This window comes from Loxodonta africana, chromosome X, assembly GCF_030014295.1.
Source record: "Loxodonta africana isolate mLoxAfr1 chromosome X, mLoxAfr1.hap2, whole genome shotgun sequence".
Lineage (NCBI taxonomy): Eukaryota > Metazoa > Chordata > Mammalia > Proboscidea > Elephantidae > Loxodonta > Loxodonta africana.
In genome coordinates, this window is record NC_087369.1 from 148,687,384 (window position 1) to 148,759,472 (window position 72,089).

Below are 72,089 nucleotides of genomic sequence, written 5' to 3' on the forward strand. Positions count from 1 at the left end.
AGCAGTGGCTATTTTTTTTTTCCCCACACCACTTATATTATTGGGCCTGGAGAATGAAGTGTCACGCTTACCCATCATTGTTGCTTTCAAACCATTTTCATCTCCTCATTCCTAAAATATCCCAGCTTTGAATTACATGTTGTTGTCAACTACAGATAACTTGGATTACTTGCCATTAGTCCTCCCCCCTTCAACCACCTTACATTATCTTGAAGAGTTTACTTCCTTGCTCAATAACACACTTTCTAACACAATTCCTGTCCTTGTTCTTCGCAATTTCAATATACATGTATGCTATCATTCTTTTTAAATTTATTGATACTTGTTCTGTGACCTAGCATATCGTCTATCTTCATGTGCAATGAGAAGAATGTGCAGTGTGCTATTGTTGGGTGGAATGTTCTGTATATGTCTGTTAGGCTAGTTGGCTTATGACATTGTTGAAATCCTCTATTTACTGATCTTTCTAAATTTTCTGCTTATTATTGAAAGTGGTATATTGAAGTATCCAAGTATTATTGTACAACTTTCTATTTCTCCCTTAAATTCTGTTAGTGATTGCTCCATATATTTTGGGGCTCTGATGTTAGGTGCATATTTATGTATAATTGTTGTATCTTCTTGATGAATTGACCCTTTTAGATAATACCTTTCTCTGCCTTTTTAAAAAGATTTTTGCTTAAAGTCTATTTTGTCTGATATTAATAAAGCAACCCCAGCTATACTTTGGTTACTATTAGCATGGGTTATTTTTTTGCCATTCTTTCACTTCCAACTTATAGTTGTTTTTGTGTTTAAAGTATATCTCTTGTAGAGCTCATATAGATAAATCATGTTTTTTAATTCATTCTGCTGCTAGTCTCTGCCTTTTGATAGGAGAATTTAATCCATTTTTATTTAAAGTAATTATTGGCAAGAAAAGATTTACTTCTACAATTTGATATTGTTTTTTTTGTGTGTGTGTGTCTGTGTCTTATAGGTTTTTGGCCCTCATTTCCTCCAATGCTGGCTTCTTTTGTATTTAGTGGATCATTTTGATGAGCCATTTAGATTCACTGTTTCCTTTTGTGTGTATATTTTGGATGTTTTTATTGTGGTTACTATCGTGATTATATTTAACATCCTAACATTATAACAGCCTAGAAAAGATCAGCAACTTGTCCCTTCATCAAGCACTCCCTTGGTTGGTTGAAGTGTCCTATCAGGTTCCGGACTTCCAAAATATTTTGTTCCAATTGCTTTTTTCAGTGAAGTTGTTTTCTTGGTGGAGGAATCAACCTCTAGCACTGCCTGTTCTGCCATTTTGTTTGACGTCAATCTCTAAGCCTACTATTTCTTGTACTCTGTCTTCAACAATTTCTTTGACCCCAACTGGACCTGAAATCCATAACTCTCCAGTACCTCCTTGCCCTTCATGTCTTCATGTTCCTTTGACTCAGCTTAAATTCCAAGTCAAGAAAACCCTATGGAGCAGTTCTACTCTGTAATGCATGGGGTCACCATAAGTCAGTGGCAGCTAACAGCAACAAAACAACACTCTTGGATATTTCTTTGTGTTTTTTTTAATTATTATTTCTTCAGCATTGAAACCTTATTTCCAAGGTGCACAAGCTGTTTTCAAATATTTCCAGCTCTATTACCACCTGGAAATCAATAGCCCAAACAGTAGCCAGGCTGCTTAATAACTCTTGAACTACATTTCTCATGCCGTCTAAGCCTCAATGATTTTGCCTGGGTAAGGGAAGTCTATTACTTTCACCGCTGATTGTCATCCTTGCTAGCTCGTCTCTGGGTGGCTGTAGCTCTACAGTTGAAGACTGTGAGTGTCATTGATTTTGCCTTCATTTGAGGGTCTTTTCCACACATCCACACATTTTCCTTGTCCTATAACATTTTTCACATTACATATTTTTGAATTTTTTGTTGTGGCTCCTACTTAGCTATTGCTGCTGTCATTGTTTAACGTAGTATTGGAGTTTAGGGTTCACTTTGAGAATTCCATATTGAGAATCATGGGCACATTTTTAAGGCCTCTGAAAATCCAAAGTTCGACTATTCTTTCATACTTTCAAAACAGAGGATTAAAGGGCTGGGAACTTAGGGGAAAAGGAGAAAGGCTTTTCATCCACTTTAATTCAGGGAACTCTTACTGACTACCTGCAATATGTCAGACACTGTTCTAAGTATGGTGCCATATTTGGGCTGATACATTCAGATTTATTTTTGACTATAAATAAGTATCTAAATAACAGGAGTCCCTCAACAATAAATGACTTAAAGAAGAAGGTCATGGGATCTTTTCCTTTAGAAATCACCAGAATTATGATACTCATCGTCTAAACTAGTTTAGAGATAGTCTCACCTGAAGGCAAAGGGATCGACCAGACAAGATCTCAAGACACCATATAGCCCCACATCCATAAACTTCCAATAAAATAGACATTCATCTGAGTGCTTGATCCTTGTGGGTTAAAGCAGGGGAAGAAACAACATTGTCATGTCAATTCAAGGAAGAAAAAAACTGTTTTGAGAGATCTACTCTCCTTTTAATTAATTTTTCCCACTAGACACCTTTTTATTTCATTTATTGAGTTTGTTTATATAGCAAGCCCATGGAATTGAGCTTCTTCCCCCTGAAACTTCTTTAAAGGGATACTGTGATGACTCAGAAGTTCAATTAGGTTTAAATTAATTTTTGCAAATTGCCTGAGTATGTCAGAGTTCCCCAATACACCTTTTTTTTTAAAATAAATTATTTGATTACTTAAGCAGGAGACAGGAAACAAAATGAAAAGGAAAAAGAAACATTCTAAAAAAGCAATCAAACCTCATAAAACTCCAAGTGGTTATTAGCATTATCTGCTTAAGCAACAAACACAATTTGATATGAGTCTCATATGGCATTTCTTAGCCTATGGCATAAATAAAATAAACTTTAGATGTGTCTGTCTATTAAGAATCACATAGATTCTATTTGTAATCTATCATCATATGATTTTAACCTTTGTACAAAACCATGACACGATATTATATCCAAAATGCTTCATACAAATTGAAATCCTAACAGTTGTTGTCCTTAATATCAACCATTTCTATCCCACTAGCTATCTGGAATTCCTGAAAAATGTGTTGTTTGTTTAGCCTTAGTCTTTGTATCATTCTTCATTTAGCACTGTTTCTAGACACCAAGAGAACATATAGTCTCAGTAATCTTAACCCAAAATGTCTGAGGGTAAATTGCACCCAGCGTGATTTCTCTGGTAGATTTGAAATTGGTTTGTCCTTCATGCAGTCATTCCATTCCAGATACATCAGTTAGAATTTTTTTTCTTGGTTTTCTTCTTTTCCCCCTCTCTTTTAAGGCAAAAGAATGCCACATATGGAATTTCTATTTAAAAAGCCTGCTGACATTTTACCTGGCTTCAGAGTTTTAAGCAAAACTTTTCCTCTTTTAGACCAATTGCAAACCAATGTTGCATTTCCCTTTATTGAAAGCTATTATTTTCCACCCTCTCCTAAAAGTAATAACACAAACTTCAGCAGCAACACACACACACACGTATACACACACACGTATACACACACACACAAACTGTATTCGTGTTCTGTGTTACTATTGTTTACCCGAGAGGAGCCCTAGTGGTACAGTGGTTAAGCACTTCGCTGCCAACGCAACGTTCGGCAGTACAAACCCACCTAGTGGCTCTGTGGGAGGAAAATGTCACAGTCTGCTCCCATAGAGATTTGCAGACTTGGAAACCCTATGCGGCAGTTCTACTCTGTCAAATAGGGTTTCTATGAGTCAAAATCAGCTCGACAGCAATGGGTACTGTTTCCCCGAGGAATTAATAGAGTATATGCATCATTTGGAAGCCCTGGGTGGTGCAAATGGCTAATGTGATCAGCTTAAATCAAAGAAGTCAGCACATACCCCTGAAACTACTGCCCTGAGAGAGTCTTTAAACCTTAAACCAAAAATATCACCTGAGGTTTTCTTAAAACCAAACACTAGCTTAGCTTAACTAGGACAAAAGGCCTGCCTTGAGCATCATGCTCTTTTAAGAACTGTCTATATGGGATCAGGAAACCCTGGTGGCATAGTGGTTAAGTGCTATGGCTGCTAACCAAAAGGTCGGTAGTTCGAATCCACCAGGCGCTCCTTGGAAACTCTATGGGGCAGTTCTACTCTGTCCTATAGGGTCGCTATGAGTTGGAATCGACTCAACAGCAGTGGGTTTGGATTTTTTTTTTTATGGGATCAAATTGACAACAGCAACTCCAAAGATTAGATAGGAACCTTAGGGGGCAGTGAGTTTATGTTAATGAGGAAAGGACAACTCAGAAAAGGAGAGTGAGAATGGCTGTACAACTCGAAGTATGTAATCGATGTCACTACATGGTACATGTAGAAACAGTTGAAATGGTGTATGTTTTGCTATGTATATTCTCAACAATGACAAAATAAAATTTTGAAAAATTAAAAAAAGTATAGAAAGTTAAAAAAAAAGAAATAGCAACCTAATTTGAACATCAATTGGGAAGTGGAATAATGATCAGAAAACAGAAATATGACAGTTTATATTTGCATGTCTGTATGTAGCCCTGTGTCTCCAGACTTAGTTGGCTTCTTATTCAAAAGAAAAATCCAATTAGATCCTCTCTGGCCATATATTTGTATAATCTTTATTCAGTTCAACAAACGCTTTTGAGTACAACCTATGTTGCAGGTTCTGTGGTAGATACCATAGACACAAAGATGAATTAACAGGTTGAAAGTTAAGAGCAGGAGACATAGTTAATGCTTTACCATCAGCGTATTCATAATCATCATGCTCCCTACCATCTAACGATCATTTACTACGCGTCAGGCACTTTTTATTCATTTTCACATTTGTTCTTCACAACCTTAGGAAACAGTTTATTATTCCTGTCTTACAGGTGGAAACACTCAGCCTTGAGAAATTGATTAAATTCTCAAGGTAAGAAACATCTAACAAGTAAACGCGGAAGGCTAACTCAAGCCAGGTCTGTTTGGTTCCATAATCATATTGCACTTTAATTTAGTATAAAAACCCATTGCTGTCAAGTAGATCCTGACTCATAGTGACCCTATAGGACAGAGTAGAGCTGCCCCATAAGGTTTCCAAGGAGCATCTGGTGAATTAGAACTGCCGACCTTTTTGGTTAGCAGCCGAGTTCTTAACCACTGTGCCACCAAGACTCCATTTATTTGATTTAGTTTGGTGCCTAGTATATAGGAAGCATGCCAAAACCAAAACCAAAACCAATGAGTCGTTTTAACTCATACAGACCCTGTAGGACAGAGTAGAATTGCCCCCATAAAGTTTCCAAGGAGCTGCTGGTGGATTTGAACTGCCAGCATTTTGATTAGTAGCCATAGCTCTTAACCACTGTACCACCAGATCCCTATAAGACACATACTGCCTAGTATATAGGAAACACTCTCTAAGTATTAACACTTTTTTTTTATTATTGCTATTATTTTTTGCTATGTCGTTGTTAGGCGCCCTTGGTTCAGTTCCCATTCATAGTAACTCTATGTACAACAGAAGGAAAGACTGCCTTGTCCAGTGCCATGCCCACAATTTTTGCTATGTTTGAGTCCATCCTTGCAGCCACTGTGTCAATCCATCTCACTAAGTGTACACCTCCTTTTTCGCCGACCTTCCACTTTACCAAGCCTGATATCCTTCTCTGGGGACTGGTCCCTCCTGATAACATTGTCAAAGTTCATGAGATGAAGATGCCATCCTTGCTTCTAAGGAGCATTCTGGCTGTACTTCTTCCAAGACAAATTTGTTGGTTTTTCTGGCAGTTCACGGTGTATTCAATATTCTTTGCCAACACCACAATTCAAAAGCATGAATTCTTCTTCAGTCTTTCTTAAGCTTTCTTATGCAGCATTCACATATGAATGAGGTGATTGGAGATACCATGGCTTGGGCCAGGCGCACCTTAATTCTCAAAGTGTCATCTTTGCTTTTTAACACGTTAAAGAGGTCTTTTGCAGCAGATTTGCCCAATGCAAAATGTCATTTGATTTCTTGTCTGCTGCTTCCATGGGCGTTGATTGTGGATCCAAGTAAAATGAAATCCTTGACAACTTCAGTCTTTTCTCTGTTTATCATGATGTTGCTTATTATTCTAGTTGGGAGGATTTTTCTTTTCTTTATGTTGAGATGTAAACCATACTGAAGGCTGTAGTGTTTGATCTTCATCAGTAAGTACTTTAAGTCCTCTGGGGTTTCAGCAAGCAAGGTAGTGTCATCTGCATATCGCAGATAGTTAATGAGTCTTCCTCTGATCCTGATACCACGTTCCTCTACATATAGTCCAAACTTCTCAGGTTATTCCTTCAGCATGCCGGTTGAATAAGTACTGTGAAAGAATACAGTCCTGACGCACACCTTTCCTGATATTAAACCATGAAGTATTCCCTTGTTCTGTTCAAACGACTGCCTTGTGGTCTATGTACAGGTTACTCATGAGCACAATTAGTTGTTCCGTAATTCCCATTCTTCATAATGTTATCCATAATTTGTTAGGATCCACACAGCCAAATGCCTTTGCATGGTCCATAAAACATAGGTAAACATCTTTCCGGTATTCTCTGCTTTCAGTCAGGATCCATCACACGTCAGCAATGATAGTCCTCATTCCATGTCCTCTTCTGAATCCAGCTTGAATTTCTGGCAGTTACCTGTCAATGTACTACTGCAACTACTTTTAAAAGATTTTCAGCAAAATTTTACATGTGTGTGATATTAATAATATTGTCCGATAATTTCCACATTCTGTTGGCTGACCTTTCTTTGCAATGGGCACAAATATGGATTTCTTCTAGTCAGGTAGCTGTCTTCCAAATTTCTTAACAAAGACAAGTGCGTGCTTCCAGCACTTCATCCTTTTGTTGAAACACCTCAATTAATTTCCGTCAATTCCTGAAGCCTTATTTTTTGGAAATGCCTTCAGTGCATCTTGAATTTCTTCCTTCAGTACCACTGGTTCTTGATCATATGCTATATCCTGAAGTGGTGGGACATTGGCCAATTCTTTTTGGTACAGTGGCTCTGTGTATTACTTACATCTTCTTTTGATGCTTCTGAAGTCGTTTAATATTTTGCCCATAGAATTCTTCAATATTGCAGCCTGAGGTTTGAATTTTCTCTTCAGTTCTTTCAGCTTGAGAAATGCTAAGCATGTTCTTCCCTTTTGGTTTTCTATCTCCAGGACTTTGCAGATTTCATTATAATACTTTCCTTTGTCTTCTCAAGCCTCCCTTTGAAATCTTCTGCTCAGCTCTTTTACTTCATTTCTTCCATTCACTTTAGCTATTCTATGTTTAAGAGCAAGTTTCAGAGTCTCTTCTGACATCCGTTTTGTTTTTTTTTTTTCTTTACATTCTTTCTAATGACCTTTTTCTTTCTTGATGTATGATATGCTTCATGTCATTCCACAACTTGTCTGGTCTTCAGTCATTAGTGTTTAATGAGTCAAATCTATTCTTCAGATGGTCTCTAAATCCAAGCGGAATATGTTCAAGGCCATACTTTGGTTCTTTTTGACTTGTTTTAATTTTTTTCAGCTTCAGCTTGAACGTGCACATGAGCAATTTATTGCTCTGCAGTTGGTCCACGGCCTTGTTCTGACTGACAATATTCAACTTCTCCATAGTCTCTTTCTACAGTTGTAGTTGATTTGATTCCTGTGTATTCCATCCAGCAAATTCTACTTGTATAGTTGCCATTAATGCTTTTGAAAAAAGGCATCTTAATGAAGAAGTCGTTGATCTTGCAAAATTCTATCATGAGATCTCTGGTGTCTTTTCTATCACCAAGACCATGTTTTCCAATAACTGATCTTTCTTTGTTTCCGACCTTTGCATGCCAATCACCAGTAATTATCAGTGCATCTTGATTGCATGTTTGATCAATTCCAGGCTGCAGAAGTTGGTAAAAATCTTCAATTTCCTAATCTTTGGCATTAGTGGCTGGTGTGTAAATTTGAATCATATTCATATTAACTGGTCTTCCTTGTAGGCATATGGATACTTTCCTGTCACTGACAGTGTTGTACTTCAGGACAGATCTTAAAATGTTCTTTTTGACAATGAATGGGACATGATTCCTCTTCGATTTGTCATTGCTGGCATAGTAGACTGTATGGTTGTCTGATTCAAAATGGCCAATACCAGTCCATATCAGCTCACTAATGACTAGGATATCGATCTTTATGAGTTCCATTTCATTTTTGACAACTTCCAATTTTCCTAGATTCATACTTCATATATTCCACATTCTGATTATTAATGGATGTTTGCAGCAGTTTCTTCTTATTTTGAGTCATATCACATCATCAGTTGAAGGTCCTGAAAGCTTTACTCCATCCATATCATTAAGGTCAACTCTACTTTGAGGAGGCAGCTCTTCCTCAGTCCTATTTTGAGTGCCTTCGAACCTGAGGGGCTCATCTTTTGGCACTATATCATACCATGTTCTGCTGCTATTTGTAAGGTTTTCACTGGCCCATTTTTTCAGAAGTTAGGCCACCAGGTCCTTCTTCCTAGCCTGGAAGCTCTGCTGAAACTTGTCCACCATGTGTGTTGCTGATGGTATTTGAAATATTGGTGACATAGCTTCCAGCATCACAGCAACATTCAGGCCACCACAGTATGACAAACTGACAGATGAGTGGATGTTTTGGTATATAAGTAATTAGAAATTAAAAAAAAAAACCTCTATAACAATAAATGATATACAGACAGATTTCTGCAAAGGATGCCTTGGTTGAATATCAATTTCTGATATTTTCCTATGTACCTATAAATTATTAAGGAGATCTATAGAATAAAAAAATAGACAAAAATTTGAAATAGCTGACCAAGCCTGACTATTTGAAAAATAACAAATCTGTTAGTCCACTATCCTAGCTTGGCATCTAAAAAAAATTATTATTATTGTCAATATTAATATTGTTATACTATTTGAAATGACTATGTATTTTGATACCTTGTAGTTAGCCTTTATACCTTGCAAGGTGTAACAATAAAGGCTGGCATGGTCTGTATGCCAGTTTATTAAATTCTGAAGGTTTATTTGCATATTTGTTGTTAATAAAAATGAAGATATATTGGAACTATAACATAAAGTATAAGGTAAACTTCTGTGTAGTAGAATGTCAAGAACACTATACTGCATTAAGTAGAATAATAAGGAAAATTATAAAAATGTGCAAACAAAAGAGAAAGTCATCGATATAAGAAAAACAGTATACATAGGGAAAAAGGACACTGAAAAATAATCTAATATTTAGAATAGATCTTTTCATGTTTAAAGTATAGTTCTCAATACCATTATTTTAATATGGAGAGCTTCAAATGCATACTTTGGTGCTATATACTTCTTAAAAGCTAACATATTTCTGGGTTTCATACCATCTTAATAAGGAGAATTTATATATTTGGAAAGGAAAATTAATCCTTTCACTCTCTAAGAGAGCTCTTAACCAAGTTTTGGAGAACACTTGCTCATTAATGATAAACTCTCCTCCATCAAGGTATAGAATAAGAAATCATTGACAGTGACAGCACTCCATTGAGTAATTTGAAACCGTTGCCTTCCAGTTGGGCTGATGTGATTAATTAACCCATCAACAAGCTCAGCTGTCTGATGAAGAACAGTAACTGTGTAGCACTGAATCTCAAGGAGAACTTGAACTCTTCGAGAATCTTGAGCTGAAATTTCTTCTCAGGCAAGTGGCCTCATTGAATTTCAATGAGCTGGAAATCAAAGCTTTCTAGACTTTGTAATTTCTGAAAGTACAACTCTCTCTCCTTTTTTTTTTTTTAATTTCCTCTTAGATATTACAAGTGTGTATCAAATAATACACCTTGAAATCTTTGGAGCTCCAAATTTCCCCAGTGTAGAATAAAATTGTTTGTCTTATTTCAAATCAACTTTATTGATGAGGATCACTTACATGCTATCCTATTAGTAGTTTATTATCTTTATTTGAAGATGTATTGCATTAAAATAATAAAAAAATATTAAAAACAGGTGTACAAAATGAGGTTGTGCATTTGTTATTAAACATTAGTCTGAAGACCAAACATAAAAAAACCATCTGAGGACTTGTGGACAATACAAATATGTGAATGTCATCTTTCAGATATTCTGATTCAGACAGAGTGAAGTAAAGCCATGAAGTTTGCATTTTGAAAATCATCGTAGTGTTCTAATGCATAGCCATATTCTTCTGTAAAAAGGACCATGGGAGAAAAGACCTGATGATCTGCTCCCATAAATATTACAGCTTAGGAAACCCTTTTGGGCCATTCTCTTCTGGCACATGTGCCATTATGAATCAGAATTGACAGCACAGAACAGCAACAGCAACAAGGAACCTTAGTGATGCCTTAAATTTCTTTGAGCCATGTGATATTCTGATTTTAAAATCTATTTTCATAAAGTCTGTATTTTTATTAAGAATTTACATTGAAACTTCAATAATTTGTCTTATTCAGAGATGACATGTGATTTATCAATTATGAGTCAAATAACACTAATATTGCAACATTTTAGGGAATTTTCTAAGCCAACAATATGATGTTTCATCTATTCATAAAAAATGCATATATTTAAATCATTTCATGTTGTGAGTCTGCTGAAGCTCAGTTTAAACATAAGAACAAAAGAAAAATGTCACAGTAGATGAAACGCGTGTTCTATCTGACACAATATCTCTTATAGTGCATCCAAGAGCCATTTAATGGGAGAATATGGTAGCTGTTATCCACAATACCAACCACATTGGAAAAGCAGGTTTAATAAAAGAACACATAATTCCTGATAGCAATATAGTGTTGAAGGCCTTCATTAAAGGGTTTTATCTCCCATTAAAACTATTGCCCTGAGATAATCTTTAAACCTTAAACCATCATTCCCTGAAGTCATCTTAAAACTGAACTATAGCTTAACTGGTAAAAAAGATCTGCCTTGAGCATTATGCTCTTTTAAGAGCTATCTATATGGGATCAAACTGACAACAGCAACTCAAAATATTAGATAGGAACCCCAGGGGGCAGTGAGTTTGTGTTAATAAGGGAGGAACAACTCAGAAAAGGAGGGTGAGAATGGTTGTACAATTAGAAGAATGTAATCGATGTCACTGAATTGTATATGTAAAAACTGTTGAATTGGTGTATGTTTTGCTGTGTATATTCTCAATGACAACAGCAACAATAACAAAATAAATAAAATTTAGAAAAGAAAAAAAAAAAGCTTTACCTCTGTGGCAAAAACTGTAGTTCAGCTAAACAAAATACCCATTTCCCAAATCTTTATGCCCTACTTATCTCCAATCTAGGAGATAAAACAAAAGCCTTATTTGTTTCTAAGGGTCATGTAATAGACCTCTGGCCAATTAGGCATGTAGATTTGATGGGACATAGATGGGATGCTAGCCTGACTTCATTGAGTCAGTGAATCAACTCCTGCAGCAACCCATCTAAAACTTCACATTACTTGAGAAAAGTAGACTGTTATAATACATTGCAGCCCCAATGGCGCAGTGTTTAAAAGCTATGGTGAGCTGCTGTTGCTAACCAAAATGTCGCCAGTTCAAATCCACCAGCCGCTCCTTGGAAACTCTATGGGGCAGTGTCACTGTGAGTGGGGATTGACTCGACAGCAACATCTTATATAATCCATTGTTAATTTGGATCCTCTGTTGCAACCAAAATTGTTTCTAAGTAATAATCTCCAAGCATCCCTAATTTAGCTCATCTAATCATGTATGCATCAACATCATCCTGATCCATTTTAAAAGAAATAAGCTTCTAGATGTTCTATTTCTGAAAATGTGAGATACATACTCAACACAACAGTCTTTGAATATGTCCAGTGTTGCTCTCTATGAAATCCTTTCCATCAATGATAGCTAATCATATGGACAGGACACAATATTTTATAATACTTAGAATGATATTAATATATATAGCTCATAGTATATATAGGTCTTTATATTGGTTTACCTATGTAATGAGATCCCCATCCTTACACATAAAGGCCATCTTTATTCATATTGTTCATTTTGCCTGGTGTGTTCAATGATCTAAGGGTGATTCCAAAGTTGTCCAATGTGTGGCTGATTGTTTTTAATCATCAACTACATGATGAATCAATGTAAGTGATCTAATCATTTATTTTTTGCTGCAAGTGCCTAGCATATTGTTTCTTTGACATTGGTCAAGCAGAGAATAATAAGAAAACAATTCTTATGTACTTCAATTAAGAATTTAAACTAAGAGGAATAAAAAGAAGGAAATATAACACATTTTCTTAATAACTTATGATATTCATGGACAATGATATCCTCCTTTTAAGTTCCTAATTTCAGTCAAGTTCCTCTTCTTATTCAGTGCTCAGAAGAAGGAATTATCTGATCGACAGAATTTGTATTCTTCAAGCTAGTTACTGAGACTGCATCCACTGAATGCTAACATAGTGAACTGAATGAAAATCAAAAGAGTGAGCATGATTTCTTTTTTTTTAGTATCATGTAAATGTCCAGTTAAGTAAATATTTCATTTTTCAACACTTTGTTTTAATACCATGAAATTTCTTTTCCACCTATACAAAATTTAAAAATTTACATGAGATAAATAATATTTAAAGGTCTCTTCTCAAATCGACGAGATAATTATCATTAGTAACTGACATGTTAATTATTTGCATGCAGATAAGAAATAACAAAATGCTGAAGTCAGAAACTTCCAGTTTCTGGTCTGATGTGTAAAGAGCTTGGAGGTCATCATTCCCATCCTCACAACAAGAAAAAAGCCTAACTAGAAATTAACAACTCTTCTTAGATTCATCAGAGAATTATGGTCACAGGGCAAACCATTGCCCCCAAACTGGAGATACAGGCAGATATAGAAAAGCAGAGCTTACCAAGAATAGAAACTTCCCCTGGACCCAGCACTGGGTTAAAAACAAAACAAAACCTTGCCATCAAGTTGATTCCAACTCACAGTGACCCTATAGGACAGAGTAGAACTGCCCCATAGGATTTCCAAGGAGTGACTGGTGGATTCGAACTGCCAACTTTTTGGTTAGCTCTTAAGCACTGTGCCACCAGACAGGAATACTTAAAGGATAATTGAGTAATTGCTGGAGACAGAGTGTGGACTAGCTTGAGAAATAAAAATTCCTGGAACCCAGAAATCACCAGGCTCAGATGGTTTCACTGGAAAATTCTACCAAACATTTAAAATAGAAATGTTACCAATTCTCTACAATCTCTTCTAGAAAATAGAAACAGAGGTAACACTTCCTAACTCATACCATGATGCCAGCATTACCCTAATAACAAAACCAGACAAAGACATTACCATGAAGGAAAATGATAGATCAATATCTTTCATGAACATAGACACGAATACCCCTAATAAAATATTGGGAAATCAAATCCAACTTTGCATAAAAAGAATTACACACTACAGCCAAGTGGGACTTATTCCAGATATGCAAGGCTAGTTTGATATTTGAAAATGAGGACAACAGACTAGAGAAAACCCATATAATCATATCAATAGATGCTGAAAATCTATTTGACAAACTCCAACACCCATTCATGATAAAAACTCTTGGCAAACTAAAAATAGAGGGGAACTTCCTCAGCTTGATAAAGAATGTGTACAGAAACTGTAGCGTTAACATCATACCCATGAGAAACTAGATGCTTTCTCCCTAAGACCAAGAACAAGACCACTCATATTCAGCATCAAACTGGATGTTCTAGTTAACATAATAGTACAAGAAAGGGAATAAAAGGTATACCTATTGGGAAGGAAGAAATAAAACTGTTTTTGTTGGCAGAAGATACAATTATCTATATAGAAAATCCAATAAATTAATTATAGCAAAGTTGAAGGATGCAAGGTTAATATACAAAAGTCAATTGCTCTCTTATATCTCAACAACGAATATTTGGAATTTGAAATTAAAACTACAACACCATTTACATAAGCAGCAAAAAATTAAATGCTTATGTATAATCTAACAAAAATGTATAAGATCTATACGAGATAAATGACAAAATTTTGATTAAAGAAATTAAAAAAGAGCTAAACAAGTGGAGAAATAGTTCTTATTCATGGAAAGGAAGACAATATTATTAAGATGTCAGTTCTTCCCTAACTTGATCTATAGATTCAACATTATCCCAATAAAAATCCCCACCAAGTTATTTCATGGATATCAATGAGCTAATTCTAAAGTATATATGGAAAGGCAAAAGACTGAAAACAGCTAACACAATACTAAGAACAAAGTCAGAGGACTGACACTATCCAATTTCAAGACAATATAAAGCTGCAGTAATCAAGAGAGTGTGGTATTGGTGAAAGAATAGACAAATAGATAGATGAAACCTAATAGAGAGCCCGTAAATAGACTCATACAAACACAGTCATATGATCTTTGACAAAGTTGCAAAGGTAATTCAATGGAGAAAGGATAGCCTTTTCCACAAATGATGCTAGAACAACTGGACATCTGCATGAAAAATAATGGATCTAGATACAGACTTTACACCTTGCAGAAATATTAACTCAAAACAGACAACAGATCTAAATGTTAAAACAAAACAAAAAAGAAATTAACAACTTCAAGAAGATTAACATAGAAGAAAATCTAGGTTACCTTGGGTTTGACAATGAATTTTAGGTACAACACCAAAACGCAATCCATGGTAGAAAATTTGGTAAATGGGACTTCATTAAAATTAAAAACTTCAGCTTTGTGAAAGACCCTGTTAGGTGAATGAAAAGACAAGACACAAACTGGGAGGAAATATTTGCAAAACACATATCTGATTAAGAGCTGTACCAAAGATATACAAAGAACTCTTAAAACTCAATAATAAGAAAAGAAAACCCAATTAAAAAACTGGCAAAAGATCTGAAGAGACACCTCACCTAAGAAGACACGCAGATGGCAAATAAACATTTGAAAAGATATTCAACATCATATGTCATTAAGGAATTACAAATTAAAACAATGAAATACCACTTCACATCCATTATCTAAAATCTAAAACGGTGACAACACCAAATGGTGCTGAAGATGTGGAGCAACAGGAAACCTCATTCATTGCTGGTGGAAATACAAAACAGTACAGTGACTTTGGAAGATAGTCTGGCTGTTTCTTAACAAAGCTAAACATAGGCTTTCCACGGATCCAGAACTTACACTTGGGTATTTATCCAAATAATTTGAAAACTTATGTCCATGCAAAAACTTGCAAACAAATGTTTATAGATGCTGTATTCATAATTGCCAAAAACTAGAAGCAATCAAGATGTCCTTCAATAGATGAATGGGTAAACAAAGTGTGCTATGTTTGTACGATGGAGTATTATTCAGCGTTAAAAAGAAGTGAGCTATCAAGCTGCAAAAAGACATGGAGGAAACTTAAATGCATAATGCTAAGTGACAGAAACCAGTCTGAAAATAGCTACTTACCATAAGATTGCAACTATATGATATTCTGGAAAACGTAAAAGATAAGTGGTTGCCAGGAGTTCAAGGGAGAGGAGAGAGAAGGATAAGTAGTTGGAGCACAGAGGATTTGAGGGGAGGGGAAGTGAAAATATTTGGAATAATACAGTAATGGTAGATACATGACATTATGCGTTTGTCAAAACCTATAGAACTGTACAACACAAACAGTGAACCCTCATGTCAACTATGGGCTTTAGTCAATAATGATGTATTAATACCGGTTCATCAATTGTAAAGTGGAGGGTTAGCGAGAAAAGAAGACCCTCAACAAGATGGATTGACACACGCCTTCAATGATGGGCTCAGGCATAGCAACGGTTATGAGGATGGCACAGGATGGGGCACTGTTTCATTCTGTTGTACATAGGGTCTCTGTGAGTTGAACGTGACTCAACAGTACCTAACAACAGCAGAAAAGCTAAGGTGCACGCCCAACACCATAAACTAGTTAGTTGAGGAGCCTTGTTGTAGACCCTATTTGATGCCAGCATCAGTACTCTTTCCCAGGCCCTTGGAAGCTCCTTTTTCACCTATTTTCACAGTTTCTTTTTTAACATCTAGACTGTTCCCAATTTCAAATTTATTGGGTCAAATTAGCATTCACCTATGACAGAGATTTGAACATTATAGATGATCAAATATTATTTGCTAAAATGAAAGGAATTATCAATGTAACTAATTATACACAGGTTTTTGTGTGTTTTGTAGTCATACCCAGCTTTGAAACATTGTAACTCCAATATTTAGTAAACACCTCCAGTGTAAAGTTTGTACAGTATGAACCATTTTTTTAAAATCAATATATTATAATGATTGCAAGTTGGTCTCTGGAGTCAGCCAGTCGAGGTAGAATTTTGGTTGTTACTTACTACCTCTTTAACTCAGACAAGTAATTTAACTGTTTTGTGTTTAATTTCCTTGACTTTGAAATGTTAGTAGTAGTAGGACTTACTGTTTACTTCCTATTTTCCTCTCCTGTCTGGGCAGGCCAGACTCTCTGGGATAATGCAAAGAACAAGAAAATAATCCAAGCAGCAGACTGTCTACATTATCCATTCCCATGGCACCAAGAGAGTGTTTCTTTTTTCTCAGTCCTTGGTTTCATTCAGGGAACTATGTCAACTGCTCAGTAAAACAGGGGAGGCAATGTGAATACATATAACTATAAAACTTTAAAAATACACCTGTCTAATCAGGTTTGGAATTGAGTGCAGAAATAGGTCTGCAGATGCCCAGATATTTTCTAGAGTATGGTACAGAAAAAACGAAGAGGGGGTCAGGGAAGTTTTGATTAAGGATAGTTATGAGCTAAGCAAAGAATGAGAAAAACACATTCCAGGTAAAGGGAACGTAAACCAACATAACATTTTTGAGAAACTACCAGTGGAACGAAAGATATATTGACAGGAGTTAAGGTAGGAGAGATACGCAGAGGCCAGACAATTATGGGTCTTGATGTCAATCTAAGGAGTTTATGTTTAAAGTCATGGGGAGCCATGGTAGTACTACAATGTGATATTACAGGGAAGTAACACGGGCAGATTTGTCTTTATAAAGATTGTGCTGTCAGCAACCAGGAAGGTAGACTGGAGCAAGCCAGGTTAGAGGCAGGGAGATCACTTAAGAAATGGTAATGAATATTTAGACAAAAAATGATGGGCACATTGAAAAAACCCTTTTTATATTTGTGTTTGAATGTGTCTACCAAATTGGAACAGGGAGGAATAGAAAAAGACACCAGATTTTCAACATTAGTTACTGAAAGAAGATGGGATTGGTGAGGAGCTGGATAAGATTTGTGTCATTTGATTTGTTGCAGCAGGCATGTTTTACTTTTCAAAAAGTAGTGTATATGTAAAAAGGTAACGTCATTAAATTAGAAGCCCCATTTATTAATTCTTGCTGCTTAAAATTTATGTACATTAACTCACTCAGAAATTGTAGCTATTTTTCATTGTCCACACATGCCAAATGAAAAAAATGGCATCGCATTTTTTTTTAACATTTCCAGAGACAGAAAGTAGAACTCTCCTAAGGAAAAAAATAATTACTTGAAATTTACAGACCAGTTACTGAAATGATATTATTACTAGGTGGTACTGGGGGAGATTTTTGGCCACATCTGTTTGGCTTCAATAAGATCAGATTGTTACAAAGCATATGCTTGTTTCTTTCCACTCCTTCCATTCTTCCAGGGAAAGACTTTTCAAAATAAATAATATCAATTAAAGCACAGGAACTCTGATACTTTTTAAATGAAACAAACTGCAATTAGAGACAGCCCTATTCCAAACAGAACCCAAATGTCTTAAATAAGCAACTCTAAACCATGGATATAGATTGGATAAACATGGTATAATTCATAAACTCACAGAATATTACCTTTTTTACATGCATAATATTAACATGGTACTTATTTAAATGCCAAGATTCAAAATGCTACGTTCAGATAAAATAGTCTTAAATTCATGTGCTTTGACATGCCTTTTTTATATGAATTACATTAATCATTTAAAACAAAAGGACCCAGATTTTCAGAGAGGCAACTATTAAAAATGCATTCTCCTATCAAATTTATAATGAACACTTTTCCCTGTTATTAAAGAAGATTAATTAACCAGTATGAGAAACTAAAAATAGATAATAATGTATCATACTCATCATTTTATCCAGACTTCTACCAGTTATCTTCCTTTCCTACGTAATTTGCATTGTCATTATACTTTAAAGCAGCAAAAATAAAGTGAGAAAAGACACTTTCAGTATCGTTAAGAACAGAAGCACTGTTTTGTTTCTTAAGTATTTTTCTTTTAACATAGAAATTGGTGAAACTGTTTCCATGTACAACTGGTTCAATAATTTTGACCTAACTAGTGGGCCAAGCACCTTTTTCAGCCCCATGAAACTGTCACAACAATTAATTTACTCAACTTTCCACATATTTTTTCTGAAATTATCTTTTTATGGTTAAATATACAAGTAAATTAAGTAAAATGGTCAAATAATTTGCACATGTATTCATTTGAAGAATAAAATGTCATGCCAAGAAATTTTCAAGTGAATAGCGTGTGTATGTGTCTGTATGTGTGTTTCTTTTTTCCAAGAAAGATAAAAGCCAGAAAAGATGACAGGGATTAGCTAGATATAACCATGACCTTATAATTAGAATGAACCTCCAGCTATAACATGATAGAAGAAAGTAAGAAAAGAAGAAGAAGCAAAGAATAAAGCCCTATATTTTCATTTTTGTTATGACACCTGTTCCTTGTGAATAATAGCAAAACAGATAAACTGGGCATTGATCATTGGGTCATTTTTTCCCCATAGATAATCTTCAAAGAAAGCTAGATATTGGATTGACAGTCATAATAAAATTACTCAAGTATACCTGAGAAGTTTAGTGATCATTTGTTACTTTTGTTTTTTTGTCTATTACCCGCTTATCATCTTAAGTGCCCAACGACCTTTCTTCTGATTTATAAACATGCAGCAGAAGACAAATGAACCAACATTTGGAGCTTGCTGACCTTTCTTGGATTTCTGAAGCTTCAAACTCTCATTTGCTTTTCTTCTACGAGTGGATAAATCAAAATAAAACAGGTCATACAATGAAGAGTTAACTTTGTCGGTGACATATATTTATGTCTTCCTTGAAGAAAAGTCTGCGTGACAGCTGTTGCTTTTCTCTGCAATGATTGTGCAGCGATTTCCAGACAGGCGATAGGAGGCACCACACTTAGAAGGTTTTAATCCTTAATGAGAAAGGACTTTGGTTTTCAAAGTAAATATCAGCACGGTCAACAATTCATCTTTGCCTTGTAAGCTACTCTTAAATCGTATGTGTTCTGATTTGAGAAGAAGCTATAGGTGGGAAAGGCAAATTCTTCTATGTGACACAGTTGAAGCTAAACAAGCATTACAATCTCACCATTGCTTATATTCTCCTCTATTTTATAAACGTTTAATTTAATGTGTTTTGTTCTCCAATTGTTTCATGTACTTTTTTATGGTTTTCCATAACAGTAATATGGGATTCATGAGGCCTGGGAGCATGCCATATACCTCTTTTGCTACTGTTTTACTGGAGCTGCTCTATAAGAAAAATAGAATACTAGGATTACGAATTTTCAATAGCAGTTGATGGTATATTTTAATTTAAGAAAAAATTCAGTGCTTTGAGTATCTCTTGCTATTGTGCCAAAGGAGTTAAAAACTTTAGGTCATTTATTTCACTAATGGACTTACAGAGCACAAAATATCATCTCTTCAAATAAACATGGACAGTGGATCCAGAGAGGGCATATTAATGAATATTAAGAAAACAGCCATGTTATTGTCTTGGAATAAGTAGTTTTATAGCTAAAGAAAGATGCTTTTTTCATTGAAGATTGGTCTATTTTGCAATTAACGCAGAGCAGGATGATTTGTGAAGTTTGTTTCGGTAAGTAAAAATCTTTATCTTAGGAAGATCTCGAAAATGTTTTCAAATTTCTAGGCCTGTTAATAGTCATTTATGATTGCTTTTGCAGTGTTCACTCTCCCTTTTCAATTGCCTGGATATTCATGTGGTTTTTGGGCGCTGACTCCATGCAAATTGCCAAGGATTAGTCATAAGGTAAAATAACTCTTCGGTGCCTTGCTTCTCTCTGGATATACGGACCTAAGCCAGTCTGGTCAGAGTGCCTTATGTCTCTTCACCTGGAACTCTGAAACGAACAACCTACAAGGTCCTATGTAAGGTTGACCCTTGTTAACTCTCTAACTTCATCACCTACTACACTCTCCCTTGCTCATTCCACTGCAGCCACACTGATCTCCTTGGCGTCTTGAATAAGTCAGTCACACTTTTGCCCTTAAGGTTCTTCGCACGGTTGTTTTCTCTGACCAGAATACTCTTCCGATGCACTTTTGCAAGGCTAGTCTCCTCACCTACTTCGTTTTTTTTTTTTTCTTCAAATTTACCTTCTCAATGAGGCCTACTCTGAAGACACCATTTAACGTATCAGCCTGCCCCCAGGACTCCCAATCATTGCTTGTCTGTTTTGTGTTACATATTTATAACTAAAATGCTATATTTATTACTCATAGTGCTAAACTTGATGCTGGACAAAATATAAATATTGAGCAAATATTAGTTGAACTATTTTGTGATTATAGGAAATTCTGGTAAAATTCATGAAATATTCAGCAATCCAAGCTAAGAAAATGAATGTAAACAAGAACATATCAGGAAGTTAGTTTCATATAAGTCTAAATGTGAAACACACATGCACTATTTTAAGTTGTATTCTAAGAAAGTGTGTCAATATTTGCTTCAGGCAGGGAAAGAGAAGAGGAAGGGAAGACAATGGCTGAGCAGGTGGAACACTAGGCCCCCAGTCTTTGTTCAATCAAATTTTGGGGGGTGGAGGCAGGGTCCACTACTAAAACATAGCTAAGACCTTTGAAAACAACTATTTTATATTATAGGCAGTAGCCATCTAATCTATTGCTACATTCTGAAGTGAACAATAATTTTCTAGGAATTACCTTCACAATTATAACGTTATATTTGGCTTACCCTGAAGGGCAAGATATTTCAAGATATTTTGTTAAAAGCGTGTGATCAAATATGCAAAAACAAGAGCCGCATTTTATAACGCATTGGTTAATAAGATCCTTACACTTGCTAAAACACTTACCAGTAAGACATTATGGCAACGTGACACTAACACACAGAAAGAAAATAAAAAAAGAAGAAAGAAAGAAAACATCTAATCAATGATGCTTTTTGATTCTTTGGCAAAACAGATTCCATTCCCTCAAAGGAATTCCATTCCCTTGACATATGTAATGGACTCCTTATAGTAACGAATAAGTGGATGATTTACCAATGGATCACAGCAAACAAACTTTTTTTCCCTATTTAAATAAGGCTACTTTTTGTTTGTCTAAAAATATATTCATCCTCACACACATCCACACATATTTATGCGTGTGTGTATGTATATGTAAAATTTCTCCCCCTTATTTGTAAAATTCTTACCGTAGGCTAATGGGGAATTAGAGTCCCGGGGTGGCACAAATGGCCAAGCACTCACTTACTTGCCAAACCCACTCAGAGGCACCTAGAACGATAGCCCTGGTAATCTGCTTCCGAAACGTGATAGCACTGACAACCCTGTGGAGCAATTCTACTTTGCACACAGGCGCTTGCAATGAGATGGAATTGACTCGATGGCAACTAATAACAACAATGGGAAATCAGTTCTTCCATGGTAAAAATATACTGTCTTGGTGACATAAATACCTTATACCTGGCACAGATGGCTATTTGAAATACTTCTCAGTAACTGAATATAGTCTTCCTTAACTGTGAATTTAGAGAACGATGTGAAAACTGTGTGTTCAATTCTTTTCATCTTCATCATTTCCTAATAGCTTAAACAATAAAGCAACGTTTTTTACAAAGAGTATATCCGGGCAAATTATTGAAATCTTTCATTTAGAGATAACAAGTACACTCAGTCCCTAGCGTATTTTTTTTCAACAGCAGGAACAGTTGCTTTTTTGACAATTTGCGGCAACAGCATTTATACTCATTACAAGCCGATGGAAATCATTTACTTACAAAAAGAGCATAAAACTTTAAATGGCAACCCTTACCTTCCAAGTTATTATTATTTTTTTTTTTTTAGGAGAAACAGCAGCCTGGGACAAGACCACAAATGACAGACTATCTTTCAGTTTCCACTTAACCTGATTAAATAAGAACACAGTTTGTCCTTACCCACTCCCAGTAGCCTTATTGGAGATGATACAACAGATGTTTTGTCACCCAGCTAGTCACATGATTGCTTTTCACTCTGGTGAACATATTCTGGAAACAAGCTAATGAGGCGATCTGCAACAAACACACTTGGTCCCCTTTGGCTGATATTTCTTTGCTGATGTCATTTATCCTTCATTGTTAATTAAATGAAAATAAGCTGGAATTGCTTTTCCCGTATTGTAAACTCAGAAATAAAGCTGTGTAATGTGGTGTATAAATTTGTTTGTGTAGAAATGTTCAAGTTCAAGTGATGAACTTTAAGTCTGTGCTAATTGTTTAAATGAGGGCACAGCCATTTATGAAGACCCAAGCTCATTATAAGAAGCACTAGTTTAACAAGGGTATGTTCTTAATGGAACCCTTTCTCTATTTATACGATATGAGCATTTTGCTTAATCCTGGGGTTTATGAACCAACATATCCCTGTTGAACATTCTAATGATCAAATGTTGTCAGCATTTTCTACATAACAAATGGCTGGATATACTTCCCTCCAGGATGTAGTAAGTGATGCCCAATGGTGAGCCTTTGTCTCCCTATGTAAGTGACTAGACACCCCAGCCCCAAGTGCTGCCTGTTATTTACTCTGAGTTAATGCTGTCTTTTTTTTTGTAATGGACTCCTAATTAAACAATAATGACAAGAACCCAAGAAGGTATTTCTTGCAGAGTAATAAGTATTCAGAGGAGTTCATAATTTTAGGTTAAATTTGCTGCTTAATAGTTATTTCTATTATATTTCAAAATGGATTGAAATGCTTTTTTTAAATTTCTGTCTTAGCATCTACAGTTTTGCCTTTGAGAGAGTCAGCTGAGACCTCTGTTCTATTCCATCCCATCAATCCCAATCTTTTCTAAGAAGAGTCCTTAACAGCCTCAAGGGTAAAGTCTGAGAAAGATGGATGAGAAGAGGTGGTTGGGAATCTCCTTGGAAAGAGTAAACAAGCAGAATTTGGTAAAACCTTTAGATGCAGAGGTTTTAATACTGTGCTTCTTAGGCTTTTGTATTTAATGGACCAATACAAACTTAAATAAATTGAGAATGGCAGTATTCTTAAGGTATTTGTGTTGATGGTGATATTTTCCAAGCAAGGTCGTTAACATGACAACACAGCAAACAAACAGCAATACTGTTGCAGAGGCTGGGCTAATGCCCTCCATTGCCTCCCTGAAACCATTCAAGTAAGTATTCAATATAAGGAAAAACTGTGCTTGCTATACAAACAGCCCTTTTCCAACCTTTGCTGCCCCAACCTTCTTTTATAGAGAATTTTTGGAAATATCACTAATCATATTTGATAACATCTCTTAATAAAGAAATAATATTATTTACTACTAATAATGTAGGAAGGATACATACACCCTTAGAATATTTTTCCTGCAGTTTAAACCCAACTTGTTCAAATCTAAATTCCGCTTCTACACCACCAAACTTATTTACCCCAAATAGATATCCTGGGCTGGAGACCTGACAGTCTCTCAGAATTGCTTCATGCTCCTTATATCTGGTGTGTTAACTATCACTAAATCTAACCAATTGGTCTTATAGCTATTAAATCTGTTCACTTCAGTACCTTTCATAAGGTTCTCATTTCTTTCTGTCTTGGGAGTTGGCAAATAAAATACAAGATATCCAGTTAAATTTGAATATCAGATGAACAATGGATAAGTTTTAGTGTAAGTATTCCCCAAAATATTACATGGGACATACTTACACTAAAATATCTTGTGATTTGTCTGAAATTTAAGTTTAACCAAGCATCCTGCATTTTTATTTATTAAATCTGGCAATCCTTGACTAAGTAAAAAAGAGTTTTTGTCTCTAGTCATCAATTTCCTCTCTGGTCCCACTTCAAGTCTCAGCTCCATGATTATCTTCCTAAAAAAGTAATTGGATTATAGCAATGCTTTATTGAAAAAGAAAACCTTCTTTGGGTTCTTATTTCCTTTAAGATTACTTCCAAATTACATAGCGTGTCTTCTAAGGGCATTTGCAATCAGGCTTTAATGTACCTTTGGAGCCATATCATCTACCATAAACCCCCAAGCCATATGTATCTTATACAGCAGCTACACTAGACTTCTCATGGTTGCTTGAATTCTCAGGTACAGATTGTACATGCGATTCTCTCTGTCTGAAATGTCCATCCCCTGCTTCATTACCTAGTAATTTCTTACATAATTTAAGACAAAATTTAAATGTTAATTCCTTTTGAAAGTGTTGCCTGATAGTCTCAGTTTGTTATTTTGGTTCCTATTCCCCATGGCACTTTATTAGAGCAATTGCCACACTGTACTGCAGTGATCTGTTTACCTAATTGTCTCCTTCCCACAGGACCATGAGCTATCAAAAGTGGGGACCATATTTCATGCATCTTAGCATCCCTTGGCTAGCTGAGTGCCTATCATGCAGTCGATATTCAACAAATGTTTGATGAACCCACAAATACCTCATATCTCTGATGTCTTTGGGCAATAAAAGAAATGCCTGCAGAAATCTGCTTTGTATATTCCCTTCCTTTTATTTTTAAGCAGCGTATATGCATCCTCTTTTAAATTTTGATTTTATGTACTCAATATCACCCCACATAACATCTAATAAAGGCCACAATTCTCGAGTGGATCCAACACTTAAAGTTACATATGTAATGTTATGCAAAAATCCCTTGAAATGTCTAATTGAAAGAATAGTTCTTTGCTAAAGATTCTTAGCAACTGATTTGCCTGCATAGACCTCAATCAAAAATTCAGTTAAATGCAATATATTCACATAATTCAGAAGGGAAAAAAACACGGTAGAGAAACTCATGAGGTATAAAAGAATACCTAGCCAGGTTCTGGAAGGCTTGTTCTCACTTTTCCAGAACAAACTCTCCAGAAGTAAGAATGTTTGGTTGGTCTTTCAGATCTTATTTCCCCTCCTCAGATAGTAATACTGAAGAGAGAAAGCTAGGAGTTAGCAGCAGCAGTGAAAATGCATTGCAGACCAGATCTGAGTGTTTCTTTTTTTTCTTTTTTCCTACTTTCTGCTAAGACTGTTTGCTTATATCAAGGCCAGCCTGCACAGCACAACCTGAAAAGTGTGTGTATTCTGGAAGAGCCTGTAAGCTACAAATTTCCTAAAATTCGAGACACATGTGGAAGCTGGAAGGCACAGGCCTGGACCTAGAAGTAAAACACAGACCAAAGGCCTCTGGTGAGGATTCAGAAACAGGAGGCAACCTGCTTGGTTGTTAGTGACCATGGGAGAAGCAACTGGTCTTTTGGAAATTGAATTTCCCGAGGAATTCTTCAGTCTTCATAAACAGCCTATGTACGTAGTAATTGATATACATCTATGTATATTTTCCAATAATTAAAAGCCTTTTTATATAATTTTATTTGGAAACCCTGGTGGCTTCGTGGTTAGGTGCTACAGCTGCAAACCAAAGGTTGGCAGTTCGAATCTGCCAGGTGCTCCTTGGAAACTCTATGGGGCATTTCTACTCTGTCCTATAGGGTCGCTATGAGTCGAAATTGACTCGATGGCACTGGGTTTGGTTTTTTTGGTATATTATAAGTAATAATAAAGGGAAGAGGAAAAGGTGTCACAGCCCTGCTTGTTTCGGGTAGCCTATAACCTGATCTCAAAAGTAGTCACAAAGAAAAGCCAACAAAAAATAATATCCAATGAATCTAGTCACCAAGGGTATTGGAAGAAAGTACACTGACTTAGCTGTTACCTTTTTTTTGTGCCTCAACTTATCAGATTTTTATACATGATTATCAACTTCCTTCTGATTGATTCTGCAATCTATGAACACTTTGAAGACTTATTTAAATGTTCACCACAAGGTCTCATATATTGTTCAGTACACATGGAGGCCAATGATATAAAAACCTCAAGAAACTCCCAAAGTTGGTGCATCAACAGCAAGGGGTCATGAAGGAGAGATAGCTTATGTAAAAAATTTTAAGTAGGTAGTAAAATTGAAGAATAAAGAAAACAGAAATGACATAGACCCTGGGTCTTTGTTGAATGACCTACAGCATTCAGGGTGGTCATAAAGTCTGAAAATACAGATTCATATCATTATTATGATACCAATTGGACACATGTGATTATTTCTTCCAGTTTATGCAAAAAGCACAAGTTCTTCAGTGAAAATCGGAGACACAAATCATGCAAGGCAATACATTATGGATATATATGCTGAGATTGATGGAAATGCATTCATGCATAGCATCCACTGGAGTTTTATTTAACACATTGAACTAGGCATTGCTAATGAAGGACATCACATTGATCATACTATTTAATGTCATTGAACTTATCATGTATCGTACTGTAATATCAATACGTATTTCTCCTTTTTCCAGATTTTATGGTGACTCTGTATACTTAAGTATATAAGATGCATTTATTACAAAAAAGTATTAGAAACCAGAGCAAAAAGTGTTTCCTAAGTGTCTTAGGCCGGGTTCCGTAGAGAAGCTAAACCAGTGGATTGTGTATATATATATATATATATATATGTGTATGTATGAATGTATGTATATATAAAAAAAAAAAAAAAACCCAATGCCGTCGAGTCAATTTTGACCCATAGCGACACCATAGGACAGAATAGAACTGCCCCATAGAGCTTCCAAGAAGTGCCTGATGGATTCAAACTGCAGACCCTTTGGTTAGCAGCCATACCACTTAACCACTAGGCCACCAGGGTTTCCATATATACATATATGTAGAGAGAGAGAGAGAGAGATTTATCTCAAAGAAATGGCTCTCACGGTTGTAGAGACTGGCAAGTCTCAAGTCCATGGGTCAGGCATCAGACTGGATGATTCCCCGATTCATGTAGCTGAAGGGGCTGACAAACTCAAGATCGACAGGTCAGGCTGCAGACTGCTGGCTCACAGGCTGCAGATGTTGATGAATCCTAAGATCAGCAGGTAAGCTGCTATCTCAACTCCCAAGAACCAGAGGTCAGATGGTGACAAGCTGGTTACAGGATCCAGAGTGAGAGCCTTGTTGGAACATTCATTTATATACTAGAGACAGGACACAGCCCTGAGGAAACTCTCTTTCAACTGATTGGTTACTCATAGCAGATCTCATCATAGAGTTGATTACATCATTACATAACTGCCTAATGACATCTTTACATAATTGTCACACTACATCACAACTGCCAAACCACTGAGAATCATGGCCCAGTCAAGTTGACACACAACTTTAACCATCATAGTCCACCCCTTGACAACTTGGCACCTGTATATATCTCCTTAAACCATACAGTCTCTAAAAAAGACAATTACACAGTCATACTTGCACCTAACATGATACAACTAACCTGTGAACAACTGAAAATACACTAGCCCCATTTACATCTTATATTTTATAAGCGAAGAAAACAAAAAGATCTGATGCACACATACAAGGAAGAAATACTCATAACAATTACGGTTCTTGTTTCTGCAACTGGTCACGTGGTTGTAGCTGGAATTTAGAACTACCATCCTCCACCACTCATTCTGTGTTCCCTTTAACCCCAGCAAGCACCGCAGCTGGTCATGGTTCTTTGCCTGGTTGGGTAACCCAAAACTTCATTCCTGAAGGATCTGGGCCATTAGTACTCATGTCAGAATTGCGTTGCTGTAGCTTTCCACTGACTTTAATCACAGGGAATGGTAGTACTAAGAGACACCGTAAGGGATCTCCTGTATTCTAGACATATGCTTCTTTGCCTCCATTATATAACATCAATCCAACTTCCTCTTGGCAATCAGGATCAATCACACCAGCCAAAGTCATAACTCCCTTCTTTGCCTATTGATCCAGAGGCATAAGGAGCCCAAAGTGGCCCAGTGGCATTCTTAACTTCCAGTTTAATGGAATCAGTGATGTGTCTCCAGGTGGGAGCATTCCTCCCTTCAGAACTAAGAACTCTAGGCCCCAGAGCATAGGGTCACAGGAGCAGGAAGCAAAAAATTTGTGAGTGGGTCACTAGGGGCAAAATAATGAGTGGTGCCACTCCCATTTCCACAGCTTGATTTCTGGACCCATGGATCCTGGCTATGGGAAAAATGGCACCATATATTGGACACTGGATTAGATCATAAACTGTCTCTTGGAGAATATTGGCCCAACCCCACAAGGTAATTGTCACCTGGCTGGTGCTATAATTGTGTTTTTAAGTCAATTCCATCATTCTATAAAGCCAGCTGCTTCAGGATGATAGGGAACATGGTAAGACCAGCGAATTCTATGTGAATGGGCTCACCGCTGCACTTCATTTGCTGTGAAGTGAGTCCCTTGATCCAAGGCGATGCTGTGTGGGATACCATGATGGTGGATAAGGCATTCTGTAAATTCATAGATGGTAGTTTTGGTAGAAGCATTGCATGCAGGAAAGGCAAATCCACATCCAGATTAGGTGTCTGTTCCAGTAAGAATGAAATGCTGTCCTTCAGATGATGGAAACACTCCAATGTAATCAACCTGCCCTCAGGTTGCTGGCTGATCACCTCAATGAATGGGGTGATATCAGGGACTCAGTGTCAGTCTCTGCTGCTGGCAGATTGGAGACTCAGCAGTAGCTGCAGTCAAATCAGCCTTGGTAAATGGAAGTCCGTGTTGCTGAGCCCATGAATAACCTCCATTCCTGCCACTTTGTTCATGAGCTCATTGGGCAATGACAGGAGTGGCTAGGGAAAGAGGATGACTGGTTTCCACAGAACATGTCATCCTATCCACTTCATTGTTAAAATCATCCTCTGCCGAGGTCACTCTTTGGTGAGCATTCATGTGAGACACAAATATCGTCACTTCTTTGGTCCATTCAGAGGTCTATCAACATACCTCTTCCCCATATGTACTTGTCACCAATTTTCCAGTCATTCCTTCCAAGTTCCTGACCATCCAGTTATGGAGAAAAAGGCATTAGCCAGATCAATGGCTAGATACGAAGTACCAGGAGATTTATTAATTTGCTCAAGCAATAAAACCACATCTGGAACAGCAGCTGCAATTGGAGTCACCACTTAGTTAAGTATTCAATAATCCACTCTCATTCTCCAAGGTCCATCTGTTTTTTGCACAGGCCAAATAGGTGAGTTAAATGGGGATGTGGTAGAAATAACCACCCCTACATCTTTCAAGCCCTTGATAGTGGCAGTAATCTCTGCAATCCCTCCAGAAATGTGGCATCCCTTTTTGTTTACTATTTTCCTAGGAAGGGACAGTTCTAATGGCTTCCACTTGGCTTTTCCTGCCATAATAGCCCTTACTCAACTTGTCAGGGATCCAGTGTGGGAGTTCAGGCAATAGTTGAGTATATCCATTCCAATTATGCATTCTGGAACTGGGGAAATCACTACAGAATGGATTTGGGGAACCACTGACCCTCTGTGAGATGAACTTGAGTTAAGACTCCATTATCAACCTGACTGTCATACACCCCCACTCTGACTGGTGGGCCACAGTGATGTTTTGGGTCTTCTGGAATTACTGTCAGTTCAGAACCAGCACCCAGTAATCCCTGAACAGTCTAAATATTTCTTTTTTTCCAATGAACAGTCACTCTTGTAAAAGGTTGTAGATCACCTTGGGGAAAGCTAGAGAAAGATTAACAGCATAAACTATTGGCAGTGTAGTGGGGTCCTTCCTCAAGGGGACCCAGCCTCCCCTTTGTTCAAGGGGTTGTGGGTCTGTAAACTGTCCCACATCTGGGAATTGATTGAGGGGCCATGACTCTCTATTCTGGCAATTTGAATTAGACTGCCGTTGATTTAACTAGAATCCTTCTGCCTGTACAGATCAAGTAAATAGTAGATTTCCCATCTATTTCACTCCTAGAGACACCATGGGTAAGTAGCCAATGCCATAAGTCCATCTGAGTCAGACTATTCTGATTACTGCTTTGACTCCACTGTCCATTATGATAACCATGCCCACCTTGTCTTTATTAAGTGTCCTCACTTGGCCCCTACTACAATGGGGCCCAATCAACCCCATTGTATTTAGGTGTCTTAATTCAGTTAGGGCAGTTCCACTGTCAAATCTGACTTATATAAATGGCAAACACAGCAGTGTTCCAGGATGCTGGGGCTCCCTTTGCAATTTTTTTCCTCACCATTGTGGTAAAAGGTATGTTCACTGGGCACTCCATATGTGGGTCTATGAATTCAACCTGAAAACCCACTCTAGCATGCCAATTTCCCTAAGCCTTGGAATACCTTATACTATATTATACCAAGGCAGGTTTGGTACTTCACCTTAGCTTAGTGTAGACCACTGCATAATCCATGCTACAGTGAGCCAACCAAATAAACTGTTAGATCTTTCCTAACCTCTCAGCTGAAACATTGAGTGAAGAACTGTGCTTGGTGGGCCCATATAAATAAATTCAGAGTGATCAGACTTTGTGTTCCTTACACCATTATCCCATACCTTTAACATCCATTGCTATGCATATTCCCCAGATTTCTGTTTGTACGTATTAGAAAAATCAAACAGTTCTTTTGGAGCATAGCATACCTCCTCCTGGGTCACACTTTCTATTTACCTTTTGGGGCTCTCTGGGACTTAAGACTAGTTACAGGCCTTGAGCAAACATAGGTGGTGGGGATGTGTTCTGAGAACATTCAGCATTGTTTTGTAAGGTATCTGCTTCAGGCGATGCCCCAGGCAATGACTCAGATGCCTCCCTAGGCCACATCTCAGACAAAGGCTCTTCAGACACAGCTGGGTTAATCTCATCAGATGAGGAGGGAGGGACTAATGGTTATACTGGGAAGGGTGGCGTAGCAGAAAAAAAATGTAGTCATCTCTTCAGATGGGAGTAAAAGTGCTGGTTTTGTTAGCAAGAGTAATTCAACAGAATTTAGGGTCTCAGCTTCCTGATTATCGGTCTGTGCATCCCTATTTTAAGTTTCAAGATCCCATTTCTTCCAGATCAATGCTCTCACTTTAACTTCAGACACCTCTTGAGGTTGGGAATTCGTTGGCATTGTAATTCAACCTCTCTTATGATAAGACTCTGGATTTGGTTTTCTGCAATATCAGCTCTGTTACTACAAGAAATAAGGCTTTCTTTCAGGGCACAAAAGGCAACTTTGAGGTCTTTTATGTGACTTTTGAACTGTGAATCTGAAGCCCTGAGTTCATCTCTTTCTTTCACCACTTTGTCTAACAAAAGTAGGACCAACCAACCAGCTTCCTTATATATCTTATTCTGGAAAAATTGTAGAAAAGTATCAAACACATGATCACCTACAGCCTCACCTCTCACCAATACCTGATTTAATGGTGATGATATTTTGTGTTTTTCTATTGCCACCTCATGCCTTGGATTAGCAGTGCCCTTTTTCTTACTGGAAACAGAGTCCTCAAAATCTTTAACACTAACCAGACTTGAGAACCAATTTAGAAAACTCATCCTTAGAATTTCATTCTCTAGAACCACTCTTGGTACCAAATATCCTAGGCTGGATTCTATGGAGAAGCAAAACCAGTGAAGCGAATATATGTGTACAGAGCCCTGGTGGCGAAGTGATTAAGAGCTCAGGCTGCTAAGCAAAAGGTCAGTAGTTCAAATCTACCAGCCACTCCTTGGAAACATTACAGGGAAGTTCTCCTCTGTCTTGTAGGGTCGCTATGCGTCAGAATTGACTTGATGGCATACAATAACATATATGTGTATAAATATAGTGAGAGAGAGACAGAGAGAGAGTGATATCAAGGAAATGGCTCACACAGTTGTAGAGGCTGGCAAGTCACAAGTCCTTGGGTCAAGTATCAGGCTGGAGGCTTCTCCTGACTCATGTAGCTGAAGGGGCTGACCAACCCAAGATCAGCAGGTCAAATGGCAGGCTGTTGGCTCACAGACCGCAGAGATTTAAGAATTCAAGATCAGCAGGTAAGATGGTAAGCTACTGGCTCGCAGGCTGTGGAGGCTGAGGAATCGCAAGATCAGCAGGTGAGCTGCTAGCTCAAGTTCCAAGAACTGGAGGCCAGATGATGATGAGCTGGATGCAGGATCCAGAGCAACAGCATTGCTGGGACTTCCATTCATGTACAGGAGGCAGTTCACACCCTCCAGGAAAATCCCTTTCAACTGATTGGTTGCTCATAGCAGATCTCACCATGGAGTTGATTACATCATTACATAACTGCCAAACTACATCATAACTGCAAAACCACTGAGAATCATGGCCCAGCCAAGTTGACCCACAACCTTAACTATCACACTAAGACTACCAGATTTTTTCAACTGTAGCGTCAATATATTGTGCCCTTTCTAGTAGAATTCATTTCCACAAAGGAGTTTATGACACACTTTTTGATATATGTCAAATTTTTAGAAGTTTTGTCATAATATTTCTTTTCCATTTATTCTGTTTTCTCACAGCTCTGAAGTTTTAAAAATGAACAGAAAACTCTAAAGTGTATTATAGAGTGTCATGGATTGAATTATGTCCCCTCAAAAATGTGTGTATCAACTTGGTTAGGCCATGATTCCCAGTATTGTGTAGTTGTCCTCCATTTTGTGACTGTAATTTTACGTTAAAAGGATTAGGATGGGCTTGTAACACCACCCTTACCCAGGTCACCTCTGTGATCCAAGGTAAAGGGAGTTTCCCTGAGGTGTGGCCTGAGCCACCTGTTCTCTCTCAAGAGATAAAAAGGAAAGGGAAGCAAGCAGAGAGTTGGGGACCTCATACCACCAAGAGAGAAACACTGGGAGCAGAGCATGTCCTTTGGACCTGGAGTCCCTGTGCTTGAGAAGCTCTTCGACCAGTAGAAGTTTGAGGACAAGGAATCTTCCTCCAGGGCCGACAGAGAGAGAAAGCTGTCCCTAGAGCTGACACCGTGAATTTGGACTTGTAACCTACTAGACTGTGAGAAAATAAATTTCTCTTTGTTAAAGCCATTCACTTGTGGTATTTCTGTCATGACAGCACTAGATAACTAAGACAGAGAGATATATTTTATGATGATATACAACATTGTAATGTGAATCATCTGCCTAACATGTTCTTTCTCTCTCTCTCTCACTCTCTATCTCTATGCACATACACACCCACCACCACTGACCACCATACACAAACAGGTGTGCGGGTATTTTTCCAAATCTCAGCATTCACTCCAATTGTGGGCGTTGATTAAATCTTCCTGAATGAGATAAAGTAAGAAATATTCCTGGAATGATGCCTTTCTCACAGCAGACATACAATACATGGGCTCCTATCCATTTGTTGAATGTGACTTGTAAGTGAGAGGGCAGAAATATTACTAAGAATAAAAGATTTACTAAAATGATAAAGATCATGGAAGAAAAAGTAGGGTCAATGCTAGGAGCCCTAATACATGGCATAAACAGTATACAAAACACCAGAAGAGAAACTAGATAACTGGGAGCTCCTAAAAATCAAACACTTATGCTCATCCAAAGACTTCACCAAAAGAGTAAAAAGATTACCTACAGACTGGGAAAAAGATTTTGGCTACAACAGCTCCGATCAGCCTCTGATCTCTAAAATCTACATGATACTGCAAAAACTCAACAACAAAAAGACAAATAACCCAATTAAAAAATGGGCAAAGGATGTGAACAGGCTCTTCAACAAAGAAGACATTCAAGCAGCTAACAGATACATGAGGAAATGCTCACCATCATTAACCATTAGAGAAATGCAAATCAAAACTACAATGAGATTCCACCTCACTTCAACAAGGCTGGCATTAATGCAAAAAAACACAAAATTATAAATGTTGGAGAGGCTTAAAGTGCCATAAAAATAAATAAATAAATAAATTTAGTTCAATGATATTATTTCATCTTGAACAATACCTGACAAATTGCCTCACACTGTTGAGTGGTAAAGGGATACCAAAAATCAGCAAAGCATCTGCCCTCCCTTTGACACAGGACGATACATATGCCTTGGTATGGCTGGGTGAAACAGTTGAATTCATGTGCAGTAAAGCTTTTAATCTCAGTAGTAGGAGATTTTTATTCAGAATACATTTATTGAGTGATAGGAACTCTGGTGGCTGCAAAGAACATTAAGACTGACCCCTTGCCTTTTAAGAGCTTCTATTATTAAATTCAGGTGTTGTTATTAAACTCATATGCCAAATTGTTCAGTTCAATCTGAAATGCATGTTCCCATTATTTCACCCTCCAAAACTCCATGTTACACTCCAGTATAAGGTGCGATTGACCCAAGCCACAGTGTTTTCGATCACCTCATGTGCATGTGAAAGCTGGACAATAAATAAGGAAGACCCAAGAAGAATTGACGCCTTTGAATTGTGGTGTTGGCAAAGAATATTGAATATGCCATGGACTGCCAAAAGAACGAACAGATCTGAGAATGGAGCAGATCCGGGCAGTGTTTAATTCTGTTGTACGTAGGGTCACTATAAGTTGGAACTGGCTCGATGGCACCTAACAACAATAAACTCCATGTTAAAATTCCTCTTCATAAATCAGGTATGTTTCACTTTTATATTTTTGAGAAAACTCAAGGGTATGTGGATCTTTTTAGTGATTGTTATACAATCACTAAAAGAGCCCCAAGAAAGATAGTAGCATGACTGATTTGAAATTTTGGAGTAGTTGTGACCAAATGGGATTGCTGCTTGTTGAACTTCTATTAACTCAGTATTGTACTAAATCAATCCTACAATGGTCAATTTATTTGGCCTACATTGGTCAACATTTTTACAGTCAGCCCTCCAGTCATCCAATTGTGGAGAGAAAATATTTGGGAAACAAAAAGAATGTTCAAAAAGCAAAACTTGAATTTACCATGCACAGAGCACTACACTGAATCCACTCAAACGAAATGATCTGTAGGCATACCCTATTGTAGCCTCCCACCATTTCACAGATCCTCTGTCTCTCTGCAGCACTCTTTGTATGAGCATTGTTCACCTTGAGTCTTGCCATTATTCCCTAAACAATACAGCACTGTATAACAACTATTTATATAGCATTTACAATTTATTAGATAGTATAAGTAATCTAAAAATGATTTAAAGTATACGGGAGGATGCCCGTAGGTTATACACAAATACTACGTCATTTTACATATATAATGGAATTTGGTGTCTGGGAGAGGGGGCCCTAGAACCAGTCCTTCACAGATACTGAGGGACAACTGTATTTCTACTTAAGTTTGAATATACTTGAAACCACATTTGTGTATTATTGTTGTTATGTTGTTCTTAGGTGCCATCAAGTCAGTTCAGACTGATAGTGACCCTATGTACCACAGAGTGAAACACTGCACCAATCATTGTTATGCTTGAGCCCATTGTTGCAACCACTTTGTCAATCCATCTCATTGATGGTCTTCCTCTTTTCTGCTAATCTGTACTTTAACAAGCATGATGCCCTTCTCCAGGAGAGTATTTATATTAGCAGTATTTTAAATACTTTTCTTCCTCTTTTTGGCTGACCCTCTACTTTACCAAGCATGATGTCCTTCTCCAGGGACTGATCCCTTCTGACAACATGTCCAAAGTATGTAAGACGCAGTCTCGCCATCCTTGCTTCTAAGGAGCATCCTGGCTGCACATCTTCCAAGACAGATTCGTTTGTTCTTTTGACAGTCCATGGTATATTCAATATTTGTCATCAACACCACAATTCAAAGGTGTCAATTCTTCTTTGGTCTTCCTTATTCACTGCCCAGCTTTCACATGCATATGAGGTGATTGAAAATACCATGGCTCCCATCAGGCTCACCTTAATCTTCAAGGTGACATCTTTCCTTTTCAACACTTTAAAAAGATCTTTTACAGCAGATTTGCCCAATGCAATGCATCTTTGATTTCTTGACTGCTACTTCCATGGGTGTTGATTGTGCATCCAAGCAAAGTGAAATCCTTGACAACTTCAATCTTTTCTCCAGTTATCGTGATGTTGTTATTGGTCCAGTTGTGAGGATTTTTGCTTTCCTTATGTTGAGGTGTAATCCATACTGAAGGCTGTCTTTGATCTTCATCAGTAAGTGATTCAAGTCCTCTTCACTTTCAGCAAGCAAGGTTGTGTCATCTGCATAACGCAGGTTGTTAATAAGTCTTCCTCCAATCCTGATGCCCCGTTCTTCTTCGTATAGTCCAGCTTCTCGGATTATTTGTTTAGCATACAGACTGAATAGGCATGGTGAAAGGATGCAACCCTGACGCACAGCTTTCCTAACTTTAAATCACACGATAGCCCCTTGTTCTGTCCGAACAACTGCCTATTGATCTATGTATAGGTTCCTCATAAGCACAATTAAGTGTTCTGGAATTCCCATTCTTCACAATGTTATCCATATTTTGTTATGATCCACACAGTCGAATGCCTTTGCATAGTCAATAAAACACAGGTAAGCATCCTTCTGGTATTCTCTGCTTTCAGCCAGGATCCATCTGACATCAGCAGTGATATCCCTGGTTCCATGTCCTCTTCTGAATTGGGCCTGTATTTCTGACAGTTTTGTTTTGATATACTGCTGCAGTCTCTTTTGAGTGATCTTCAGCAAAATTTTACTGGAGTGTGATATTAATGATATTGTTTGATAATTTCTGCATTCTGTCGGGTCACCTTTCTTGGGAATAGGTATAAATATGGGTCTCTTCCAGTCAGTTGACCAGGTAGCTGTCTTCCAAATTTCTTGGCATAGATGAGTGAGCACTTCCAGCATTGCATCCTTTTGTTGAAACATCTCAATTGGTATTCTGCCACTTCCTGGAGCCTTGTTTTTCACCAAAACCTTCAGTGCAGCTCGGGCTTCTTCCTTCAGTACCATTGGTTCCTGATTATATTCTACCTCTTGAAATGGTTGAACATTGACCAGTTATTTCTGGTATAATGACTCTGTGTATTCCCTCATATTCTTTAGATGCTTCCTGCATCATTTAATGTTTTCCTCATAGAATCCTTCCCTATTGCAACTCGAGGGTTGAATTTTTGATTCAGTTTTTTCAGCTTGAGAAGCGGCGAGTGTGTTCTTCCCTTTTGGTTTTGTATCTCCAGGTCTTTGCACATGTCATTATAATACTTTACTTTGTTTTCGTGAGCTGCCCTTTGAAACCTTCTATTCAGGTCTTTTACTTCATCGTTTCTTACTTTTGTTTTAGCTGCTCGATGTTTAAGAGCAGGTTTCAGGGTCTCTTCTGACATCCATTTTGGTCTTTTCTTTCTTTCCTGACTTTCCAATGATCTCTTGCTTTCATCGCATGTGATGTCCTTTATGTCGTTCCACAACTTATCTGGTCTTCGGTCATTAGTGTTCAACTTGTCAAGTGTATTTTTGAGATGATCTCTAAATTCATGAGGGATATACTCAAGGTTGTACTTTGGCTTTTGTGGACCTGTTCTAACTTTCTTCAGTTTCAACTTCAACTTGCATATGAGGAATTGATGGTCTGTTCTGCAGTCAGCCCCTGGTCTTGTTCTGACTGATGATATTGAGCTTTTCCATCGTCTCTTTCCACAAACGTAGTCAATTTAATTCCTGTGTATTCCATCTGGTGAGGTCCATGTGTATATTCGCTGTTTGTGTTGTTGAAAAAAGGTATTTGCAATGAAGATGTCATTGGTCTTGCAAAATTTTGTCACGTGATCTCTGGAATCATTTCTATCACCAAGGCCATATTTTCCAACTACCGATCCTTCTTGTTTTCAGCTTTCACATTCCAATCGCCGGTAATTATCAATGCATCCTGATTGCATGTTTGATCAATTTCAGACTGCAGAAATTGATAAAAATCTTCACTTTCTTCATCTTTGGCCTTAGTGGTTGGTGTGTAAATTTGAATAATATTCTTATTAACTTATTTTCCTTGCACGCATACAGATATTATCCTGTCACTGACAGCGTTGTACTTCAGGATAGATCTTGAACTGTTCTTTTCAGTGATGAATGCAACACCATTCCTCTTCAAGTTGTCATTCCTGGCATAGTAGACCATAGGATTGTCTGACTCAAAATGGTCAATACCAGTCCATTTGAGCTCACTAATGCCTAGGGTATCGATCTTTTTGCATTCCATTTCATTTCTGATGATTTCTAATTTTTCTAGATTTTTACTTCGTACATGCTAGGTTCCAATTATTAACGGATGTTTGCAGCTATTTCTCCTCATTTTGAGTCGTGCCACATCAGTAAATGAAGGTTCTGAAAGATTTACTTCATCCACGTCATTAAGGTTGACCCTACTTTGAGGAGGCGGCTCTTCCCCAGTTGTCTTTTGAGTGCCTTCCAACCTGAGGGGCTCATCTTCTGGCACTATATCAGACAGTGTTTCGCTGCTATTCCTAAGGATTTCTTTGGCTAATTCTTTTCAGAAGTAGACTGCCAAGTCCTTCTTCCTAGTCTATCTTAGTCAGAAAGCTCAGCTGAACTCTCTCCACCATGGGTGACCTTGCTGGTATCTAAATACCAGTGACATATATGCCAGCATCACAGTGACATGTAAGGACCCACAGTATGACAAACTGGCACATGTAGGGTTGCCTATTATTAACCATGTTATTTAGATTTATGTTTAATGATCTTTGCCTGGAATAATTTTGAAACATGATCAAACATAAATCTATGCCAGATTATTCTCCAACCTATGGTAGAAAGTGATGATATGTTTTTAAAATATGATAGAATAAAACACTTGTTTCTCTGGAGAAATACCAAAATGAGGTTTTTGTCCAAGCTTTGAACAAACAGGTGTATGCTTTGGATAGACTCTGACTTAGGTATCTAGTGCTGCTATAACAGAAATACCACAAGTGGATAGCTTTAAGAAGCATAAATTTATTTTCTTACAGTTTAGGAGTCTAGAAGTCCTAATTCAGAGCACTGTAGAGGCAGGCTTTCTCTCTGTCAGCTCTGGAGGAAGGCCCTTGCCTCTTCAGCTTCTGCTTCCTCGTTCTTTGGAGATCTCCAAATTTCTTGGCATCTATCTTATCCCATCTTTCTTCTTTGCTTGTTTCATCTCTTTTACATCTCAAAAGAGATTCACTGTAGGTACAACCTACACTAATCTTGTCTCATTTACATAACAAAGATAACCCATTCCCAAATGGGATTGTAACCACAGGCATATCCCAGAAACCCTATAGGTTAGAATTTACGATACATATTTTTGGAGGACACAATTCAATCCATAACAGGCACCCTATACAAATTACATAAAAATTGGGGCTTGTAAGCAACTAAGGAGGCCTGGTGTCAAAGTTGTTAAGTGCTTGTCTGCTAACCACAGGTTGGCAGTTGGAACCCACCAGTGGCTCCACGGGAGAAAGATGTGGCAGTCTGCTTCCATAAAGATTACAGCCTTGGAAACCCTATGGGGCAGTTCTACTCTATCCCACAGGGTCATTATGAGTCGGAATCAACTTGATGGCAGTGGGTTTGGTTTGGGGGTTTTAAGCAACTAAACTCTGCATCATCAACAAATTCACAAAACAGCTTCTGATGTGGTTTCTAAGCTCTGCTTGCATAGATATCCAAGAAGTAACTAAGTCCACTTCTAAGGAATGCTTACATTTTTGCTAGGACACAAAGTGGTAACTGTACTCTTTCATTGTTTATCCCTGAGTAAAGTGTTTTTGATTGGTAATTTATTATTTAAAACAAAGAAACTTTAAATGCTGCATTTTTTTCCTAATTTTATCTGATGTGGTCTGTATTTTAACCAATCAGGGAGAAAAAAAAAATCCAACTTCCAATTCCTTGGCTCATTTTTCACTTTGTAATGGTAGGTATAATTATAAAATAGAGAGTCACAATTTATTGTCGGTGCTCTGTAAACAAAAATAAAAATAAAAAAAGAAGGAGGAAGAAGCTCTGTTATGGACACTGTAACTCTCCATATAAAAACAAAGTCTGTAACAAAGAACATTAGGGAAATGATCTTAACTAGCAGATGTATGAAGAGACTCAACCTCCAGTTCTTAAATTATGGCTGCCTCCAGATTAAAGCAACACTCCTGATGGAGCAGTTTGCTTTATATCCTCTGGCAACATCCTTTTTTATTGCACTAGAAACCAATGTTGAATTTCCTGAATAATTACATAAATAAACCGTGCACTTTACTTATTTGTGTGCCCGTATTTAATGATATATCGTGCATGTAACTTTCAGAAATATGATTTATGACATTTTATATTACCACACAGGGGTGTTTATTTGAAATATGTACTTGGAAAATATCATATAAAATGATGTTATTTGATATATATTCAAAAATGATCTGATTTTTCAAGAAAATGCAAGCTGAAAAACCTAGTTCCAATTAAATCATTCTGAGACTGATCTTAATTGAATTCTCAAGTTTAAATGATGTAAAAGACTAATGAACACAAACATATAAATTATTTCATTCTATGTTTTAATGCTAGGGATTAAAACAGTGCTGTGGGCTGACTAGTGCTACCTTCAAAAGGGTATAAAGCAAATCTATATCCTAGAAGTCTAAAACTTTTAGCGTACGTGGAAGAATTTTTTAAGCAAATATTGAAGACCAGCAGCCATATATTTAACTTTATGCTTTCTCTTTGATAATCTATTTTAGTTTGGTCTAAGCTTAAAAATAAGAGATTTCCTAAAATTAAAAAAAGCCATATTATCATAGCTGCTCCCGAACTATGCATATGACAATTTTAGAAAAATATAAATCTATCTGGACTACCAGGACCTATTCATAAAGGTACTACCTCGTGGTTCTAAACATATTTCAATGTAACTCTTAGTATATTTACTAGAGAGAGAATTCATTGTCATGTGGGAACATTTTGAATCCTGTGCATGAAATTAAATGACTGGAATGTCAAAAAAAATGTAGATATTGAATGGTTTAACCTAATCTAGCAAATCTTTTTTTTTTTTTGATACCAGAACGTTGATTGCACAACTAAGCTTTGAATTCATTAAGATGAACTGGATGCTGCAATAGGTGCCCTCTTGGATTTAGGATTCAAGGAATCCATGCCCGAATCTGTGGTATACAATTTTTAGGTGTCTCATTTGACCAGTACTGGTGGTATTTCATCTTTTAGCCTTGGCGCTCCAATTATCCTTTCTCTTGAGTTTGGCAGGGTAGACACATTTGCCACATATTGACTTCCAAGGGTGGTGGGCCTTAGAGTCACAGTGGCAGCACAGGTGTGCATCTTATTGTGACACTTTCCAAATGATGACGTTCCCTTCATCATCTTTCTTCTGGGCCTAGACTAAAGAGCTAGCAAGCCATTTTGATTCAGCTTAATACTACTTCTTTCTGGCTTCATTTGCCCCACTGATCCTTAGCACCTTTTTCTGTGCTCTTTGGGGTCCCCAATTTTGTTACTGACAAGTCCCTTCAATATTTAATATCTTCTTTGAACCTTTTAAAGGTCTCTGACTTAATTAAGTTCTGGCTCTCTACTAACACTGCCATCTCTCTGGCTACATATTCCAAAGAAGACTGCTGTTTCTCATAGGACAAACAGGAGTAATTGACATACTCCATGTTTCCACTACTACTTCCAAGAGCATAGCTCTAGACACTTCAACATTTTAAAATATGACTACTGCCCTTCTTGTCTCCTGAAAGTTCTTTCTCAAATGAGGGAGATGATGATATTTAGTGGATACATCCTAGTCCATACCCTCTTAATCTCTTTGCAGTTCTTGGCATTGATAAGTCCTTTCCCCTTGGACTATTTTTATCCCTTAGTTTCCATGACAGTGCACATGATCCCCAAGATTCTGCCTTCCAGCCCCTTCTTTCTTAATGAATTCATGCATTCCCAGCGTTATCACATTGGTGAAAACTGAAAGTACTGTAGAAGCGTATTTCAGATTGTCTGCTATTCTGTTACATATGGATGTTCCAGAGAACCTCAAACTCACCCCACTTCAACCTGAGCTAACCATTGAAGTCTTGTTTTATATTTTACCCCTGACTTGCATTTCTCAGTCAATGACTTGTCCATCTCCCCAATAACCCTGAATCACTACTAGGAACTCAATGAACCTTTTCTGAAGGTACCCGAAGCATAAAGAATAACAAAAACATAAAGGAAAACAAATATAGACTCTGCCAAGAAATAAAAAAATTACAAAGTACTCCTATAGTTCATTATGCATGTCATTATCAAAACTCTTATCAAATTTTCTTGTAATTATTTATTCAGACATCTTTTCCCCTCACGTTATCCTCAGCTCTTTAATGCAGTTGTTGTGATGTTAGCTTCCGTTGAGTCAGCCCCTAAATCACAGCATCCCCATGAAAAACAGAACAAAACACTGCCCAGACTTTTCTGATCCATAGGGTTTTTATTGGCTGAATTTTGGAAGTAAATTTCCAGAGTTTTCTTCCTAGTTGGTCTTAATCTGGAAGTTCCATTGAAACCTGTTGAATATCATAGCAATATGCAAGCCTCCACTGATAGACAGGTGGTAGGTAAGCACCAGGTGCCTTGGCCAGGAACTGAACCCAGGTCTCCAGCATGGAAGGCAAAAATCCTACCACTGAACCACCCATGGTAGTTGTACCTTATTTTTTCTTGTAACTCAACAACCAGATTCTCAGTTTTCTCATTATTATATGTGATTTAAATGTAACTGGCACAGATTTCAAAAAACAAATGGTACAAGTGGTGGAAAACTCATTTTGAAAACTGTAGTGTGTTTCACATATATGAAACATCATATGAAATTTATTTATCAACATATATTTTGCGAGCACCTACTATGTACAAGTTACTAGGCCAGGAAGGAACAGTAGTATGACAGTTAAGAGAGCAGCCTCTAAAGACTTTGAAACTTGCTCTTGAATATCAAGTAGCTAAAGCAAGAGGAAAAAGTGATGAAGGAAAAGAACTGAACAGAAGATTTTCAAAGGGCGGCTTGAGAAGACATAGTAAAGTATTATAATGACAAGTGCAAAGACCTGGAGATAGAAAACAAAAAAAAGGAGAACTCCCTTGGCATTGGGTTTTGGGTTTCCCTTGGCATTTCTCGAGTTCAAAGAACTGAAGAGAAAATTTAGACTTTTAGTGGCAATATTGAAGTATTCTACAGGGGAAATATTACATGGCTCAGGAATCATCAAAAGAAGATGGAAGGAATATGCAGAGTCACTGTACCAAAAAGAATTGGTTGACATTCATCCATTTCAGGAAGTAACATATGTTCAGGAACCGATGGTACTAAAGGAAGAAGTCCAAGCTGTACTGAAGGCACTGGTGAAAAATAAGGCTCTGGGAATTGATGGAATACCAACTGAGATATTCCAACAAATGGAAGAAGTACAGCCAGAATGCTTTTTAGAAGCAAGGAAGGTGAGACTTCGTCTCACATACTTTGGGCATGTTATCAGGAGTGACCACTTCCTGGAGAAGGACATCATGCTTGGTAAAGTAGAGGATCATCAAAAAAGAGGAAGATCCTCAATGAGATGGTTTGACACAGTGGCTGCAACAATGGGCTCAAGCATAATGATCGTGGGGATGGTGCAGGAACTGACAGTGTTTCTGTTGTACAAAAGGTTTCTATGAGTAGGAACTGACTCAATGTCACCTAACAACAACAGCAAGGACAGAGTAGAATTGCCCCATAGGGTTTCCAAGGAGTGGCTTGTGAATTCAGACTGCTGACCTTTTGGTTAGCAGTCAAGCTTTTAACCACCACAATAAACCCACCAAATTTAAAGCTATTTCCCATTTCTTAATTCGGTTATGTCCTACTTCCAAAAACAAAGGCTAATTTTAAATGTACTATTCTTATTGATGCAAAAGCACAAATTAATTTGTTTCAGTTTTATTCAAGGAAAGGTTCTGCTGAATCTATCCCTATGATTCAAGGAGGCTAGTCCAATGAATGACTAACTAATAGTAACTAAACTGAACATAAAAATAACAAGGAAAACAGAACGCTAATTTGTTAATTTGTATTTAAAGCATTACAACGTGGTCTTAAAGACCTGGCAGCCAATTTCTTTTTCCTTTAGATGAAGTTGCTTATCTCTGCTCTGATTCACTAGGTGCTGATTTCACAGATTTCCTTCCCAAGGGAACTCTATTTACCTTATCTCCAAATTTTTGAATGGCACCGTGTTGTAGTCTCTAAGTGTATAAACAATTACACCTGTTATTAAAAGCATGAATTTATCCTATTAATGAGGTAGGAGTGATTTTAATGTAATGGCTATTAGTTTCAGGCAGGTTCAATCCTTTTTTTCCAATAACTTCTAATGGTTTATACCTAGTGTCATGGATTGAATTATGTCCCCCCCAAAATTTGTGTATGAACTTGGTTAGGCCATATTTCCCAGTATTGTGTGGTTGTCCTCCATTTTCTGATTGCAATTTTATGTTGAGAGGATTACAGTGGGATTGTAATACCACCCTTACTCAGGTCACCTCCCTGATCCAATGTAAAAGGGTTTTCCCTGGGGTGTGGCCTGTGCCACCTTTTATCTCTCAAGAGATAAAAGGGAAGCCAGCAGAGAGTTGGGGACCTCATACCACCAAGAAAGCAGCACTGGGAGCAAAAAGTTTTGAACCAAATAGTAATATACTCTTGATTCATGTAAACATAGTAAACACTTGATGTGATATTTGAAAATAAAAGCAATTAGAACAGTTTCAGTCCCCTCTCCTTGATCCTATCATAGTTTAACTTGGTCCTTCCAATGTTATCATGACCTTAGATATGGGTATAGATGGGAGGTCCTTTGGGCCTGGGGACCCTGTGCCTAAGAAACTCCTTGACCAGGGGAAGATTGAGGACAAAGACATTCCTCCAGAGCCGACAGAGAAAGAAAGCCTTCCCCTGGAGCCAACACCCTGAACTTGGACTTTTGCCTACTTTACTGTGAGGAAATAAACTTCTCTTTGTTAAAGCCATCCACTTGTGGTATTTCTGTTATAGCACTAGATGACTAAGACACCTAGATTTCCTCACCTCTTTACCTCCCATCTCTACCCATATCTAAGGTCTTGATAACATTGGAAGGACCAAGTTAAACTATGACAGTGTCAAGGAGGGGGGCTGAAACTGTTGTAATTGCTTTTACTTTAAAAAATCACATCAAGTGTTTACTATGTTTACATGAATCAAGAGCATATTACCATTCGGTTCAAAACATTTTCATCTGTACTCTATCACCTGTCTTCAGATGACTTCTTCACTCACCAAAATGCAAGAAAAACAAATACGAAATTCAAAACAGTACACTTGCTCTCAAGTTGCTTATAATGGTTCCTTTCATAGTGAAACAAAAATCATTTCATAGCTTTCTTTAAAACTTTCCTTAATATTTAGGTTTGAACATTTCAAAAAGGTTCCAGCAACACTTTAGTACCAGACACAACTTGTTTTAATTACTAACCTCACTTACTGTAAATTAGAATCGCAATAATCTGCAAATGCTAATTTAAACCTGGATTTGCTTCCGAGCAGGCTGCATGTAATAATGAACAAGCAGCAGATTATCCTCAAAAGGGCAATATACTGTGCCACAAATCACAAGTTGCATTTCCTCCTGTTTTTTTTTTCTGAGTGCAAAATGTGATTCCAAAAAGATGTTATTAAACTATAACACCTTAGTCATTTTCAAGCTCTAGGCACTTAAAGTGCTGAATTTTAGATTAGTTTTTTATATTCTGCCTGTGCCTAGTTTCCTTACTGTATGTAAAGTTATTAAAGCTGTCTGCTTCAATTTCTCCTCTACTTAGGAAGATATGACAAAAAGATGAAAGTGGCTACCTTTAATCTCAAAAAGCTAAACTCAGTGCAAAAATGAAACAGGAGAATACATAAAGACAATAAGAGTACTTTTCCAAAGGTAGCTTACATTCATTGAGTGGTCACTAAAAAAGCACTAAATTGGAAGTATGTGACAATGTAATAGTCTTCAGGCTCAATTTCCTCTCTAGATAGTTGACATTGTTTTGTTTTGTTTTTATTATTATTATGCTATGTAATTGAAATGCCACTTGCCATACAATGATTTGCTTTAGTGGGGAAAAGGGGGAGATAAAAACATTTGTTCTGTAAACTGCATTAGGAAAAATAAAAAAGACATATTAAGGCATGAGCAGCAATTAGATTCAGCAATCCATTTTCAAAAAGGAGCTTCGAAGTCCTTCTTGAAACCAAAATGGAATTTTATGCTGTCGTTTTTGCTATTATAAGTGTTTAATATAGAAATGGGCTCAAGGGTTGAATGAAATGACTGCCTTTCTAATTGCCTGGCATCCAGATATGGATGTGGATTTTCAAGTATTCGTATTTTGTTGCTTTTATACTTCTCACTATTTATAACTATTTATTGGGCCATTCAACTTCTGAGATTTCTATAGCTAAAAGAATTTGAAATCACGTGGACCTGAGATCACAAGTTCTTGCCCTTGGGCTGAGGTTTTCATTATGCAATTGTGTTTTCTCTAAAGTTCTATTACTCTCTTTTTCATTCCTCCCTGACCCATACTTCCTCCCATTTATCCAAACTAGAAAACTAGAATCAGCTTTGACTCTAAAATTCTCTTCCCCTACCTCTAGTCAGTTACCAAATCTGGATAAAAATAACTCCTCAATTTTTCTCCTATTTGATATTGTACAGGTGTTGGCTCTCTTTATCTTCCGCCAGGATTATTACAAATGCTCCTCACTAATCTTCCTGTCTCATGATCACTTTTCTTTCCTGAAATTGCCAGAGTGCTCTTTTTAAAACATGGATTGGATAATCTTTTTCTATGGCAAGGGTTGGCAAACCACAACTTGAAGCCATAATCTACAGGTTAAAGTACAAATTCCTTAGCATAACATACAAAATACTTTGTGATTTAACCCTTACTTACATTTTTTTACATTTATAGGTAATCACCAGCCATTCCCACTCACCCACTATATGATTCAGCCACATTAAATTTCTGTTTATGGTTAACACACACACACACAAACACAAAGCCAATGGTCTTCATGGCTCCTTGCTATTCCCATTTGCCTGGCAAAATCCTCCTTATTGTCCGAAACTTGGTTAAAAAGTCATCTCCTCTGGAAAAATTTATCTTTACTAACCTATGCACAATTAGTTGTCTTTTCTTTAAATGTGTCCCCTTGGCAATTTGTAAGTACCTTTAATAGCATCTATGACATTGTATCATAATTATCTACGTTTGGAAACCCTGGTCACGTAGTGTTCAAGAGCTATGGCTGCTAACCAAAAAGGTCAGCAGTTGAGTCCACCAGGTGCTCCTTGGAAACCCTATGGGGCAGTTCTACTCTGTTCTATAGGGTTGCTAGGAGTTGGAATTGACTTGATGGTGAAGGGCTTTTTGTTTGTTTGTTTGGTTTAATAGCATTTATTAATTATATCATAATTATTTATGTTTAGATTATTATTTTTTGTTTCTCCCCTTACATTCCCCCCAGCTATGAGGTGGGGGTTATACTTTATTCCCAGAGCTTAGCATAATTTCTGTCATAGGACTGGCACAAACTAGGCAACATATAAATATCTTTTCCAGATAAATGATGAATGAATGAAGGATGAGCCAATGTAAGAAAGAAAATTAATAAAAAGAATAATTCTGGCAAAATACAGTGTAACACTCAGTATAATCACAAATAATATATATAATCAGAAAATACCTAAATTGCTCCTTATCATTAATAGTATAAACTACAAATTTCTTAAGCAAAAAGAGTTCTTGATGTCCCCCATCATATAGTCTACTCATTATATTTTACAAATATTAATGCTTATGATAATAATGATAATGACCGTAAGTAGCATTCATTGAGAACCTTCAATGTGCCAAGTACTATTTCATGCGTTTTTGCAAATATTTTATAATTTAATACTCAGAACTCTATCAGGTAGCTAGTATTATTATTTTCATTTCATAGATTGAAAAAAAGTGACACACTCCCCCACATCTTCCCACACACCAACAGGACTCTAGTGTAACACTAGCAGAATACAGGTGGAAGAGCTGTGAGACAATTTTTCTGAGGAGGAGTACTTAGGAAAGACCAAAATCAAGAGGGAATAAAAATGCTCCCACCCGCCACTCCTTCCCCTCCCCCTTCTGGCGAGAGGCAGCAGCAGTGCAACCATGCACATGGCCTCCTGCCAATTGCTACTCTTTCCTGTCTGGTGAGGGGCGGACAGCACATGACCACGTGCACTCTAGCCTGTCATCCCCCCACTTGGTGAGAGGCAGCAGCAGCGTGGCCATGTGTGCACCTACTGCCACTCACCCACCCATCTGGCAGGAGGTAGTGATCATGCCTCTGCCAGCCAGCCACACCCACAACACTTACTGCTGCACTCACTCAAAGAGTATCACTGCCCACTCCTGTGCAACTGGACCAACAACAGATGGAGGTTAAATCCCCAAATTTCTCTCAGCTGCCCTGCAAGATCAGCAAACAGAGGCTCTGCTCACACACCCAGCCATTTCCCCACTCACCTGGAGACAACTGAAAGCACTCCACTGTGGCCAGACTAGCAGAGTAGCACTCCTGTCCTGCCTGCCCAGATACATCAAAACAAAACAAAACAAAACAAAACAAAAAATCAGGACTCAGCAAACAAACATACAATTAATAAACATGAAAACACCTTAATGCCTCAGAGACAGCAGACAATATGGACAATATGAAATCACTTAAAGAAACAGAACAAGATGACTCCAACAAGTAACCAAAACAAAGAACCAGAAAACCTCCCTTAGGAAGAAATGGTAATGGAATTACCTGATAAGGAATACAAAAGACTATATGTATATTAAGAAAGACATCACAGAAAACACAGGAAAAAAAAAGGAAAACACAGAACACTAAAAGAATTCAGGAAAACAATACAAGAGCAAAACAACAAAATAAATAAACAATTAGAAACCATACAAAAACAGAAACTAGAAATCCAGAAGATAACAATAAAATTTCAGAAATAAACAACTTAATGGAAATACAGAGAAGAATCGAGTCAATGGAAGATAGAATCAGTGAAATGGGAAAAAAAAAACCCTTAACACTAATTTTTTTGAAGGAGAATCAGAAAAAAGAATGAAGAAAAATGAAGAAACCCTAACAGTTATGTGGGACACTATCAAGAGGGATAATTTATGTGTGATCAGAATTCCAGAACAAAAGGAGACAATAAAAAGCACAGAGAGAATTTTTGAAGATTTGCTGTCAGGAAACTTAATTGATATCATGAAAGACAAGATATCCATCCAAAAAGTACAAAGAACCCCATACAGGATAGATCCCAAAGAAAATCACCAAGACATAATCAAAATTTCCAAAACCGAAGACAAAGAAAGAATCTGAAGAACAGCTCAAGAAAAATGAAAGATCATGTACAAAGCGTAACCAATAAGACTTAGCTCTGATTTCTCAGGAGAAACCATGTAGACAAGAAGGCAATGGGACAACATATATAAATCCCTGAAAGAAAAAAAAATTGCCAATCAAGAATTATATATACAGCAAACTTGTCTCTCAAATATGAAGGTGAAATAAGGATATTTCCTGATAAACAGAAATTAATTTGTCAAAAACAGACAAGTCTTACAAGAAATATTTAAGGGAGTCTTTCTGACAAAGAACCAACAGCATAAGACAACAAACTGAGATTAAGACACATAACAGCATCAGCCAGATACTGACCTAGATAAAGAATCCTCAAAAATAAAATACAGCTATACTGAAAACAGGGAACTAGAGATGTCAATCTGTAAATGATGACAACTCCAAAACAAAAAACGGGAAAAATGCTGTAATTATAGAGCTTCCATATAGAGAGAAAATCAAGGCAATATTAAGAAATAAAAGACTGCTTTAAACCTGTTGTTGTTGTTCTGTGCCATTGAGTTGATTCTGACTCATAGCAACCCTATAGAACAGAGTAGAACTCCACAGGGTTCCCAAGGAGCGGCTGGTGGATTCCAACTGTCACCTTTTAGTTAGCAGCCGTAGCTCTTAACCAGTATGTCACCAGGGTTTCCAGAACATCTGTAAATATGGTGATTAGGAAAAATTCCGAAGCAGAGTCAACAAAAGTAGAATTTTTAAAGAACATTTCCTTTTGATGGTTTATATAATAGTATGCAACCTGGAAAAATACTAAAAATTTTAGTACTGCTGATCTTTTGGTTAGCAGCCTGAGCTCTTCACCACTTCACCAACCTAGGAAGATAAAATTAACTTCAGGGTAGCCACAAAGAAAATTAAAAAACCTACTTATCAAAATAAAAAGAAGACAATTATAAAGACTCAATAAATACAAAATTAACAACAAAGGAAATGAAAAGTAAATCCACAAACAAAAAGAACTCAGCACAGAAAATTATGCGAAAGAAATAAACCAAAACAAAAAAAAAGCATAATGAAATGGCAGCAGTGAATTCATACCTATTGATAATCATACTGAATGTAAATGCATCTGTAAGGAATGGATAAAAATAAAAACACAACTCATCAATATGCTGTCTACAAAAGACATACCATATACACAAAAATATAAATAAACTAAAAATCAAAGAATGGAAAATGCATATCAAGCAAACAATAACCAAGAAAGATTAAGAGTGGCAATATTAATCTCAGATAAAATAGACTTTAGGGCAAAATCCAAAATAAGAGACAAAGATTGACACTTTATCAATGATTAAAGGGTCAATCCACCAAGAGGACATAACCATAATAAATATATACTCACCCAATGACAGACCTCTAAAGTACAGAAAACCAACGCTAATTTTTTTAATAGCCCTGAGAAGAGAAATGGACAGCTCCACAATAATAGTAGACTTTAACACTTTCAATGAAGTTCAGAACAACGATAAAGAAACTCAACAAAGATACAGAAAACTTAAATGTTACAATCAAGCAACTTGAGCTCATAGACATATACAGAATGCTCCACCCAACTCAGCACAGTGTGCATTCTTTTCCAATACACATGGGTAATTCCACAGAATAGGTAATATTTTAGGACATAAAGCAAACCTCAATAAATTAAAAATATCAAAATAATACAAGGCATCTTCTCAGATTACAAAGCTATAAAATTAGAAATCAATAAAAGAGAGAATGAGGGGAAAAAATAAAATACATGAAAATTGAATAACACCTTTTTTTAAAAAACCACTGGGTAGAAGAAGAAATTAAAAATGAAAAAAAAAAAAAAAACTCATAGAATCAAAGGAGAATGAAAATACAACATACCTACCAAAACATTTGGGACAGAGAAAAAGCAGCGCTCAGAGGTCAATTTATGGCAATAAACGCACACATCAATAAAGAAGAAAGGACCAAATCAATACCTTAACCATACAATTTAAATGAATAGAAAAAGAGCAGCAAAAGAAGCCAACTGCCAGAAGAAAGGAAAAATAAAGATTAAAGCAGAAATAAATAAATCAGAAAACAGAAAAACCATCAAAAGAATAAACAAGACTAGAAGTTGATTCTTTGAAAAGATCAATAAAATTGGCAAATTGTCAAAAGAAAAAAAGGAGAAGCAAATAACCCAAATAAGAAATGAGATGGGTGACATTACAACAGAACCAACTAAAATAAAAAGGATAACAGAATACTATAAAAAACTGTAGTCCAACATATTTGAGAACCCAGAGGAAATGGACAAATTTCTAGAAACACACTACCTACCTAAACTAACACAAAGTGAACAGACCTATAACAAAAGAAGGAATTGAAGAAGTCATAAAAACTCCCAAGGAAAAAAGCCTGGCCTAAACAGCTTCTCTAAAGAATTCTACAAAACATTCAGAGAAAAGCTGACACCAACACTACTCAGACTATTCCAGAACATAGAAAAGAAAGGAACACTCTCGAATTCACTCTATGAAACCAGCATAACCCTGATACCAAAGCCAGACAAAGACATAACTAAAAAATCAAAACTACAGATCAATATCCCTAATGAACATAGGTGCAAAAAATTTCAACAAAATTCTAGCCACAGAACTCAACAGCATATCAAAAAAAAAAAAAAAATCATGACCAAATAGCATTCATGCCAGGTATGCAAGGATGGTTTGATATTAAAACATCAGTCAACATAATCCACCACATAAATAAGACAAAGTAAAAAAATCACATGATCATCTGATCATCTCAACTGATGCAGAAAAAACATTTAATAAAATCTTACTCCAATTCCTGATAAAAACTGTCACCAAAATAGGAATAGAATAGAAGGGAAACTTTTCAACATACTTAAGAACATATATACAAAACCAACAGCCAACATTGTTCTTAAATGGAGACTGAAAGAATTCTCCTTGATAATGGGAACCAGAGAAGGATGTTCTTTATCACCACTCTTATTCACTATTGTACTGGAAGTCCTAGCTAGACTAGTAAGACAAGAAAGGCATAAAAATCAGTAAGGAAAATGTAAAGTTATCCCTATTCACAGATGATATGATCCTATACACAGAAAATCTCAGAGATTCCACAAGAAAGTTACTGAAACTAATATTAAGGATTCAGCAAAATGGCAAGGTACAAGATCAACATACAAAAAATAGTCGGATTCCTCTACACTAACAAAGAGAAGTCTGAAAAGGAAATCAGGAAAGCAGTACCATTTACAGTAGCCCCCCAAAAGGTAATACTTAAGAATAAATCTAACTAGGGATGTAGAGGATTAAAAGAAAACTATAAAACACTACTGCAAGAAACCAAAAGAGACTTACATAAATGGAAAAATATACCTTGCCCATGGATAGAAAGATTTAACATTGCGAAAATGTCAATATGATCCAAAGCAAACTATGGATACAAAGCAATCCCCATCCAAATTCCAACAACATTCTTTAATGAGATGGAAAAACTAATCATCAACTTTATATGGAAAGGAAAAAACCCTTGGATAACTAAAACACTGAAAAAGAAGAACAAAGTAGGAGGCCTCGTACTTCCCAAACTCGGGATCTATTATACATCCATGGTAGTCAAAACAGTCTGGTATTGGTACAACAACAGACACATAGACCAAAAGAACAGAATTGAGAACCCAGAAGAAAATCCCTTCAGCTATGGACAGCTGATCTTCAACAAAGGGTTGAAATCCATTACATGGGGAAGAGATAGTCTTTTCAACAAATGTGCTGGCAAAACTGGATATCCATTTGCAGAAAAATGAAACAGGATCCATACCTCACACCATACACAAAAACTAATTCAAAATGGAACGAAATATAAATGTAAAACTTAAAACTATAAAGATCATGAAAGAAAATATAGGGACAATGCTAAGGGCCCTAATATATGGCATAAATAGAATATCATGCATAACTAAAAATGCACAAATTTCAGAAGATAAACTAGATAACTAGGATCACCTAAAAATTAAACACTTATGCTTATCAAAAGCATTTACCAACAGAGTAAAAAGAGAAATTACAGACTGGGAAAAAACCTCTGGCAATGACATAGCTGATAAAGGTTTAATCTCTAAAACATATAGAAAACTTCAACAACTCAACAACCAAAAGACAAACAACCTAATCATAAAATGGGCAAAGAACATGAACAGACAATTAACCAAAGAGAACATTCAGGCAACCAATAAATACAAGAAAATATGCTCGCGATCATTAGCCATTAAAAAAAAAAGAGATGCAAATCAAAACTATGATGATATACCATCTCACCCCTGCAAGAACGACACTGATCAAAAAAAACAAAAACAAAAAATAACAACTGCTGGCGAGGTTGTGGGGAAATTGGCGCTCTCATACATTGCTGGCGGGAATGTGAAATGTTACAACCACTATGAAAAACAATATGGCACGTCTTTAAAAGCCTAGGAATAGAAATACCATGTGATCTAGCAATCTTACTACTGGGTATATATCCTAGAGAAATAAAACCCATCACATGAAGAGACATATGCACACACATGTTCATTGTGGCATTATTCACAATAGCAAAAAATGGAACAACCTAAGTGCCCATCAACAGGTGAATGGATAAACAAATTTTGGTACATACACACAATGGAATACTAAGCAATGATAAAGAATAATGATGAACCCATGATACATCTCATGACATGGATGAATCTGGAGGACATTATGCTGAGCAAAATAAGTCATCACAAAAGGACAAATATTACATGAGACCACTATTATAGAAAGTCAAGAAAAGGTTTATACACAGAAAGAAACAATCTTTGATGGTTACCAGCAGGGGAAGGAGAGTGGAGGAAAATCTCCAACTACATAGTAGACGTGTATTAACTTTGGTGAAGGGAAAGGGTATGCACAATATAGGGGAAGTCAGTACATCTAGACCAAGGCAAAGGAAGACACTGAGAGGAAAGCAAAAAGAGAAACAACAACAACAACAAAAAATGCAAACGCAGTAAATACTATAACACATACAAAAAAAAAAAAAAAGCTCCATTGCCATCAAGTCAATTCTGACTCATAGCAACCCTATAGGACAGAGTAGACCTGCCCCATAGAGTTTCCAAGGAGCGCCTGGTGGATTCGAACTGCCGACCTTTTGATTAGCAGCCGTAGCTCTTAGCCACTATGCCACCAGTGTTTCCAATAACACATGCAACCCTACAACAATAGTAAAAACAAACAATAATTTTACAAGCAGGTACGTAGGTATATATGTATGCTGAATAGGGGTAGGAGGGAGTATAGGAGTACACCCATGTACATATATATGTTTTTCTGTGAATATTTTTACATGGATATTTGTATGTACAGCATGTATATTTATATACATAATAGAGCATTCCAGGGCACAGTCACAGAAGCTTCCTAGACACAACCAAACACCTTGTGGGACTGAGTTGTTGGAGCTGAGGGCTATGGACTATGGTCTCAGGGGTCATCTAGGTCAATTGGCATAAGCATAATTCAAAAAGAGAATGTTCTACATCCTACTTTGGTGAGTAGCGTCTGGGGTCTTAAAAATCTGTGAGTGGCCATCTAAGATACAACTATTGGTCTCATCCTGTCTGGCACAAAGGAGAATGAAGAAAACAAAAGACACAAGGAAGCAATTAGTCTAACGGACTAACAGACTGCATGAACCACAGCCTTCACTAGCCTGAGACCAGAAGAATTAGATGGTTCCCAGCTACTACCACTGACTGCTCTGACTGGGATCACAATAGAGGGTCCTGGATAGAATGGGAGAAAAATGTAGAACAAAATTCAAATTCACAAAAAGACCAGACTTACTGGTCTGACAGAGACTGGAGGAACCCCCAAGACTATGTCCCATAGATACCCTTCTAACCGAGAACTGAAACCACTCCTGAAGTTCACTTTTCAGCCAAATATTAGACAGGTCTATAAAACAAACAATAACATACATGAGGAATATGCTGCTTAGAACAATCAAGCATACAAGGCCAAATGGGCAACACCTGCCCAAAAACAAATATAAGAAGGCAGGAAGGGGCAGGAAAACTGGACAAATGCAAACGGGAAATCTGGAATGGAAAGGAGGAGAGTGCTGACACATTGCAGGGATTGCAATCAGTGTCCTGAAACAATTTGTGTATAAATTATTGAATGGGAAACTAATTTGCTCTGTAAACTTTCACCTAAAGTACAATAAATGTTAAAAAAAAAAAGAGGGGATAAAAATAAATAAATTAATTAAAAAAACTAGAGGAATTTGATGCCCCTGGCACCTACAGTTAAGTCCCTAGGTGGCGCAAGTGGTTTGAACTTGGTTGTTAACCTAAACGTTGTCAGTTCAAATGCACCCTGCAGCACTGTGGAAGAAAGCCCTAGCAATCTGCCAAGAAAGCCCAGCTGAACAGTTCTACTTTGTAACATATGGGGTTGCCATGAATTGACTCAATGGTAACCAGTTTGATATTTTTTTTTTGCCTGGCACCTATAATTACAGGAAACATCAAACAAAGTCCAACTCTTAAGCAGGATAACATAAAACCTCACACTAAAGACCCATTTACCACATTTCCTATTACCCAATACATGTCCAGCTTTCAACAAGACATTACAAGGCATACCAAAGGGCAAAGGAAAAGCACACTATAAAGAGATAAAGCATCAGAACCAGACTCAGATATAAATCCACCCATAAAAATCCATTGCCGTCAAGTCGATTCCGACTCAAAGCGACCCTATAGGACAGAATAGAACTGCCACATAGGGTTTCCAAGGAGCGCCTGGTGGATTCAAACTGCTGACCTTTTGGTTAGCAGCTGTAGCTCTTAACCACTACACAACCTGGGTCTCCCAGATATAACACAGAGGTTAAAATTATCAGAAGGCAATTTAAAATGACTATGGTTAAAACATTAATAGCTCTAATGGAAAAAAAAAGACAAAAGGGAAGAACAAATGAGTAATGTAAGCAGAAAAGTGGAAATTCTATGAAGATTCTAAAGGAAATGCTTGAAATAAAAAACTCTGCAGCAAAAATGAAAGATACCTTCAACGACCTCATTGGTAGACTCAAAATAGCTGAGGAAAAAAAAAAATCAATAATCCTGAAGATAAAAAAAAAACTGGTGCCATCGAATAGGTCAATAGAAATGTCCCTAATTGAAATGAAAATAGTAATAAGAATAATAATGAGAGATCACCCAAGAATTATGAGACAATTTCAAAAGTTGTAACATACGTGTAATGGAAATAACAGAAGGAGAAGAAAGAGCAGAAGAAAATTTGAACAAATAATAGTGGAGAGCTTTCCAAAGTTAACAACAAAAACAGAACCACAGATCCATAAAGCTCAGATAATGCCAAGCAAAATAAACACCTAAACCAAACAAACGCAAAACATTTATGCATACCTTATTCAAACTGAAAAACATCAAGGACAAAGAGGAAATCTTGAAAGAAGCCAGAGGAGGGAAAACAAAACAAAACCCCTTATGTATAGAGGAATAAGGGTAAGAATTACAGCAAACTTTCGTCAAAAACCTTGCCAGCAAGAGGAGAGCTGAGTAAAATATTTAACGTGCTGAAATAAAGAGAAATCAACCAAACTAAAATTCTGTATCCAGAGAAATCAGTGTTCAAATATAAAGCAGAAATACCTACTCAGACAAACAAAAACTGAGGGAACTTATGGTGAACATACCTGACCTGCAAAAAATATGAAAAATTTCCTTCAGGCAGAAGGAAAATGATATAGATTAGAAAATTGGATTGGCACAAAGGAAGAAAGAGTGTCAGAGAAAAAAATAAATGAAGGTAAAATATATACATATTTTATTCTTAATTGATCTAATAGGTAACTTTTGTTGAAATAATAATAGTAACAATGTATTAAGTGATTATAACTCATGGATGGAGAAAACTAACGATAATAGTATAATAATGGAATGGGAAAAAGAAATTGGGAATATTCTGTGATACGCAGCCCATAAAAAACTCAAACCCACTGCTGTCGAGTCAATTCCGACTCATAGCGACCCTATAGGACAGAGTAGATCTGCCCCATAGAGTTTCCAAGGAGCACCTGGCAGATTCAAACTGTCGACCTCTTGGTTAACAGCTGTAGCACTTTACCACTATGCCACCAGAGTTAAGCTGCCCATACTACAGATGAAAATATAATAGTGTTATTTGAAGGTGGACTTTTGTTAGTTAACAATGTATATTGTAAATTCTCGGGAAACTTCTAATTTCTTTGAAGAAATATAAGTAATATGCTAGGAAAGGAGACAAAATGGAATCATGAAGTGCTCAATTAAAATTGTGGAAGGAAGAACAAGCCTCTTACAATGAGTAAAAAACAGTTACAGATATTGTTGGTATTCAAATAAATCAATAATCACTTTAAACGTGAATGGTCTAAGGATGCCAATTAAAAGATGGAGATTGTCAGAATGGATAAAAATAAAATATCCAACTACATATTATCTACAAGAAACCTACTATAAATATAAATACTCAGGCTAAAAGAAAAGAGAAGGAAAAGATACACCATGCTAACACTAAACAAAATAATGTTGGACTAGCAATACTAAAAAAAAAAACAAAAAACTTTAGAACAAGGAAATTATCAGGAATAAAGAAGGACACTATATAATGATATAGAGGTCAATACTCCAAGAAGAAATACTAATCCTAAACACATATGTACTTAACAACAAAAAGTCAAAATACATGAGACAAAATTTGATAGAAAAGAGAAAGAGGCAAAATAACTATTATAATTGGAGACATCAATACCTCCCCATTAACAATTGACAATATCAATAAACATATAGTCACCTGAATAGTGATTATCAATTACAGAATACCTGAACAGTGATTATCTATTACAGAATACTTCATCCAACAGCAGAATACAGATTTTTCTCAAGTTCACATGGACTATACATCAAGACAGGACAAATTCAGAGTCAGAAAATACAATTCTAAAACTTTCAAAGAATGGACATCATACGAAGTGTGTTCTCAGAACTACAATGGAATTAAATAATGGAAAATTGCCTAATATTATTATCTAGCAATTAAAAAACATGCTGTTAGATCACACAAGGGTCAAAGAAGAATTAGTGAAGAGAAATACAATATATTTTGAGTGAAATAAAAATGAAAATGCAACTTACAAAAATTTGTGAGATGCAGCAAGAGCAGTACTAGAGGAAAATTTATAGCATTAAATATGTTACAAAAGAAGAAAAATCTAAATTCAATAATCTAAGCTTCACCTTAGAAAGCTAGAGGAAGAAGAGCAATTTAAGCCTAAACTAAGCAGAAGAAAAGAAATAATACAAATTAGAGCAGAAACCAAGGACATTAAAATGGAAAACAACAGAAAAATTTGAAGAAATTGTTCTCAGAAAAGATCTCTATAATGGATTATCCTCTAGCCACGCTAACCAAGAAAACTAAAAAGAGAAGTCAGAAATGACAGAAGTTAAAGCATAGTCATTACTACTGATCACAAAAAAAGGACAATAAAAAGAAAGTGAAAGAATAATATGAACATAATTTTCTTAACATAGATGAAATGGACCAATTATTTGAAAGGCACAATCTACCAAAACTCACACAAAGTGAAATAAATATTCTAATTAGACCTATATCTATTTTAAAAAGATTGAAATGATGATTAGTCATCTTCGAAAAAAGAAATCACCAGTACATGTGCTTTCACCATTGAATTCTACCACACGTTTAAGAGATGATACCAATATTCCAAAATGTCTTCCAGAAAATAGAAGCAGACTGAACATTTCCAGACTCATTCTTTGAGGCCAACATAACCCTAATAACAACACCACATAAAGCCATTAGAAGAAAAGAGAACTATAGACCAATAGCTCTCATGAACATAGCTGCAAAAATCCTCAATAAAATATTAGCAAATCAGATCCAACACTGCATAAAAAGAATTGAAGGCTACAACAAAGTGGACCTTATTCCACTTATGCACAGCTGGTTTAACATTCAAAAATCAGTCAATGCAATTGACCACATTAAAAGACTAAAAAACCAAAACCAAAACAACGAAAAACATATAAGAATTGATACAGAGAAAACCAACACATATTGGACAAAATCCAACACCTATTCATGACAAAAGCTCTTAGCTAATTAGGAATAGAGGGAAACTTCCTCAGTTTGGTAAAGAACATCTACAAAAATATTTCAGGTAACATCATACGTATTGGTGAAAATAGTATTTTCCACTAGGATCAAGCACAAGGTAAGGATGTTCTCTCTGACTATGCCCATTCAACACAACACCAGAATTTCTAGCTAGTGAAATAAGAGAAGAAAATAAAATAAGAGGGAATGACATGTAGATATTATTGAACTGGTGTATGTTCTGCTGTGTATATTCTCAACAACAACACACACACACAAAAAAATAAAATATAAATTAAAAAAAGAATAGATGTTACTGTTGAGAGAGAATAAGAGCCTACTGGGGTGCTAGAAATATCTGTTTCTTGTTCTATGTGATGACTACAAGTGTTTACATATATATAACAATCACCAAGCTGTATGGTTTAAATTTTTGCATTTTACTATATGTAAAGTATACTTCAATAAAAAGAAAAGGCAAAAAACAAAACAAAACTTACATATAGTCTTAGCATACAATCCAACAATTGTTCTCTAAGATATTTATCCAACTAATTAAACTTGCAGGTGAATGTTTATAACAGCTTTATCCAAAATTGCCCCAAACTGGAAGCAATCAATATCATTCAATATGTGAATGGATAAACAAACTGTGGTATATCCATACAAAGGAATATAATACAGTAATAAAAAGACATGGATGATTCTTAAATGCTTATTCCTAACTTGAAAAAGCAATTCTGAAAATGTTATATACTGTATGATTTCAATTATATGACATTCTGGAAAAAGCAAACATATAGACAGTACAAATACTGTGATTGCCAGGGGCTGGGGTGGTGATGATGAATAGGTTAAGCGCAGGTGATATTTTAGGGTGGTAAAACCATTTTGTGTGATAATGTAAAGGTGAGTACAAGACATACATCGGTCAAAACCCATAGAACATCTCAGCACGAAAAACAAACTTTAATATAGGTAAATTTGAAAAGTCATTTAGGAGGTTGGGGGATCCTGGGATGGAATGTAGACTCTGACAAAATAATTTAACTGTATTACAAATGTATGAAACATCACTGAAGGAGGTGGAGAAAGGAAGTGCTGACCTAAGTAACTGTTGAAATGAATAAAGTCTATAAGACTAAAAGCAACAAACTCCACATGAACTGTACTCTGGATGATAAAATTGCTTCCATATGGTACAGATTAACAATTTTAAAATCACTATACATGTGTACTTGCTGTTGTTGTTAAGTGCCATCGGGCCAGTTCCAACTAATAGTTACCCTATGTACCACAGAACAAAATACTGCCAGGTCCTGAGCCATGCTCACAACTGTTGTTATGCTTGAGCCCATTGTTGCAGCCACTGTGTCAGTTAGTCTCATCGAGGCTCTCCCTCCCTTCTGCTGATGCTATACTTTACCAAACATGATCTCCTTGTCCAGACACTGATCCCTCCTGACAACATGTCCAAAGTATGTAAGATGCAGTATCGCCATCCTTGCCTCTAAGGAGCATTCTTGTTGTACTTTTTCAAAACGGATTTTTTCCTTCTTTTGGCGGTCCATGGTATATTCATCACCACAATTCAAAGGTGTCAATTCCTCTTCGGTCTTCCTTATTCATTGTCCAGATTTCGCATACATATGATGTGATTGAAAATACTATGGCTTGAGTCAGGCACACCTCAGTCTTTAAGGTGATATCTTTGCTTTTCAACACTTTAAAGAGGTTCTCTGCAGCACATTTGCCCAATGCAATGCATCATTTGATTTCTTGACAGCTGCTTCTATGGCTGTTGATTGTGGATCCAAGTAAAATGAAATCCTTGACAACTTCAATTTTTTCTTCGTTTACCATGATGTGGCTTATTGGTCCAGTTGTGAGGATTTTTGTTTTCTTCATGTTGAGGTGTAACCCATACTGAAGGCTGTGGTCTTTGATCCTCATCAGTAAGTGCTTCAAGTCCTCTTCACTTTCAGCAAGCAAGGTTGTATCATCTGCATAACACAGGTTGTTAACGAGTCTTTCTCCAGTCCTGATGCCGTGTTCTTCGTATAGTCCAGCTTCTCAGATTATTTGCTCAGCATACAGACTGAATAGGTATAGTGAAAGGATACAACCCTGATGCACACCTTTCCTGACTTTAAACCAATCAATATTCCCTTGTTCTGTCCGAACAACTGCCTCTTGATCTATGTACAGGTTCTACATGAGCACAATTAAGTGTTCTGGAATTCTCATGCTCTGTAATGTTATCCATAATTTATTATACATGTATACTGGAACTGAACAATTAAGTAAATAGGTGATGGATGGTAGGAACCATGTTTCTTATTATTGGAGTGAAATTTTACGTATAAGGAAGAGGCAATATGGATTTCAGTAGAAGGCATCAGTATGAGTGTTTAGCTTACATAGATAATAAAAAAAAAACCAAACCCACTGCTGCTGAGTCGATTCTGACTCATAGTGATCCTATAGAGATGGTTATATATAGAAATATCTTAAATATGTGCATGTCACACACATAATACATATATATACACACACAAATACATATTAGTATACACACATATATTCCCTTGCTTCTCAACTGAGAAGGCCTAGAAAAAAATTACACCTCGGTAGCAATGAGCACACCAGGTACCAGACCCTGGTTGCAAAAACCATTCTTCAGTAAAAGGAACGAGGGCTCCTTGGAGAAAATGTCTGATTTGAGGACTGGGGCAGGAAATATACACAATGAGCCTGGAGCATCTTGTAATGCCAAAAAGTAAGAAAGTCTTAAACAAGAAAAAGAGCAATGATGAGACTCTCTCAAAGGGTTATAGCAGCAAACTGAAAGAGTTCCCAATGTTCAAAAGCTAGAATAATTTGAAAGACAAAATAAATAAAACGCCCATGAGTAAAAAAAAAAAAAAATCCTTGCTCTTGAGTTGATTTGAGCTCATGGTGACCCAATGGAACAGAGTAGATCTGCTTCACAGGGTTTCCTAGGCTATAATCTTTATGGAAGTAGACTGCCACACCTTTCTCCTGAGAAGTGGCTGGTGGGTTTGAACTGCCGACTTTTTGGTTAGCAGCTGAACACTTAACCGCTGTGCCACTAGGGCTCCTATTTGATGGAAGGATGAATGAAGAAAGCAATAAAATATTATCATCAATGACCAAAAAGGAGCCACATAAGCTGTCATTTTACTTTGGAAAACATTTAAGCAACCTATCAGTAACAGTAGCTATATTTCTTACGCTTGTTTTGTTAGTATTAGGATCATCTATGGAGAAAGGGATTTGGGGAAATCATACTGCATGAAAAGGTCCTACACTTACTGTCTTAGGCTGGGTTCTCCAGAGATGCAAAAAACATATATATATATATATATAGAGAGAGAGAGAGAGAGAGAGATTTATATGAAGGAAATGGCTCACGCAGCCCCTAGAGGTTGTATGTTCCAAGTCCTTGAGGCAGGAAAAATTCTAGAGAATTCTCCCCATTCACGTAGCTGCAGGGGCTGGTGAACCCAAGATCCGCAGGCCAGAGAGAAAGAGGTTCCACTGCAGGCCATGAAGTTCAACGAATCTCAAGATCTGCAGGCAAGACCACTGACAAATCACTACCTCAAGTCCCAAGAATCTAGAAGCCAGAAGAACGAGAGCAAGCTGTGGGATACTGAACAAGGAAAAGCCCCAGCACAGGCAAGCAAGAAGGAAGTAGGCAGCCGAGGGCGGAGAGGTGAAGGCTGAGTGGGCAGGGAACCACCACAAACCCTACCCCTGCTGGTACCACTCAGCAGATCCCATCATGGGGGTGAACAGGTATAAAATTTCAACAGGGAAGTTAGTATTAGGATCATCTATGGAGAAAGGGATTTGGGGAAATCATACTGCATGAACCCAGCCTAAGACAGTAAGTGTAGGACCTTTTCATGCAGTATGATTTCCCCAAATCCCTTTCTCCATAGATGATCCTAATACTAACACATTATACAACTGCCAAAACACTGAGAGTCATGGCCCAGCCAAGTTGTCACACAATCTTAACCATCATAGTCTACCCCATGTCAACTTGGCACCTGTACACATCTCCCCAAACCATACATGATCTCTGAATAATGACAATTACAGTCATACTTGCACCTAACATGATACAACCAACATGCATACAACCAAAAATGCACTAGCCCTGTTTACATCTTATATTTTATAAGTGAAGAAAACAAAAAAATATTTGATGCACACGTACAAAGCAAAAACACTCATAACAATTACAGTCTCGTTTCTGCAACTGGTCACGTAGCCATAACTGGTATTTAGAGCTACCTTCTTCCACCACTCATTCCGTATTCCCTTTGCCCTCAGCAAGTACCTCAGCCAGTCATGGTTCTTTGCCTGGTGGGATGACCAAACCATTCCTGAAGGGTCTGAGCCATTAGTAGTCATGTTGGATTGGGTTTCTGTAGTTTCCCATTGACTTTAATCACAGGGCATGGTAGTACTAAGAGATGCCCCAAGGGACCTCCTCCATTCAGACATACTCTTCTTTACCTCCATCATATAATATCAATCCAATTTCCTCTTGGTAATCAGGATCAATCACACTAGCCAGAACTCCCTTCTTTGCCAGTTGATCCAGAGGCATAAGCAGCCCAAAGTGGCCAGGTAGCATTCTTAGCTTCCAGTTCAATGAAATCAGCGATGTGTCTCCAGTTGGGAGCATTCCTCCCTTTGGAACTAAGACATCTAGACCTGCAGAGCATAAAGTCCTGTGGATAGGAAGCAAAAATCTTGTGAGTGGGTCACTAGGGATAACAGTGAGTGGTGCCACTCCCATTTCCACCCCTTGATTCCTGGACCCATGAATCCTGGTTATCAGAGAAACAACAGCATATATTGGACCCTGGTTTAGATTATATACAGCCTCCTGAGGAACACTGTCCCAACCCTGCAAGGTATTGCCACTTAGCTGGCACTGTAATTGTGTCTTCAGGAGGCCATTCCATTGTTCTATCAAACCAGCTGCTTCATGATGATGGGAAACATGGTAAGACCAGTGAATTCCATGAGCATGGGCCCATTGTCACACTTCATTTGCTGTGAAGTGAGTCCCTTAATCCAAGGCAATGCTGTATGGGATACCATGACAGTGGATAAGGCATTCTGTAAGTTCATGGATGGTAGCTTTGGCAGAAGCATTGCGTGCAGGGAAGGCAAATCCATATCCAGAGTAAATGTCTATTTCAGTAAAAACAAAATGCTGCCCTTTCCATGATGGAAGTGATCCAATATAATCAATTTACAACCAGGTTGCAGGCTGATCACCTCCAGGGATGGTGACATATCGGGGACTCAGTAGTGGTATCTGCTGCTGAAAGATTGGGCACTCAGTCATGGCTGTAGCCAAGTTGGCCTTGGTGAATGGAAGTCCATGTTGCTGGGCCCATGCATAACCTCCATACCTGCCACCATAGCCACTTTGTTCATGAGCCCATTGAACAATGATGGGAATAGCTGGGGAAAGAAGATGAGTGGTTTCCACAGAATGCATCATCCTATCCACTTGATTGTTAAAATCCTTCTCTGCTGAGGTCACCCTTTGGAGAGCATTCACATGAGATACAAATATCTTCACTTCTTTGGCTGATTCAGAGAGGTCTATCCACGTACCTTTTCCCCATAAATCCTTGTCTCCGATTTTCCAATCACATTCCTTTTAACTCCCTAACCATGCAGCTAAACCATTGGCCACAGCCCATGAATCAGTATACAATCACACGTCTGGCTATTTCTCCTTCCAAGCAAAGCGAACAACCAGGTGAATTGCTTGAAGTTCTGCCTATTGGGAGGATTTCCCTTCACCACTGTCCTTCAGGGAGGTGCCATAGAGGGACTGTAGTGCTGCCGCTGTCCACTTTTGAGTGGTGCCTGCATATTGGGCAGGACCATCTGTAAACCAAGCATGAGTTTTCTCTTCTTCAGTCAACCGATCATAAGGAACTCCCCATGAAGCCATAGATGCCGATGGGGAGATGGAAGGTAATGTGACAGTAGTGAAACCATGGACATTTGGGCCACTTCCTCATTCAACTTACTTGTGACTCAGGTCCTGCTTGGACCCAATCTCATATATACCACTTCCATTTAATGATGGAGTGCTACTATGTATGTCCAACTTTATGACTCTGTGGGTCAGACAACACCCAGTTCATGATGGGCAGCTCAGGCCACATGGTAACTTGGTGTCCCATAGTTAAGCATTTAGTCTCTACTAAGGCTCAGTACCAAGCCAAAAGCTGTTTCTCAAAAGGAGAATAGTTATCTGCAGAGGATGGCAGAGCTTCGCTCCAAAATCCTAAGGGTCTGCATTGTGATTCACCAATAGGGGCCTGCCAAAGACTCCAAACAGCACCTCTATCTGCCACTGACGCTTCAAGCACCATTGGATCAGCTAGATGATATGGCCCAAGTGGCACAGTGGCTTTTACCACAGCCTGAACCTGTTGCAGAGCCTTCTCTTGTTCTGGGCCCCATTCAAAACTAGCAGCTTTTTGAGTCACTTGATAGATAGGCTGGAGTAGTACACCCAAATGAGGAATATGCTGCCTCCAAAATCAAAAGAGGCCCACTAGGCATTGCGCCTCCTTTTTAGTTGTGGGAGGAGCCAGATGCAGTAACTTTTCTGTCACTTTGGAAGGAATATCTCAACATGCCCCACACCACTGGATCCCTAGAAATTTCACTGAGGTGGAATGTGCCTGAATTTTTATGGGATTAATTTCCCACCCTCTAGTAAGCAAATGTTTTACCAATAAGTCCAAGGTTATTGATACTTCTTCTTATCAGCATAACATCATCAATATAATGCACCAGTGTGACATCTTGTGGAAGCGAAAGGTGATGAAGTTCCCTGCAGACTAAATTATGACATAGGGCTGGAGAGTTGATGTAGCCCTGAGGTAGACAACTGAAGGTGTTTTGCTGGCCTTAACAGCTAAAGGCAAACTGCTTCTGATGGTCCTTCAAAAACAGGCATGGAGAAAAAGGTATTAGCCAAATCAATAGCTGCATCCCAGGTACCAAGAGATGTATTAATTTGCTCAACCAATGAGACTGTATCTGGAACAGCAGCTGCAATTGGAGTCATCACCTGGTTAAGTTTTAGATAATCCACTGTCATTCTCCAAGATTTGTCTGTTTTTTGCAAAGGCCAGATAGATGAGTAGAATGGGGATGTGGTAGGAATTACCACTCCAGGTTCCTGATTATCTGCCCATACGTCTCCATCCCAGGTTTCAGGATACCAGTTCTTCCCAATCAATGCCCTCACTTTACTTTAGACCCCTCTTGAGATTGGCAGTTGAGTTGATGTTGTAATTCAGCCACTCTTGCAATAAGACTCTGGGTTTGGTTTTCAGCAATATCAGCTCTGTTACTACAAGAAATAAAGCTTTCTTTCAAGGCACAAGTGGAAACTTTGAGGTCATTTATGCAGCACTTGAACTTTGACTCTGAAGCCCTGAGCTCATCTCTTTCTTTTCACCAGTTTGTCCAGCAAAAGTAGGACCAACCAACCAGCCTCCCGTGAAACAGATGCCCTGGATTACCACAGAACTTCTCACAGCTGTGCAGTCCATCTGCTACACATGGAAGCAATGATTGGACCATAAGATTGAATGCAAGGTAAAAATGACTTACAGGAGTTCCAGTCTTTTGAAAAGTACCACTGCAATGCATTATTCCTTATTACAAAGCATTATTTACTGTTCAGAAGCTAGAAAATCAGGGAGCCAGTAATGCTTGGAAATTATGAATGGTGTCAAGGACAAAATGGCCACTATCACTGAAGGAAGATTGACAACAGCTTATTCTCATGATAAGTACATTCTCACCAGAACTTTGTAACTGGGAAAGATAGTGAGGAGGCTTATCTCACAGAAATAAAGGCAAACCTGTAAAAAATTTAGAAAATTCACACATACAGGAGGAATCACCTAAGACAATGCTCAATCTACACAAAAATGAGGCTCCATCTCAGGGTTCTTGATTTTCACACATTTCAAAAATCTCACACCTTGCGGCTAAACCATTAAAATCCAGCTACCTCCTTTCCGAAGAACTCCAGAGGCATAAAAATTGGATGGGATACCATATGAAAGGACTATGCAAAGGCATTTAACTTTGTGTCTCATAACAAATTATGGATAATGTTACAAAGAATGGGAATTTCAAAACACTTCATAGTGCTCGTGCAGAACCTGTACACAAACTAAGAAATAGTTGTTGGAACAGAACAAGTGGATACTGCATGGTTTAAAATCAGGAAAGGTGTGCCTCAGGATTGTGTCATTTCACCACACTTATTCAATCTGTATGACAAGCAAATAATCTGAGAAGTTGGACTATATGAAGAAGAATGCAGCATCAGAATTGGATGAAGATTCATTAACAACTGTGACATGCAGATAATACAACCTTGCTTGCTGAAAGTGAGGAAGACTTGAAGCACTTACTGTTGAAGATCAAAGACCACGGCCTTCAGTGTGGATTACACTTCAAAATAAGGAAAACGAAAGTCCTCACAACTGGACCAATAAGCAACATTGCGGTAAAAGGAGAAAAGACTGAAGTTGGCAATGATTTCATTTTATTTGGATTCACAGTAAACGCCCATGGAAGCAGCAGTCAAATAACCAAACAATGTATAACCCCCCCCAAAAAAGAAAGAAACCTGCTTCCATTGAGTCAATTCTAACTCATAGCAACCTGATAGGACAGAATAGAACTAGAACGGCCCCAAAGGGTTTCCAAGGAGCAGTTGGTGGATTTGAACTGCTGACCTATTGTTTAGCAGCCAATCTCTTTAACTACTGCTCCACCAAGGCTCCAAACAATGTATAGTATTGGGCAAATCTGCTGCAAAAGACCACTTTAAAGTGTATTAAAAAAAAAAAAGCAAAGCAAAGATGTAACTTTGAGGACTAAGGTGCTCCTGACCCAAGCCATGATATTTTCAGTACCTCATACACATGCAACAGCTGGACAATCAATAAGAAAGACTGAAGGAGAATTGCTGCATTTCATTCTGTTGTATAGGATCGCTATGAGTCAGAACCAACTTGTCGGCACCTAACTACAACAATGTGTAAACACCCACCATTTTGTGATCTGATGTGAACAACCAATCAGTGGAAAGGGGAATTTCCTTGGTGGTGTGGCCTGCCTCCAGTATGTAAATGGATGTTCTGGCAAAGCTCACCCTCTTGCTTGACCCTGCAACCTTCTCATTACATAACCTTTGGTTCTTGGGACATAAGCCTACAGAAGTCTTTGGCTTGCCACCTGACCTGCAGATTTTGGGTTTCGTCAGCCCATTAAACCATGGGAGCAGCAGAAGTCTTCAACAGGTCGTTTGACCCATGGATTTGGGACTTGCCAGCTCCCACAGCTGCGTGAGCCATTTTCTCACAGTTGTGTGAGCCATTTCCTTGAAGTAAATTTCTCTCTATACAGGCAGTCACCAGGTTATAAATGAGATCCATTCCTGTGTCTTTAAGCTGAATTTGTAGGTAAGTCAGAACAGGTGCATACAGTTTTTATTTAGCCTTACTTTAGTGCAAGAAGGAGCCCTGGCAGCACGGTGGTTAAGAGCTGAGCTGCTAACCAAAACATCAGTAGTTTCAATCCTTGGAAACCCTATGGGGCAGTTCTACTCTGTCCTATAGGATTGCTATGAGTCGGAATTGACTCAGTGGCAGTGGGTTTGGTTTGGTTAGTACAAGAAAAAAATTGAAGTCTCTTCAGTGAGTTCAATGAGCTGCAGGTGCAGGATGTGAAGGTGCTTGTGATCTTGTGATAAATTTGTTGTGAGTGGGGGTCGGTTCAATCATTTCAAATTTAGGGAAAATTTACATAATATTTAATGGCAAGTGCCACTAGAAAAAAAAAATAGGAAACCAGTTGTCTGTAAGTCGGGGGCTACCTGTATATATTTATAAATGCTTCACAGATTTTGCTTTTCTGGAGAACCCAGACTAAGACTTTGGGTATACTGAACTCTGTACTATCTTCACAATAATTCTGTAAAGCTAAATTAGTTCTAAAACAAAAAAAAAAAAAATTTTTTTTTTTTTTATGTATGGAGCCCTGGTAGTACAGTGGTTAAGAGCTACAGCTGCTAGCCAAAAAGTTGGCAGTTCAAATCTATGAGCCACTCCTTAGAAACCCCAAGGGACAGTTCTACTCTGCCCTATAGGGTTGCTATGAGTCAGAAGGGACTCGATGGCACCTAACAACAAATATATATCTATTTTTACATTACATATATATATATGTATATGTATATGTGTGTGTATATATATATATATATAAACCCACCATCTATTTTTACATTATATTTACATTATATATATATGTATATGTGTGTGTGTATATATATATAGTATTGAAGGAACATATTCCATTCATATATATGGAATGAAAATAAAACCTGGGGCATTGAGAGGTTAAGTAATTTTTCCAAATAACTCTGTAGGTGTGTTCAGGGCTTTCACTGGTCAAGCTGCAAAAATGTATCTTCTTCTTCATGAGATTACCCATATCTATATAACTGGCTCCTTCCTCTCAAAAAACTAATCTTCACTGAAGTTATTTTGACATTTCTGTATTATTTCTATATTTCACATATCCTAGGACCCATTAGAGTCCTTGGGTGGTGCAAAAGGTTAAGCACTCCACTACTAGCTGAAACATTGATGGTTTGAACCCATCCCAAAGCACTTCAGAAGGCAGGCCTGGTGGTCTGCTTCTGAAAGGACATAATCTTGTAAACCATATGAAGCAGTTCTGCTCTACACACATGGGTTTGCCATGAGTCAGAATTGACTGGACAGCAACTACCAACAACAACAGGAGCCATCACCATTTCATAGAGACTTCAAGTGATTGGGTGAGACCCACTTGCATTGTGGACAGTCTTTCTCCCAGAGAACTGTGGGGTGGGTTTGAACCTCCAACCATTTGGTTAGCAGCTGAGTGCTTAACTGTTGTGGCACCAGGGCACTTTTAAAGAGTAATATACATGAACTATTTTAAAAGAATATGAAGAATGTAGTTAGACTTAATTTTAATTACGGTTTTGAATTAATTTTAAAAATATTGCAAGGATTGTATTTAGATTCAGCAAGTTCTATAAAAATAAATGATAATAAATTCAAATACATTTTAGGCAAAAATTTCCATAGTCCATATGGATCATCTTTTTCAAGTCTGTACATTATCACTTACATGGACTATTGGAAACCCTGGTGGTGTAGTGGTTAAGAGCTATGGCTGCTATCCAAAAGGTCAGCAATTGAAATCTACCAGGTGCTCCTTGGAAACTGTATGGGGCAGTTCTACTCTGTCCTATAGGGTCACTATGAGTTTGAATCAACTCGACAGCAATGGTTTTGTTTTGTTCTTTTATATGGCACATATTTGCCATACTGAGCCATCTTTGCTATACTATCTACATATTTGGAAAAAGGGTTGGATTTATAATATATTATTTCTTTAGAACCATACATCCATCCACAAAAGAGGGAAAATCAGTAAAAAGAAAATGCCTAGTTTGTCCAATTTATTTTTCTCACCCTTCTGAGTGAAGACATAATGACATTATAGACCTGTCTTGAATATCATAGTTGGTGGTATTCAAAAAAATGCCTCATTACTTCAGGTGAGGGCGGTAGTAATGCTTCAACAAGCAAAAATGACAAGCGCATCTTCAATTATTACTCTTGATGGGAATTATAGAGATTTCGTTTTTACATCAAAATGTATTTTAACCTGCGCAATAGCCTGTGCCAAGTAAATCAAGTTAAAAACTCCCTATGCAAATCTTTTCTTCTTGAGAAAGTATTGAAGGAACATATACACAGAACACTCCCCACCACCACGACAGAGCAAAATCAAACCAAGACCTAATCTAGCACTGAGGATAAATGAACTTGCTCTGGAATCTAGATAAGTCTAAATTATTTAATACTCCCATCAATCTATCAAGTAGTCTTTATGAGTAATTGATGTCACCAAACATCTAAAAGTAATTCTTTTTAAAAACGTTTAAAGTGATAATTATACAGAAAA

General features: G+C 37.3%; 1 pseudogene; it reads right to left on the minus strand.

Annotated features, from left to right (window-relative positions):
• Window positions 1-41,202: 41,202 nt before the first annotated feature.
• LOC111751843 (large ribosomal subunit protein eL37-like) lies at window positions 41,203-42,446 on the minus strand (annotated as a pseudogene).
• Between the last annotated feature and the right edge of the window lie 29,643 nt (window positions 42,447-72,089).